General features: G+C 40.9%; 1 protein-coding gene across 3 annotated transcripts; it reads right to left on the bottom strand.

The window, feature by feature from the left end:
• Positions 1-14497: 14497 nt before the first annotated feature.
• On the bottom strand, positions 14498-59781 carry LOC139306496 (fibroblast growth factor 14-like). 3 transcript variants are annotated; one of them, XM_070930370.1, is made up of 5 exons: positions 59106-59781; positions 30652-30762; positions 26751-26854; positions 14981-15179; positions 14498-14646 (listed from the first exon to the last, which is right to left on the bottom strand). In XM_070930370.1, exons 1-5 carry the CDS (start codon positions 59779-59781, stop codon positions 14498-14500), a joined length of 1239 nt encoding a protein of 412 aa, XP_070786471.1. The 3 variants fall into 3 exon arrangements, with proteins under 3 accessions (XP_070786471.1, XP_070786472.1, XP_070786473.1); XM_070930371.1 differs by lacking the exon at positions 59106-59781 and adding an exon at positions 38861-39053; XM_070930372.1 differs by lacking the exon at positions 59106-59781 and adding an exon at positions 36254-36260 and having other exon boundaries at positions 30652-30768.
• Positions 59782-65206: the final 5425 nt, after the last annotated feature.

Here is a 65206-nt window from a genome sequence, read left to right as displayed (position 1 = left end):
CTTGGCAATCTAGTAAAGTGGTTGTTGAGATGCTGGATGAACAAACAGCTGATCAGCATCACCATCCGTAGGCATGGCATTAAGCCGGTGTTCAGTTATTGAGTGTGATGTTGTAGCATCACAAGCAGTGGCTGCCTCAAAGATATTTATTCAGCTTAGACGGTCAAACGGGTTGATGGACACATTAAAGAACGAGCAAAGAATAGTTTATTAGCGCACTTGTATTCATACGCATGCACAAGAGTTCCGCCGTCAGTCATGAGGCCTGATGGGAGAAGCTGTCTGCAGCCTGGAAATGCCATTGTCTCTTCTATTGACAGACAGCAAAAACAGAGAGGGAGAGCCAGATCGACAGACAGGGACGTGGGAGGGTGGTTGGGGGGGGGTTTGTTTGTGTTAGTGTTTGATGAAAATACTGCAGCGTTTTCATATTTTAGGTAATAGAAACGAGAGCGTATGTCATCATCTTTCTTCTTCTATCTAGTCCAATATATGGATGACATTATGATATCATCCGTACATGAAATGCAACATAAGGTCACTCTTAGAAATGAGCTTTCTCTACAAGTTACTTTGGTAACATACAGTATGAATTAACTTGGTTAGTAATTAGTTAGAAAAGTATTTAAGCCATTGATTACCATACAGTGGGAATTATTCTGTAAGGCTACAATTAAAAGAAATCAAAGCAATTAGCTAATTAGCAAATGTTAGCACACTAACGTGCTAAGCTAAGATAGTGAACATGGTAACATTACTGTGCCTGCTAAACTTTATTAGTTTATTAGCATTGTTATTGTGACCATGCTGACATTAGCATTTAGCTCAAAGCTACTGGGGCCTATGTGCGTGCTAGTGTGGCTGCTGTTAATGGCCAAAACACTCAAAATTATAAAGCACTTTATGAATATATGCTTACTGTTTAGATGTGTCTTGTCTTTTTCATGTTTGACAGGAAACCTAACTACCAAAACATAGGACTTTAGCATTGCGGTGCAAGTTAGCAATGCTCAAACACAATAATACTACAAAGCAAAAAAAAGATGACACGATACAATGACCTGAGAAACATCATTCATTGTCAAACACGATCATCAGTATCACCATCATAAAGGCATCTGGGGTGATAAAGAGTCCAATGTATTCATCTAGTTTATCAATATTGCCTCCCCTTGAGAGGTCAATAGTTTTACTACCCAGAGAACTCAAGGCAGAAACACTATGAAACCAGAGTCACCTGGGCTGGACCTTTTCCTCATAAAGTGACATGAATACATATGAAACAGCAGAAGTAACAGTACTAAGTTGTGGTGTAAAGTGCAGTTGTACACTGTTAATGTTAAAATGCTGCATGTAGCTCCACTATGACTGCTGTGGACTTGGTAAAATTAAAAAAACAAAAGGTGATAAACGTACCTGTTAATTCGTTTCCGCCCACCTGGTTAGAGGACTGATACACACCCTGAATCGTCTCATGGTCTTGACAACAGCTTAACTGAGAGGTTAGAAAAGAGAGCGGGTTAACAAAGTTTATTTCCCCCCCCCCCCCTACAATTTAGAGTAATTGCTGTAACAGCTGCCGGCAAACACCTGGACAATTACCTGCTGCGAATGCTGAAATGACTGAGCGGCGGCAGCACCCACGGGTGAAATTGCTGGAAGGCCAGACGCGTCTTACACTATGACAAAACTGTCTGAATCATCAGGCTTCAAAGCTTTTTCTCTAGAAAAGGTTTATTATATGAATAAACTAACTGCTCAAAGGGAGGACAAAAAAAAATTGCCTTTTCTAGAAGTGCATCTGTAAGTAAAGAATGTATCGATTTTTCCATTTGAACATCTTGACCTCCCCTGCATGTGACACACACTCACATGCACACACACCAATCAAATGTTCTGCTCCATTGCTAGTTGCCAAGGTCACCAAACCTGCACACCTACTGCTGCCTAAAAGCAAAAAACACTTTATTTTTTCTTTGCTCTTTGTGCTGCAGTCGGGCATTGATCTCTCTGTCTGGCTGACTCTCTTCTCTCTCTGCTCCAGTCCATTTTTCCTCTTCCGTACCCGCAAAAGAGGTAGACAGAAATAAAGCGGCCTATTCTCAGAAATCTCCAAAGGAAGTGCTCTCTTTCTCTCTCGAACCATGGAGCTGTGACTTCAAAGCCACTCTCTAAAAATGGGGGGGATAAAAACCGCTCGATATGGCTCCTACCCGGCATAGTGGGCTGTTTTGTGAAGGAACCAACGTGCTGAGTTACCTGTTAGGCCCAAAAAGCTGATTTTTGACCCAGCTCTGACTTTATTCTTCTTCTTTTCCACTCACACCCATGTTGTTCTATTTCCACTGATACAAAACCAATAAAATAAAAACTGTTCCCAGATGTTTCACCAGCGATTTTAACTCCAGTTCTCCGCAGAGCTACCACAGTGAGATCAACCTTGATTTTCAATTACAACGTTTGAAAAGTGCGTCATTCATACATTTTCTTCATTTCAGCCTTCAAAAACTGTAAATGCTTTGCACAGTTTTAATTCCAGGCCTTTAACCCTTTTTTGCCATAAGAGATAACAGCACTTTCATTCAGCCAATAAATGAAGCAGCCGGTGATCTGCATCCTTTACATCGCACACATTCCTAAAACAATCAATTTCATTCTGAAATAAATTAAATAAACAAAACGTATTGAAAACATATCAGCCTGCCTGTGTTCCCACCGTACCTGTAAAATCTGGTCTATCTCTGTCAGCCCACTCTATCCTGCTACAGTTACTGCCATGTCTGAACTAGCTGCAGCCACTCACCTGGCCTCGAGTGACGAGTTTAACCCACAAAGGTACTAAAATAAAATGAAATAAAATACAATTCTGCCTATGCCTGCATGATTCAAATCAAAACACATATCCATTGTACTATGGATTTTAACATTCAAAGCCTAAAGCTCCAAGAAAGAAATATAGACAGAAATACACATGTTCCAGATGTTATGAATGTAGAAACGAAGCACAGACTATGACTGTAGACTTAACAAACCCGAGCCCTCTCACTACAATTTGTTTCAGCCTCTTATTAGTGAGTTAAGAGCTGATGAGGCAGCTTAATAATAGAAGACTTGAATACTCCAAATTATAATAGGATACTGGCGTGTGTGTGTGCGTTTGTCAGATGAGAGCCAGCCAGGGAAATCATATTCATATCAAATGCAATATTTATGAATTCTGATATTGAAGGCTTCTTTCTAACTTCAATATTAAACCTGCTGAGGTGCCCTTCAAAATCTTGTAATAATCCACTCCTCCTTTCCTGTGTTCTCCCCATCCTTCTGTCTAATAATATCACTTACGCAAAGATATCCAAACTCAACGCCGATGCACACCATCACTGTAGTGGTTTCCTCGGTCACTGTTAACTTGCAGTATGTGCAATAAAATGTTCTGATCCTGCGCTTTTGTTGGCAGGACAATATTGGTACTTATGATAAAAATTGTACATATAGTATGACTGTTTTGGTATTATTTTAGACATTTAAACAAAAGACAGTGCAGCCTTTTTATCTGATGAGGACAGTCTCTGGATTCCCAGGGTTTATCAGTAATCCAGATGTTGAAGAACACACTTGTTGAATGTTAACCCAGGGATAATACAGCCTGGGGTTAAACCTTGGCTAACATAGCCTGGTCTTGTAATAGCACTCAATAATCCCTAAAATGTCCTCCCAGCTCACCGTTGATGCTTTGAAAGTCGTTTCACTACTGAACTGAGCCCCAGAAGGGCTGAGTGAAACACAGAGCTCATGCCAATGTTAAAAAGATCCTTGATGATATTCATACTTGTGGTTTATTTTATTCTGGTTATACAGTTAACTACCTAAAAAATGTTTTGATGCTTTGAGAGGGAGATTTATTTTGTACTATCAACACGTGACAACATTCTGCCATTTTGCTCACTTTTAGAACAGACTGAGAGCGCTGAATTTGTGCGGTGGTCAAGCTAAACATGAAGCTGCTCCACAGAGACGATAAGTGATGCAGAGGTTTGAAGTGGACGTGATTACTGTGAAAAATCGCCCCATGACTCATGGCTTCATGTGTGTGTGTGCGTGCGTGTGTGTCTGTGTGTGCCAGCAACAGCAGGGGAAATGTACATTTTTGGGGGATTGGATGAAGATATACAACTGTTTGTGTGGTGACATGCTGCAGTTCTGTGCTATAATAAACTCTCTCTATATTGGAGACATCTTATTGAGACATTGTAAATAAAATATGATATAAATTAAAAAAAATTGGATGCATGATACATAATTCAGATTTACTATATTAAATTTAAAGTGCACTCCTTGCTGTTGGTTCCATATGCAATAATAAGGCAAGATTTTCTAGACTATCTCTTTCTGCTCTGCCCATCTCTCCCTGTATTTCTCAGTCCACTGCTCCTCATTTGCATGACAGTTGAGAACAATATTGCCAAAGCAGCGAGACAAAGGCTCTCCCTGTCTTTAATTTTGTTCTCTTTTCTCTCTTTCAGTGCCGCTCAGATAATAAAATGTTTCATAGTCATCAAAGTGTGTCAGACACTCTGCTGCTCTGTCCGGAGTAAAACCAGCTGCAGCCTTGATCACATTTATTAACAATACTTGTTACTATGCCCTGAAGCATTTTACCGTTTTAGCTCATTTGGGTGTTTTGGTTTTACAGCACATTTGCTGTTTAAATTTAATCTCCATTTTAGGAAATATCTGGTTCTTTAGGGGAAAAATGTTCCACGATGTTCACCAGCTCATCTCTAACTTTGTCTGTCCGCTGTTTGGTGATGGACAGGGAGTGTACAGGAGGCTTTTTACACATAGGCATTTCATTGTTAATACAAACATATTGATTAGTGCAGCTTTAAGTTTGAAGCACTTCAAAAGATTTAAAGCATGAAAGATGGCTGCCAAACACATCAATCAAAGTTAATAATTACCATAGCAACAAGTGTAGGAGAGATGAGTTCAACAATAAATATTATCAATCTTGTCATTTTCCTCTTCTCCAACATCACACGCACACACACACACACACACGCACACACACACACACACCAAGGCACTTCTTCCCTCTCCTTTCAGCTGTGATGCTTTCTTGGTTGCCATGGCAGCCAACAAGTATCTCTGGTGCCAGGCAGAAATGGGCTCTGATTGGTTAATCAGTATTCAGACTGCGTGTTTGCTTGGCTGGATGCTGCTCTGCCCTGCTCTGCCCTACTCTCTCTCTCTCTTTGTGTGTGTGTGTGTGTGTGTGTGTGTGTCCATCAAATGTCACTTATCACCTGAGAGATAAATTATTCCTTTCTCTCCTCCTGCCTTCATGTTCCTCTTTCTTCATCAACCCTCTCTTCCCTTTCCTGTTGTTGTGAAGAAGAAGAGAGGAGGAGGAGCAATCAACAAAAGGGAGGGTTATGATGATAGGAGTAGAAGAAGAATGGGAGGAGGTGGGGAGAAGAAAAGAGAGGAAAACGGAAGAGAGGGGGTCAAAGGGGAAAAGCGAGGAGGGAAAAGAGATGAAGAAGAATGAGTGACAGCGACTCTGACCTCTGACCTACATCTATACTATTCAGTCAGGAGGTTTAGGTTGTCAATTGTAGCCTGATTTTGAATTTTGAAATAAGTAATTTGGATCACATTTCACACAAATACACATCAATACATTATGTTGTTAATTTTTATGGAGACTTTTAGTGTCCAATGATACTCTGGACATAGTTTCAGAGCATAAAAAGGAGAAAATTCCTTTTTTACATGAGTCAAATAACGATAATGGCACATAGACGCAGTAATTACAAAAGAGTGGGGGGTCCAATCTTAACCTTTCAAAGTGATTGACAGCAGTCTGGTTGCCATGGGGATATAATGAAACAGCAGACGGCCTGACATAATGCTGCTGTTGTGTGAAAACCTCATATTGCTGCTGATTTTCATGTTTCAGCTTCAGTTAAGGGATCACACGCTCCTCTACGGGCAGAGGAAATTCTTCTCACATGTTGGTTCATGAGGCTGTTTAAAAACACAGCTGGGGGTCAAGCTACATGCTGCACTGTTTTTTTTTTTAGTTTCTCAGTTGTTGGCAGTTTGGAGATACAAGGTTTTCACGTGACAGCAGCAGTGAGGGACATTGTGGCTTGAAGTGGCCATGATTACTATGAAAACCATCTGTGACGCATGCCTTTGTGTGCATGTAAGTGTGTGTGTGTGTGTGTGTGTGTGTGTGTGTGTGTGTGTGTGTGTGTGTGTGCATGTACTGGAGCGCCTGTTGTCTCTGATGATAATGAGGCAGACAGAAACAGGCTCTCAAGTGAGCTCTCAATGCCACCTCAAACACATTGCTTCAGCATGGGCCTACTGTGTGTGTGTGTGTGCGTGTGCGTTTGTGGCAGATAAGAGACCAAAAAATCCCAAGTCGATGCTGTTTTAATGAAATTAATCAAAAAGACGGGAAATCGAAACATTTTGTGTTACGTGATAACAAAATGTCATTTTGCTTTCCGGCTATAATTGGCTGCTTTTTAATAAGAGATTACTGTTCAGCCATTTGGCTTTGTGCATAATGGAGTTTTAGTTTAGCTGGTGGCCAAAGTGATCTCATTGGTTAGGAGCCAAACAGGGACGTAAAATACAGAGGTTATGAGTCCAGATTTCACCAGCAGAACACCACCCAGCTATAGATTTTATTAGGGCATTTCCACCTTTACTGGACAGTGAAGAGGCAGACAGGAAACGTTATCAAGGACATGACATCAGTGCCTTCAATGGTACCTATGGCCCTAAAATGTATAATATAATATACTATATAATGATAAAATAGTCTAACAATCAAAAACAGTCCGTTTGCTTAAATTCAGGCGGGTGTTAAAAGGTTAAAAGACAAAAGACAATAGACAGAAGGACTACACAGATCTAGACCTTCTCATTAACTTCATCCATGATTAATTACACAGTCTGGAGAGGATGCATGGGTATATGATGGGTGTTTGGATAACTTACAATAGCTCCATGATGAGTCTATACAGCATGTAAAATGTATCACATGGAAGAACTACAGATGAGCAGCTGAAGCTATTCTTACCATCACTTTGCTCACGTTAAAGTAGTCTAATTGAATTTGTCTGCCAAGTGATGAATCACATCAAGTGCAGTGCAATGACAGTATGAAGTATGAAAGCAAAAATCCTAACCTTGTGCAGGCAGCTTCTGACCTCACCATGAATGAAATTATAAATGTCACAGTGCACATGATAATAGAGCAGATGGCGACACAAAATGCCTGAAATGACAAAGAATGACAGGAGAGAGACATATTAAGGTAAAATCACTGAGGCGTGATGCAGGAAATAAAACCATGACAATGTCTACAATCTTAATACTTAAAACGTAGGTAGCATGGGAACGATCCTCATCAGCAGCATTGCAGATATAATTAAAGTTACAGCTCTTCATAACCCCCTTCTTGCTAATTAAACACCATGTTGCCCTTCAAAATACACCTAATTGACATTAAATTTACATATGCAAATTTTAATTACCATCCACCTAATTACAGTATTTGCTGGTTCACCTGTCATTTAAAGGAGGCCAGATGATGATGTGTGTGTGTGTGTGTATGTGTGTGTTTCTTCATGCTGTCAACCTGTCTAAATGTGTCTCCCCAGCTCTCTCTATGCATCTCTGCCTGATATGCTTCCATCATACTCTGTGGAAATCCGTGTTTTTGTTTTGTGAAATACCTGAGTCATCATTACAGGTCTACACCAGTTCCACACACCTCTGAATCGCTGCCCACATTCCCAATTAGTTCATGAATCAAGTGGAATTAAATGGCAATTCAGTCTGATTATCGGGCTAGCTGAGGTCACCCCTTGGAGACTCCTTTGTGGACAAGTTGTGCAAAAAGAAAACTAAATATCTCACATTTTGCCTCAGAATTTCAGTTCAGACATGGTGTTCAGCAGCTTTAAAACTCCCTACCAATTAAAATGATTATAGGGCCTTGAGGCAGCTCCTGCATTGTTACCTATTAGTGAGGGGCCCGGTGTTAGAATCTAGTTTTATTACCTTTATGTTTTATGTTGATAGCATGGGTGCAGAATCCAAAATAAATCAAATTACTGCAAAGTAAACTGAAACACAGGACACCTGCAGCATGTAGTATTCCAGCATACTGTTTGGTTTCTGGGGCTCAAGGCAAAATATAATGTAGCTGCTAAGTGGAGTCTGCTACGTGCACTCTACCCGATTAGTGCTTAAAGGCAACAGGATACATACACGATGGAGCGAGAGTCTTAACTCTTTCTCCTTCGGGTTGTTTTGTGCCACAGTGTTTGCCATCTGAAGTCATTCAGTACACAGGTTAATAGGATGATATATGTATGTACAGCCAGTTACTGATGAAATACTCCCAGAGAACTTCCAGAAAATAATATTTCTGCTTAAAACAACACAAAGCCACTCACTCTCTGACAATGGCACTTACTTTGTAGGGATTTATTTTGTTAAATGTCTGAGCTCATGTTACTGTACAAGCAGCTGAATAGTCTTCTGTCCTTTTGCTGAGCAAAGTCGGCCACTTACTGCACATTTTCTGCTGCTGAAATGGCTGATAATACAGCCTGCCCTTCGGTCAACACAAAGGATGAATGGAAATTATTGAAGTGAGAGCGAGAGTGCTAGTGTTGAACGGAGGATATCTATTAATGATTTGTTAATATAAAAATAAATAGATGAGACTGAAATGTTGTGCAGTAAATCACTCAATTAGTGCAGTCACACGTCCTTTCTATAAATCCTTTATTCAATATCATTGTTTTCTGTGTGTATACAATGGATTGGACACAAACTGTACAGTGCAGACAAACTGTTTGCATAATATGTATGTAAAGGTAACTGTACATTTACTGACAGACAGAGTAATCTCCTTTAAGATTAGCACCAGTGACATTTTACTTTTGGCTCATAGTCAGCACGGTTTGCACCCGCAAGATACAGGTTGTGGTAAATCTATAACTTTATTTGATGAATCATCTTTAAATAACTTGCATGCTGATTTTATCTGCACACATTTACGTGCAATTAGTTACAGTCTCACGTTGAAACCGAGCATGTACTTGTGTGAGTGCTAGTTTCCATTAGGCCCATTCCATGCTACATATCAAGGATAAAACCCAGACATTGTAGTCACACAGTTGCTCCTAAAACTTGTCACAGGAATAATACAAACTCACTGGTGATGGTACACAATCTTCTTGGCGAATTAAAGGGTAAGAAAAAACAGCATCAGGTCATGATTTATTCTGCCCCAGAAAGGTCTTTTCCATTGAAGTCAATACAAACCATGTCAGGTCAAAAACGGTGCTTGACTTGTTCCTGTTTTATTGTTCCTGTTCCAGTATTGCTGTAATACGCCTCCTGACCACCGATGGCAGCACAAAGCGCACTCCAACAGCGCTACAGTTTTGTATTTGCATCTTTGTCACCTTAAAAGTCCCTAAGAAGATTGCCTACCATCTTGCGTGTCTGTATTTTCAAGACCGTACTGTGTGTAGTAAGGTGGTGCTTGATCAGGGCTAGTTACCGCTATCTATAAAATAACTTCCTGAGCTCAATCCATCATTGCTATAACAAGCAGCAAAGGATATCAAACAATTACTTGTTCCTGTTTTTAGTTATATAATTTTTACTCTCAGCCAACAGAAATAAATATCGATGCTCTGGTGAAAGTTTTCCACGTAAGACATGCATTAGTGTAACGATGTTAGTAATATGAAGTAATTTTGATTCATTCTTCCTTTGCTCCATTATTGCAATGATGGATTATGCTTCAAAAACAATATGTCTGTAAGTTGTTTCTGATGCCACTGGGAACCAAATGTATAAGAAATATCAGAAGTGGCATCTCTACCAGTGCAAACCGATGGCAGAGATGAGCCAGACGCAAAGTTTTACTGGTGCTACGCGGTAAATGTTTGTTTTGTTTTGATAACACATTTCCTACATTACCACATGCATTAGTCCCAGTCATCTTTCGTCTTTTGAAAACCATGCAACAAGTGGGAAACAGTCCAAACGGAGAGAGGAGGAGGTGGAAGAGAAAAGAGGAGGTGGGAATAAGTTCTCCGGCTGCATGATTACAAAACGAGCAGAGAGCGAAAGCTAGCATAGTTACAGTGAACAGAAGATTGTGGATCAAAGGATAATTGAAAAGTAAAACAGGATGAAGAGTGTGTCTGCTGTGTGTGTGAGTGTTCAGAGAAAGAAACAGCTGGGAGGAGAGCGCATTTACTGTCTCGTTTCAGATTCAGATGTAATAAGGCAGTCTTTTGTAAAAGGAATAAAGTGGAACGGAAAAAAGACACAGCAAAGAAAACCTGAGGGAGACAAGATACATCATGAGTACAGTGCTAACCATTACATGTGCCTGTGTCTCTAAAGTGCACCTGTACTGCAGTGGTCAGGTCACAAAAGCCTTTTTTTTTGTCCTATTATGCCTCGTGTCCATTTTGTGCCTTCTGATTTCAGAGCTACAGTTCATGCAGGACAAAGTAAGATGGCTACATGTGTACCTGCCATGAGAACACGAGTGGTACTTGTATGTGGAAATTAAAAGTGACCCAGGTTGTTGTGATTGCTCACTCCTAATTAAATCAGCTGCTCTCTTCCTGAGCAGAGCCCGCTGTTAGATATCTCATAATTGTAGCCTTGGTACCTGGCTAACCATCAGTGGAGAGGAATCTCTCAGGAGATGCAGACAGTAATTGCGCCTTCGTTGTTTGAACCAGGAGCTGTGATTACCAGCCTGGAAACACTATTGTAGCAGTGTCTTTGGTCAGTAGCCAGGAAACCAGGCCATTTTTCTCTGGCCTCAACCATCATTAATTCTTGAGTATGTGCCACATATCTTCAATAGCTGCTTTCACAGGATGTGAGCCCTACTGCTAACCTAACAAGCTGGGCCTCTTTGAATGGAGACAGATTTGGTTCCTTTTCTATGTCTACCTTTTCCCTCTGTTAACAGTTTAGGACAAATTAGCTGCTTGATGATCATTCAGTGAAACAAAAACATCGTCCTCTATACTGTCATTGAAGTGGCTTCTTAGAAGGTTCTGCTTAGACACAGGCAGTTGAGACAACACAAGATACATTAAAAACCTAAAGAGGAACTTTACAGACCTGATTGTCTGGGTTTCTTTTTTTTTTTTTTTTTCACCGTTTTGCTAGTAACCCCTAGTGTGACACAACAAGTAGTCAATAAATGTTACATCCACATTTCTTTGACATGAGACAAACACAACACCGGTTGAAAGACTTCTTCCTCATCAGCATCATCCCACTTTGCTCTTCAAGTAAACTTAAGATAGGACAAAGCTAAGAATTTGGAAATCTTGGTGTAAATCCTGCTGGAACTCAGGAAGGCTGAGCTTTCAGCATAAATCTGCAGCTGCCCTGGATCTCACATCTTGAGCTTGAGCTGGGGATGAGAGGCACTCGCATAGCAAGAATCTACAGAACTACCCAGCAAAAATAACACTTTCTGATGATCCAACAGCAGCAATCCATTTCACGTGTACTTGCAGATTTTCCACATCAAGATTACAGTTTGGTGATGTATAAACTTAAAATGCTCTGATCTCTCTCTCTTGAATCATCACGTCATTTTTTCACACATATTTCCATTACATTTTGGCTTTTTTGTAATTGGTAGTCTCAAATGTTTTTCAGTGGATAAGGATGGGGACATACGTTCATGTAATGTGAGCTGGTCAGCAACACATACTTGGACATGGAGGCAAGTAACAGCTAATGAGATCAGAGGAGGAGAGAAAATGTGATGTATGTGAGCAACAAATCTGAGAAATGCCAATTAGAAACACTGTGAGCTGTCTAGTATTTTCACAGTCTCTTCAGTTGCGGCGTGGATCCTCTGTACGACACAGCGGGACAATATTAAACACGTTAGAGCGGCTTCACTTGTGTGCAGCAGTGCAGCGTTGCACCTGCTACACAGACACACACCTGTTGCTGAGGCGGGGGGTGCAGCTGATTTGGGCTGGTACTCGTTTCATGTCGGAACCACTGCGAGGATTAATCATACAGCCTTGTTTTTTCTAGGACGGTTCGCTCTGTCTTGTTGTTTGGAGGTGATTCTTCCTCAACTCAAATCTGATTAAAATGCAATCCCAAAATTGGGATTCAGTTTTTGAATAAATATATTCATTAGCATGTGTCTGCCTCATTGTCACTGGCACGAATATGAAGTGTGGGATCACAGTATTAATATCTCCTCAGTAATATGACCGACTACTGCTGTAACTTTCTGAGGAGTTAATTGGCGTCTTGCTGTCTAAGAAAGACGAGTAAACAGAAAGCCTGGTCCAGAAGCCCAGAACAGATTGGTGCCATGTTGACTGTCACAGTGAGAGGGCAAAGCATGGGAATCTATTTGGTTTAATTTCATTTCAAGGCATTTGATTTTCTGCCTTGTAGTTCTTCACGTTTCACACAAACCCATATTTCAGTAGTTTGATTTGACACTGTTACCAATGTGTGCTATTTGTTTTTGGTGGTTTTCATTATTTTCTACAGAAACCACATTTCTAATACTTTTTAGTTGATTTTATAGGCCACTATGCATGCCAATTTAAAGCCACTAGTAATTTCAAAATTCTTAGATGGTTTCATTGAAATACTGTTTTAGGCCCAGAGGCTCATCTCACAGCCCCTCTGATTTATCTGGTGGCCCTTGGGAGGGGCCCAATCCCCAGGTTGGGAATCACGGTATATAAAGTAGTTAAAATAAGTTCCACCTCAACCAGCTACGACAGTAAAATGGTTCCTGCACATTGATGCATCCGTATTAACTAATAATCTAACATATAATGATATGTCAGTCACAGCAGCCATTTTGCTTTTACTTTAGTAAAAGATCCGAGTACTCCTTCCACCACTGCCTGAGACCTGCAGCAATACAACGGAGCCTTGATGGATGATCCGATTAGACTGGGTCTAGGTTCCTTGGAACTAAGCGGACCTCTAGGCCTTGGGTCCAGGTCGGATCTATGGGAGCGTAGTGGCGTGCATTACTGTCTACTACAGTGCCTTTTTTGAAAGCACCACTGAACAGTAAATGCAGAAATGTTCAAATTCTACACAAAGCGGCTTTAACGTCATTTACCCTGTTCTCTATTACCCTCATTCCTACCTTTAATTTCAAGTACTTGGGAAGGCAACATAAATACAAAGTACTACCTTCTACCATCTTGAGGTTCGACCCTCCCTCTGTTAAACCTCAGTCTACAATTTCTGCTACTCCATGTAAACACTGATTGCTACCATGCTGCTTGGACACCAGCATGCCTCCTGTACACTCCATGTTGCTACAAACAGGGAACTTGTGGAAATCATTCGGGTTGCAACACTCAGATACGCACTCGTTTCAGCAGCTTGATGCCAAAAGTCTTCATTTGACACGTCAGTTGATCCTCTCTCCTGAGCTACACTTGTGTCAGCGATGTGAAAAACAGTTTTTGTAAAGGGATGGGGGAAAAAAGAGAGGTAGAAACTAAAACTGGTGTGTCTGTACAACAATGGAGCTCAGTAATCACTAGTGCTCTGTGTGTGCAGAATAATAAAACCACCGAACAAATTATAAAGGAACACGGAAAAGACAAACATGCTCTAAGCTATGTGGTGTCAAATAAGATATCTCTCTTTATAACAGCTATATAGTATGTGATCAAAATCAGGGACAGGCCATGAGATGTGTTTGCCTTGTATGTAATGCACATTTCATTGTAAGCTCAGTACAGAATGTCCTGTACCAAATCTTAATTGATCGATGACTAAGCATCCTCTGAATCATCAGTGTTTGGTGTTTAAAGTGTTCACTTTGCCCAATGTTTGCTGATGTTTTTAATCTGTTCTTTATTTACTTAAAGATCGAATCTGAGTGGTCGATTTTGGGTGGGAGTTGTGTGCATGTGTGTGTGTCTGTAGCCACCAGCAAGCAAGCATACCTGGCAACAGAAAACAGTACTATCAGGAGAGGAAAGGGGCCTCATTCGATTGTCACAGAAAAATACCGGTGAAGACGACATTTTTTTTGTTTGTTTTTTTGTTTGTTTTGCTTATATTTTTAAGAAGTAATTTTGTCTCCCAGATGAGGGCATGCCACTGTCCCAGTTCCAAAATATCTGGCTGGCATTGGCCTGACTTTGCGGTCTTCATCCTCCTCTTCCCTCGCCACCAACCACAGTGCCGTGTCCCTCTGGCCCTACCCCACAACACCGGATCCGTCCAATAGGGAGAGAGGTGAGGCGGGATGTGCAGCCCCACTGCTGACCAGTCAGAACTTGAGCTGTTGTTTTGTTACTTTTTGTTGCAGTTTCGTTTTTTTGAGAGCGCAGCAGTGGGGCTAGTCTCTAGCTTTCCCTGGCCTCTGGTTGGCCAGGGGAGGGTAATAAGGGGGGCGGGGTTATGTCTCCTCCTTATCGGGTTTGTTGACTGGTTTGCCGCCATTCATGACCACTGGTTCGCTGGTTGTGCTTTTGGAAGGCGGGCCCCCGGCGAGTTTAGGCACCGCCTCCCCTACATCGTGCAACGAAGGCTCTCGGTACATCGCAACTGGAGGATTGGAGGGAGAAAAGACGGGGGGAGGACAGGGTGAGGAAAGAAAGGAAGGAAGAGGAGATATGAAGGAGATGCATTGGGAAGAGAGGAGAAGAGGAAAGAAAGGACGAGAGAAGAGCAGAAGAGAGGTCAAAGAAAGTATACAGGAGGAGAAAGGGAGGGATGGGAGGAGGAAGTAAGGAGAAAAAGATGTGTCTTTACTCTATAATACAATAAAACTATATCTCTGCAAACAAAAGAAATCTATTCTAAAACCAAAAATGAAATAAAAAGAAGAGAAAAGCTAAAGGAATGAACTCTGGTACATGTGTGTATAAATGCGTGTTACCTTCTATAGGTTTAGGCAGGAAGTGTGCAGCTGGTTTGGTCTTTTTGACCCTGTTGCCCTTCATGGCCTGTCCCTCCTTATTGAGACCCAGAAACCAGGCCCGGCCCGACTCCTTCTGTCTGTAGAGCATAGAGCTGTAGATCACATAGTAGTTCTCAAACACCGACTCCTTAAACTTACACTCCGCTGTAAACAGTTCCTGAGGAGACAGACAAACAGACGGAGACAGGAAGAGATATCAGTTATGTTAATAGATATAAATATATATTAGCTGCAAATCTGTAGTTGTTTGTCATTCAGATGTACTGTATATTTTCAAACCACCACTTGCATTTTTATTTGTTACACATGAGAAAAAACATTTCACACATGACAAACATTCAAATTTTCCACTTAAAAACTACTGAACTATATTTTTTGTTTATTTTAGACAATCACTGTATGAGAAAAACAACAGGGACAGATAAAATCGTTATATTAGCAGCTCCACAGGACACTTTGGCCACATGTTCAGAAGATGAAGACTTGTTAATGACTTGGGTGGGACTTTAATTTTTCTACATTCATGTTTTGTATTATGTGTTTTTAAATCTAGTTATTCATTTAAATCATGTCAGTCTTTATCCGTCTTTACCCAGACACATCTTCATTATATATACATCTTCATAAGTACTGAGATCGTATCGACTTCAAAAATCCACGATCGGTCAGATTTATCCATCAAACTGTTGAGCAAAATCCTCTCACACGAAAGTGGAATGATTTCTCTGGTCAGACATCTGATATAAAAACAGTGAAACCATATTGACCAGCCACAGGCAAGGAGGAGCAGCACAACGCTGACTGACTGATGTATTGCTCTAACCCATGTCATTCTCCCCTGACACTCTCTCTGTATGCACATGAACAACAAACTAAACAGATAAAAGAGCAGATTGATTCTAGCGACACAAAGCCCAAAAGATCTCAACCCTCCACCCACATCAGCCCTGCTGTTATGTGTCAAAACTCTTTTCCATGGTTGCCGGCGCCTCCAGCGGAGCATATTTCAGCACAGAATCAAGGTGTTATTCTTACTGGGAGAAATATCGTCTCTCCCTGGTGTCCGCTTGCACTACTGAGTCACAGCAAGTAAAAGTCAGCCTGACATAAAACATTCTTCTTTTGAGTAGGTCAGAATCGAGGCAGTCTGAGAAGTCAGGCTCCAGAAATTATCCAGAGATCCAGAGATTACTTATCAGCAAACAGGAATTTCTCAAGCAATATATACATCTAAAAGCTGAAGCTTAAGTCAGTGAGTTTCAGTAGGTTTCTACTGTTTTCTTATATGTATATGATGTCAACACAGCATGAGATCAGTCTGAGATAGCAGGCTTCCTTATTAGAGCTGCATTTGTCTGACAGTCAGGTGGGTTTACAGCTGCTGCGGCGGTGAGAGGAGGGAGGACCTCGCAGGCCTGAAAACCAAAACAATGAGTGAAAAAAGGCTAAAAAGCTCCATAGAGCTGAGGTGAACTACAGAGTTGTTGATAATTCTCTTTGGGTTGTCACTATGAGAAGCACCTCTCACATTATACACAGCCATTGATCCATTCTTAATATAAAAAATACTGATTAATGCAGCTTTAACTATCCCTATTTGAGTTACTACTGTACTATTATCTCCACTTCCTTTCTTGGAGTAACATTTTTATTAAACCCCCATTTGATGAGCATACAATAACTGACACATTTTCTCATTGAGTCAATTGCTGAGGAAATGAAAAAAAGAGTGTTAATAAACTACCACTCATATGGCTGAGGAGGCTCCTGCCAACCCAAACAATCACCCCGAGGTCCCCAGACCCCAGATTGCGAAGTGTTTGTCTAGACCGTCTCTTATTGGTTGTTGTGGGCCTCTTGGCAGAGCCACAGACACATTGTCATTCAGCTCAGGTCTGTCGGTCCGAGTCTCATAGCAACATGAGGAAGAGAGGCGACACTGTAGCCGTGGCAACCAACCAGCGCTGAGAGGGAGGGGTCAGTGTGTGTGTGTGTGTGTGTGTATGTGTGGTGGTGGTGGTGGTGGTGGGGGGGGTGCGAGAGAGAAATACACACACTTGCATCTGTAATTTAACATATAATGTGCCATATCTCACGCTCTACCACACCCACTCAGGCTAACATAGGAAGACGCTTATTAAAGGCAGGGCTGGGTGGCACCAATACACAGCTGGAAGGGATCAGACTAGCACACACACACTCACACACACACTTGTGGCTCTAGGGGATGAATGGAGGGAGGGCTCGCTGGGATATGAAATGTGACTAAATGAACTAGACAGGTTATAATGAATGAATGCTCTATTTATTGGCAATGTCAGTGACACACACACACAACACACCACCACAAATCAAATGTTCTCCTTTGGTAACCATGGTTTTGATTTGTGTTAACAGCGTTCTCTGTAGAGCTTAATATTTTTCATTCCTGAATTAAATTAACTTAATAATATATATTTAGTCTTGACCTGCACCCCAGATTCATTATTCATTTGTTAAGGAGCATGATCTTTGCTGGCGTGCAGAGAGCAGTGCCAGACACTTATTAATGTTGGTCAGAGAGGTCATACATCATTTAATGCTGCTTTTAAAATAAAAGATGTTTGATGTTGCCGCGTCTCCCAGGCTCGTCTGAAGAAGAAACATTTATTCTAGACTGAATTGAGAGCAGAAAAAGTGAACTATAAAAATCACTTGAGATGAAAACCTCAGCCTTACAGGTGAGTCACTTTAACAACACTGCCTGCCTGAATGTGTTTCTGTCGTCATTTCTAAATAGCTGTGTTCACAAGCTGCCCACAGAAAGAAGACGGGGAGAAAGAATGAATGAAAGAAAATGGAGGGTGGGGTACGGGGGTTGGAAATTGGGACATGAAGGAGAGGAGAGAGAATAAATCACCCAGTGAGGAGGACGACGCCTCCTGATTGGAAAAACAGCAGGGGATTCTCTCGCTCTCTCTCTCTCCCTTCTCTTATCTTAGCATTTCTCTCATCGCTCTTCTTTTTTTCCTCGCTCTGTCACTTCTCTGTGCTCTGCAGAGATTTAGCAGAAGTGAACACACTGCACACATGCATGCACATTGTTATCTTTCGAATTACGCACACATACATTCATGCATCACAGTCTGAATAGCAGCTGTTTCTCAGACAGCTGTAATCAGATAGAGCGGAGCCCATTAACATGTTAAACATGCTGCTCCAAAACATACTTAATTGATACAGGCAGCACTTTGTCCCTTGTCCATTAAAGACCTAAAAATAAGAAACTCAGAAGCAGAGTGGGAAAGCAATCTCAACTCTTGGCAAAGCACGAAGCCGCACTAATAACAACACTTGGCATCTAGAGCTTCCCAGTGGCTACCACAGCTCGACTGCTAGCCACTGGGAGCTTCCCAGTAGAAGCGCATTCATAGAACAATAAACTATTGTGAATAATTACTGTTCCAGGGTATTTTCTTTGGTGTGTGGTACTCCATCAAAACCTTTAATCCACAGACAATCAGGAACATGTCTTGCTGAACAGAGCTGGATGAATGACATCACGATAAACTCTGAAGGAAGGCAGAGAGTTCAGGTCTGAGACCTCGCTGACCAGGCCAGCTGCTGAATGACTGTAAGGTCTCCTGTCAAGACCTGACCCTCCAGGCTCCTGGGCTAAAGACAGACTGATTGACTGCCTGAGGCTAGCTTTAAACTTGTGCATCAATGGGTTACTGCGTAAGAACAAAGCCCACACACGAAGCCACACCACAACTAACTTGCACCTCCTCAGAAATGTTACTACACGATGAGGATGTGGCAACGACAAAAATCCCACTGAAGATTGTTGATAATGAAGTCAGGTGGTATGGTCTGATAATGTACAACACATCCATCTAAGTTTTCCGGTGATGGAGTCAAGGAGTGAAATCTGATGCTGAACTATGAATCAATCCCTATGCTACCGTACACATGCACAAGTGTAATTCCACCTCTTGTATCCTGTACCTCCTGACTGTTGAGGTACTAAAGATATGACTGAACCAAGTCTGTTCTTTCATAGGTCAGCCTCACAAGATCCCGAACATCCAACAAATCCAAAACAACCCATATGACTGTTTTCTGATCTGCCATTGCAATAGTTAAGATGTGGTGAAACTACTTGCTTAAGTTACAGTTACAAGGAACAATGGTTAAAAGAAAACAATGAAAACTGGAAGTGGCACACCTTGACCAATCCATCCACCCAAACCTCCTCCCTAAGAGGTTTTGCGGTGGTATAATAATGGCACATTACTTCAGTCATTTTCTCTGACAGACTAGAGGTCCTTGTCAGGTAAACATGAACATATGTAAACATGGGATGTTCAGGGATTTGAAACAAATGACAAATACTGTTTTGGCAGGACAACTCTAAATGCCCCTTTGGTTGTTATGGTACCAGTTCCTGATACTTCACCTCTTCTTGTTGAAAACAAACTAAAATACTGTCAATTTTTTGCTGCAGCTATAAAGCTGAAAATTCACACCAAGCAACCATCTCATAGTCCTACAAAAGGACTGTTTGCTCATGATTCTAGTTATTGCCATGCTTTCTCGTGTTTTTGAAAGACACCTTGTTGTCACGATTTTCTTTTTATTATGTTTCTCATCAGATCTGCAATTTTTAAGTACTTGAGTGATGTGGTTGAAATCAATATAACAATTTTAAGAATACATGAACAGGGCAAATGTCAGCAAAATCACGTATAAATAATCAATTGATATTTATTGAACTGAACTGTGTTCCTGTTACTGTTAGAAAAGGAAATTTGGTTGGAATCATAAACGATAACAGTATGATCATATCAACACTAAGTTAATTGCATGAATTATCACCCAGCCTTAGTTTCTTATTCTATTTTTGTTAAACCTACATAAAAATTTACTTAATTATCAAAACTTTGCAGTTTCATTATTCATGAAGGTATTGTTCAGATTTGTTCCCCCTCATTTAAAAGCGGGTGCAGTTGCTCTACTTGTAACATTACTTAATGCAACTAAGCTCAGGAAGTTGTTTTTCATCCAAATGTGTATGTATACGTGTGTGTGTGTGTGTGTGTGTGTGTGTGTGTGTGTGTGTGTGTGTGTGTGTGTCTGTTTGTGTGCACTACTCAGTGAGTGGGTGTGTTTGTTTCCAACACCAGTTATTATCACAGCACTAATTACCCAGGGGAATTGTGGGTAAACAAATCATTCTAAAGAAAAGAAGAAGGAAGAGGAGGAGTGCAAAGGAAAGCGTTGGCATATGAGAACAAAGAAGAGGGTGGTTTGAGAGGGGACTTGAAAGGATGTCCTCCAGCCCAGACAGACCTGATCACAGCATAGATCTGACTGCGATCACAGCGTTGCTCAACCACTCCAGACCTGCACACCTGATCCAATTACACCGTTATGAAAATGTGTGGCTCTTAATTGGATCAGGTGCGTTTGAGCTGGAGCAACACCTCGCAGCACAGGTGCTCCTGAAGGACTGATTCGGAAACAGAACTAGTGGATTGTATTAAGAGAAAACTTCTGTAAAATATTCAACTTTATTTAGACACCTGGTAAATGTAATGCTTTTATTATTTAAATACACTTTTCAACACAGCTGATTATCAGCATATCACGCTGGTGCCAGTGTAGGTGTTCTCTCTTTATAAGGGTCTGTTCAGGTCGACCTCATTTAGATCGGGTCTAATTATTCTCGGGTCTATTCAGGGTTCGGGTAGGATTTTCCACAAGTTGGACCCGTGAAGACCTCTACTGCCAACACAGTGGCCTGAGGGTCATGCATTGCTGATGACGCTTTAAACATGGCATGAGTCTGAGATGGTTGACTGGATGGTCAACACCCCAATTGATACCATCACAGCATGAAACAAGAAGTCAGTGTTAAAATGGCAGCTTCAGAGAAATGCAATCACATCTGTAAATTAAACTTCAAACAATAAGCCAGCCTGAAGGTGAATATGTGTGTGAGTTTGTTCAAGTTTCTCTATACATTCATCGACTGTGATTCATTGGAGGAAGTCTGGGAAAAAGGCCACACGTACATCAGTAATGGCTGTCAGACGATCATCAGTGGACGATAGTTTTGTCCAAATGTTCAGACCTGCTATTTGAGTGTGATGTCTGCCATGTGGTACTTGATGCACAGAGTGGCATCTTTGTAGAGGCTCCACAGCTCACCAGAAACTAATTCATTCTCTAGTCACCACAAAATGTGTGTGTGTCTGTGTGTGTGTGTGTGTGTGTGTGTGTGTGTGTGTGTCTCATGACTCACATGGGTAACATTTATTCCCTCTGCCGCTCCTTTCCCTTCTCATCTTTTTGGATGTAGACATCACAGGACTCACTCAGTCTGAGTGCTATACCGACTGTGTTATGAATGGAAGTACACACCTACGAACACAGACGTGTGCCAGACACACACACACAGCCACATACATACAGGACACACACCCCTATGTTTGTTGAAAACATCCTGTTGTAAGAAAACATGCTGTAGCTCAGTAAGAGAGGGACATAGAGGGAGAAAAAAGTAAGGAAGGTAAAAAGGAAATGGAAGGACGCATCTACGATATAGATGAGCAAGGTCTCCATTTAGTTATTTAATGTTGTAATAAATTAAATAGAGATGAAACGATTCATTGATTGATGAATGTACAGATAAGTATGTGTTTATTTATTTTATCTGCCATTTAACTACCATTATAATCTTACTGTGATATGTATGTGTGAGATGTTCATCTCTAATGGTTAAAATGTACTGTTCTTATTATGTTCATATATGTTATTCATCTGGCAACTCAACTAGACCTCTTTTCAGCACCAGGAGCTGTCCACAGTATCACCCAGACAAGGCATAGTCTCAGTTTGCTCACCACACAGCGGTGTTAATTATTAGACATTAAATTCATGTTTTTTTTAACTGGGATTGAAATGGGCTTTGCGTTTATACTGATAGATTTATGAAACATGCCTCTGATTTTCCTCAGGGGGGATAGAGATTTTCTGAAGGACCAGATTTGACCGCAGGCTGCTATTTGTCGTCCCTTACTTTAAGATGTTTGTATGACCTGAGGATACCTGGACTAAAAGAAAAGAGGGGGAAGAGAGAGAGGAGAAACAAGAGGAGCAACAAAAGGATGAAAAAGATGGATGGAGGATGGACTTGAATTGATGGTGTTTGGGCTCCCAGGACCTCTCCGGCAGACAGACTGGGGCTCGAACAGTCTGAGTCACAGGAGCTGGCATGAAGGAATACATTTCCATTTCTAATCTTGGCCGGTGGACAGTCAGCACAATTCAGATTTCAAAAACAAGCAGATTTTAGGGGGGCAATGCTGTACACGAGCCTCAGTCATGATCTAGATCCATCTCATGACCACACTGGTACATAAACAGTTTAATTATAGCCACAAAATGAGCTTAAGAAAATGCTTCAAATATTCATGTTGTGTGAACTATTGCCTTTTAAATCACTTCTCAACTGGAAGGCCTTTTTCAAATAATGTTAATTTATGCTCTTTTATCCCTAACGTAGTAATTTTCTTTCTCATACTATTCATACAGAAGTAGTAGGAGAAGATAATAATAACAGTAGGAGTAGCAGACAGTAATAATGGTATTTTACAGGAAACGTGCAAAGATTTTACTGAAAAAGTCAGTTTCCTCTTTCACCTCTCAGCTGACATCTTGGCACCTACACCTACCCAACCACCCTGATACACCTACACACATACACTACGTATTACACACACTTCTGCACAGGAACACACACTCTCGTCACTCCTAGTCTCATTCACACGTAAACACACACAGTCCCAAACTCATCAGCACTTTTTTTCCCACTTTCCCCAGCATGCTCCATAATTATCACATAGCAGCTCATTGCACACTGTGCCATCTGTTAGTGGCACGCACGCCCCAAAAACCCACACACGCGCACATACACGCCACACGTACATGCACAACCACACACTGCCAGATGCTTGGGATCTGGGATTAATAAGATAGTCCTACCATGTATAACTAAGTTTGCAGCATATCATTAACAATTTGCAATAAGAGGATAAAGAATCTCATTGAGATCAGAGCAGAATAAATTTAGGGAGAAGCCAAGGCTCAAGCAGCTCTGCTCACGGAGAACGCACTATACAAGGAAATGTCCTAAATTTAAATTTTTCAAAGCTATATATAGATAAAATTGGTATCACAATAATAATCACAGAATTATCTTGATAGTGCTATGTTGCTATCTTTACAAAAGTATGAAAAGGGTATGATCTTTTTCCCCCGACCAAAATCTTCTGAAAAATGTATATATTAGTGATTAGACATGATTAGTGGATAGGCAGAAATTGAATAGTCAACAACAACAACAACTAATTAATCATTTATTTACCAAACAGTTGCTGGTTCCAGCTTCTCAAGTGTGATGATTTGCAGCTTTTTATATTTTATATTATTAAATATCTTTGGGTTTTCAATCAATTTAATGGCAAATTTAAAGAAAACTGTGATGTGCAGTTTTTTTGCCTTTTCTCCTAAACTATTTAATGTTAATACTCCTTTTCATGTACACTGATATTCATTATTCAGTACATCATGTTCTGATGATAATGATTACAGTGCAGTCACAGTGTGCTTAAAACATTCTCACTCAATGATGTGTATATACCAGGCATGTCGATTTATTTTATGCTCACATAAACATGTGTTTGTTACTTTAGTTCAGGTCATTTGGACAGGTGAAAACAGTTCTTTAATGCTGCAGGAGGTCATTAAATAAACGTAACTTGTCTGCCACAAGACAAGGAGACATGCTGACATCTGCTACGCAACATATTGTTACATAATAATTCTTCAGAGGGCAAAGTGCCATCTGGACTATGTTTAGTTGAAGTTACAGGAACTACAATCTGATTTGTATCAACATCCTAACACCTTGAATAACGAACCCGGCAGGAAAGATAATCCAAACTGTGTCCGATAAACAAGCTGCTCAGTCTGTGTGAACCTGAACCAACTAATTACACACATACATAAAAGGTAAACGTCACCGCTGTGGATAAAACAAACTGTAGCTGTGATAGCACCCTCGTAATGTTTAATGAGTATCTCTTCAGGCACCATCCTTACCACACTACAACACACTACACCTGCCAGGACCTTTGCAGCAGCCAATTAAACCTCAAGCAGTTGTGACATCATGAGATCAATTAGACCTGCTGTATGTAATTTATATATTCGTTATCATCAGTCACAGAGCTGGAACATGAAACATCCTCACTTTCCCTCTACGCAGCTTTAGAGGGGATTTCTACTCTCTCTCTGTGCGTGTGTGTGTGTGTGTGTGTGTGTGTGTGTGTGTGTGTGTAGGGGGGGACTCCCCCTCTTCAATTATTTACAGGAAGCCCTCATGCATCTGTGACTTTCAGCGACAGGCTGAGAAAGCCCAGCAGAGCAGCACACATCTCCTTTCTTTCTCCTCCCGATTACTCCTTCGTCTTCCTCTCATCCCTTTGTCTACAACATATTAGCTTCCTCCTCTGCATCTTTTTTCTCTTCTGTCCACAATTTTTGTCCTCCTTCTTCTCCGGCTTCTTTTCTCTTCTGTCTTCAACCGTTTCCCTCCTTCTTGACCATCTTTTCCTCTTTTGTCTACAACCTTTTCCCTCTTTCCACTCCATCTTTTCCTCTTCAGTCTACAACCATTTTCTCCTTCCCCTCAATTTTTTTTCCCTTTCATTGTCCTTGTCCTATTTCTTCCTCACCTCCTTTCTTTTGCCTCCCACCCAAGTCTCTCCTTTCTTCTCCTCTCTCTTCTTCTTCTTTTCATGATTTGTCCTGGCCTCACCTTTATTCCTCTAACCTCTCCCTTTCATTTCCCCCTTTCATCTCCTCTCCTCCTTTCCTCTATACTCCCCTCCTTTTTTATTCACCCGTACCCTCTCTCTATCACCTCCTTTCCCCTCCTCTCTGGCTCCTGTCATCTCCACCCAAAAAAAGAAATGAAGGGGAGGAAAGAGGGATGATGTCAGGAAGAAGAGACGTCGGTGGAAGAGTGTGAACTCTCTCTGAAGAGTCAGCATGGAAATAATTCATATTGCACTCAAGCAGATCTCCTAGCAGCCGGCTGCTCCTCGTCTACCTCACTTCCCCTCCAATTGCTCTTCACCACCTCGTTCTTCCCTCTTTCTTCCATCTCTCCAGTCATGTCTTCCCTATTGTTCTATATATGCCTCTCTTGACAAATGCAGCTTTTTATTTGTTTCATTTTGCAGTTTTCATTCACAATTCAAAATTATTTTGTTTTCTTTTCTTTTTCTGAATCTTTTTCATTCAGGGAAGAAAAGCCTCTGGAATCACATTTGAGGATTAAAACTGAAAATTAAAAAACAATAAAACAACTCATGCTTACTTAACGCATACTTATCCATAATCTGATAAATATGTTTAATCTGTATCCATTAAAAGTAATTTATCTCTCTATCTTCTCTCATCTCTCTCTGTCTAATGCACTGGTCTCCAATCTTCTGTCCAACAAAAAAACTCAAAAAACTTCAGGTTTACTTTTGAATTGGTTTTAAGAATTTATCAATTGCATCTCCAACAACTCAAATCATGATAGTAGCATTTTAATTGAACGTAAGTTACATATTTATCTGTAACTGCACTTTAGGTGAGTGATCCATTTTGCCTTATTTTCCTTCAGACAGAGCAGAAGAGGCTCTGCAGGCAGACCCTGGTCCCTGAACACAGTGAGTGCAATGGTCTGTACACCGGCTAACTGAGAGGAGTTGTACTAAAATGACCCAGCGCTTCTTCTGAGCAGCATAATGAGAAAGTAGCAGGTGAAAGCTGTTTAAAGTACGTCATGTTAACCAGCCAATGATCCATTTATCTCGGTTCAAAACCTGTTTTCGAAGTGCGGATGTCTACACTTAGAAAATAGGTAAATTGACAGAAAGTTAATCTGCAACAACTTTGGTAATTCCTTATCCGTTTAAGCTAAAATCACTGGTTCCAGCATCTCTAATAGGGATATTTTCTAAGTCTTCTATGATAGAAAACTGAATATCTTTTGGTTTTGGACAGTACATTGGATAAAGCAAGCATTTTTTCACTATCTTCTGACAGTTTATAGATGTCATGATTAATCAGTTAATCAAGAAAATAGTTAATTGATAGTGCAAATAATTGTTAGTTGCAGCCTTTCTGTAACCCACCTCACAAACTAGGCCCGTAACAGTTTGTTAAGCAAAGAAAGTTACAAATTAAAACATAATTTCACCTCTTTCATCATAGTTTAACAACTAAAGTCAACAGACGTACCTTTCTGAATCATTGTAGGCTAATTATTTGTCTTAACTTCTGTGGATAACGTAAGGCCTTATAAATGACCAAAGATTTCTCTAAACAGGATGATACTTCCATTTCTCTCTCACAAAGAATTACCACAGCTTAAAACCAAACACCCGGGACCTGGATGAGCAGCACATGATTTGCAATTAAGCCCCACAATTTTCTAAAAAGAAACATTAAGCCCTCAGCAGAACTGCCCACTGCACAAAACAGTGTTCTCTGACAGACGTGCAATTTCTCATTCTTGTGTGTGCATGCTTGCATACTGTATGTGTCTGCGTGTATCTGTGTGTGTGTGTGTGTGTGTGTGTGTGTGTGTGTGTGTGTGTGTGCGTGTGTGCGTGTGTGTGCTCACCGATGAGTAGAGGTGACCCTCTCCGTTCATGGCGATGTAGAGGCCAGTCTTGACTGATTGGATGGCCACGACTCTCAGACCCACAGGAATTAAGTTAAACAGAGCTGAGGACAAAAACAGACAAACTGAGTTTACGTGCGTGTGTGTGTGTGTGTGTGTGTGTGTGTGTGTGTGTGTGTGTGTGCTTCTCCTCTTGAAATACAGTGCTCCGAGTACTGAAATGTCAGTTGGTCTGTTGCTCAGTTGGTTTGGTTAGTTGATGAGGTGAAGAAGCTGCTCGGCCTCGAGGGGCTTCATGCAGGGCTTTTAAACTCAAAGTTTTGCAGAGGAGGAAGTCTGCATTTAGACCTCTGCTTTAAATATAAATTCTCATCATACTCTAGTTTGTCTCTATAGTTCTATAATTTACTATTAAGGTATTCTATGTGATAACATAAGAAGTTAACAATCAATACCAGAAACCAATATGCAGTTCTTTTCTTGAGGTGTTGTTACGTCACTATTTATCACTATAAGACAGCTTTAGGATAAGAATATGAAAATGTTCCTGCATGAGTCCCATTGTGCATCATATTTTGACTGTGGTCATTTTTCCATAACATTTTAATGTCAGCCTATGTTTTCAAATGCACAGTCATGCTCTCAGCTCCATCAGGTCAGTGTTATTTGAAGAACAGCAGTCAGTGACGGTAAAGGAACAGACAGCTGATCACACCCTTATAGCCTCGGGCAGGTATTTTAAAAGACAATGCTGGTGTCACTGGTGTTTTTCGTTCACTTCCTGCAATCCTTTACCGTCTTGTATCTTTTTAGATTTGTTCCAGCTGTAAGATATTAACTATTGTTCTTTTGAGGCTTCCATATCCATAGAGGAGATTAGCAATTGATTGAGAGACTGAACAAGAGAAATCATGTAATGGATGTTGAGTTTACAAGCAGAAGGCAGTAAGATATCTCTCACATTGTTGTGTAATGATGTTCTTATCTCTTTAAAATGCTTTGTATGTTAATAAAGAAGAATAAAAATTTATGGCCTGATAGCAGCAATGGGTAAAACAAAGGTGAAGGTCACAAATGAGCAAATACTGCTAAAAAGACAATGATGAAGCTTGAAAATGATTATTATCATTATCATATTTCCATCAGGGTATCATCCTGTATCTACCTCCTCTCTAACGGGAGAATGGGACAAATATTATGACGATTATTGGCCATCATTAGTTGTGACTTTTCAGGGTCTGAGGTCAATTGAAACTATGACCCTTTAACCCGTAATGCCTCATCATTACAGTTGTCGATTAGCCTGCTGACAGCACAGACAGTCAAGTTGTTGTGACAGAAACAATGTCAAACTAAAGATGAATCCTTCCTCTCTCTCTGTACATTCAGGGTGGTCGTGCACATTTCAGAAAATTCAGATGTAGACTTTTGAAATATAAACATTTTCTGTGTGATTAGTTGTTTTCTTATCAGACTATTTCTAGTGGTTCTCTCATATTTGAACCGTTCGTGTTAGTGAACGTCACTTGTTTTACATTGCCCGACCAGTAATATTTAATTCAATTCTTTTGTCATTGTATTTGGTGGATCTTGAGACAAATCTATCTATCTATCTATCTGTCTATCTATCTATCTATCTGTCTGTCTGTCTGTCTGTCTGTCTATATAAATATTATCTGTTTAAAGTTTATTTGTATAGGGACAAGTGTATAGCATGAACCAATGCCAAATACAACGTCATTTAAGTTGGTTTGCAATGCCTGTCCTGTTTGGGCCTTTAAATGTATAAAACTCAACAACAGAATACATACAGAACATTGTTTGTCCCATTTTAGGGATGTTTTCATCAATTATTGATGGTGTTATTGTTTCAGGCATTTGTGACTTGACTCGTTTTGGTTGGTTTTTGCAGCCCATGGCTCGACTGTAAACATGTTAATTGTTTCATGTTGTGAGTTTGTTTGCAGTTTCAGTAAACTTAGTGCGGACAGGTAATCCATTGCTTTTGTTTCTTCCTCCACCCCTATATAATGGAGATGAACAGAATCTGAAAAAAAAAAACATTTGAAAACTCATCAGCAGTGTGTCTTTCCGAAAACACTGTCCAAGTTACACTAGATAATCCTAAGACCTATTTATTTCATTCAGCCACTGCAAAATGCTAAAAGAAACTATTGATTTTAAGGAATTAAAATCCAAACATAATGTGAGAAGCATCCCTTCCAGTGTGCTTTGAACAGACTTTATTGACACTGTCACCCTGGCCAGGTACAGTATGAGGAGCTAATCAACATTTAACAGCAGAGGATTCCAAAGACAGTCGATGCCAATTTTGTTATGCAGAAGGAAATATACACATAGATTTTATAATGTGTAATTGATATATTATAAAATCGTAACACAACAATGGCCTGTAATGAAGGCTGTGACAGTGGACGTGCTATTTGGGGCCAACAGCCCAACAGTTTTCTTTCTAATCAGGGGCTGATTACACCTGAGATATCAGAGCCCTCATTAATCAAGGTTGCATAGAAATGGTTGTTAAATCTCTCCAGCATTTACAATGTTCAGCCAAAGAAATGTATCAAATGTGCGCAAGTACACCTGCAAGTAATCATATCACACTTCCTAAACTGCCATCACGCTCATGCACAGCCTTCATTAACATAAAGATATGCACCCAGCTGATTAGAGATGGTAACAACCCTCCCTTTAAATGCTGCAGGAAATGTCACTGATGTCTCCCCTCTGCTGAGCATGGCTCCGCCAGACACGCTGACAAACAATGGAAAATGAAGCCTGGCAACAAGTGTGAGCTGCAGTGAATTCTGTTTGATCTACACGCCGAGCTGTGGCAGAAATTTTAAAAAATGGTGACGTGAAGACATTTGCCAAAAATGGATGTGAAGACATTTGCCAAAGAAAATTAAAATAAAAATCATAGTAAACAAGTGGGACATTGCTGCAACACGCGGATGGCAGAGAGCAACCAGCTCAGCCAATGTGGAAAGGACACTTTGGACCAGTGTGCTGCCTGCTGTAGTGATTACTGATTAGCATTTGATTTTCTCTCAGCCTAGCACATCAGAATATAGCAAAGGCTACAATAATCAATAAGCCATCCATCTGCAGCTCCTCCCTGAGGGCAGTGTTGGGTGCAGAGATCCAATAAACTAGGCCTTAAAAAACGAAATCCTCTGAATAGCCACTTGTTGCTTTCAGTCGAGCAGTTGGTGTGCTCTCTGAAAGCACGCTGCCTGCACAACGTGAAATGGAGCCACTATGAAAACACCATCACTGTCTCATTGCTGTCTTTATGATTGCATATACAGTGACTGACTGTGTTTATATCAATACCAACATTAAAAATGATCAATATGCTGGAATGGCAGATGGTATAGCTGGACAATATGTATATAATATGGAGGAACTTGAACCTTTAGTTTGAACTAATTTATATCAAACTACTTTAACTTTTTAACTATTATAATAACTAGGAGTCATTAGATCTTTCCTGCTGTTCTCTCCTTTTCAAAGCAAGAAAAAAAATCATCTCTCGACCTTCATCAAACGAGATGAGGACGAGAGACACATCGTCTCTAAATAAATATTTGGCTGTGAGAGAGACTATTATGGCTTTTCCTTTGCTATGATGAAATTTTGGTTTTGGGCTGAAACTCTCCTCAGTGTTGTTTTGAGCACTGATTTTCTGTTTCACAGCCTTACATTCCTGCATTGTCAAGAAAATCACAGAGCAACTCTTCTTAGAAACGGGTGAACACACAGTTCACACATGCTTTTAGTCAAGCTGTGTTGATGTGAAGAAATTGACTATTTACTGTCGTTACTGTATTATAGAAAGTCAGCAGGGCTCTATGCACTCAGTCCTGTGTCTACTTACAGGAGTTGGTGCTGTCGTCTTTGGTCCCGTCCATACTTCCATCCTGGCCCATCTGGAGATAGAAGCCCTGCCTGCAGAACAACCTGGTCACTATGCCCTTCAGCTGTGGTTCTACACAACACAAACACAGACAAAGAGCCAGGGAGAAGAATAGTTGAAAAGAACTGATCTTCGAATAAGGACCTGCTATACATCATACCGCCCTTAAATATGAACAAGCAAATGGAAATAAAATGAGGAAAGATTTGTAATAAGATTTGTCAGCATCAACAGAATGATTTATAAACAATTTATCTACAAATGAATCCCCAGAAATCAATTTATGCACAAATCCTGGAAGGCACATTTGAGATACAACACAGTTTGGCATTAAGGAACAATGTGACCACATGCTGCATCCTGAGGGATTTCCTGTGGAGAGACTAGTCAGGCACAACCAATCCATTACAGGATTCTTGGACTAATCCTTCCTTCGTTGTCATTGTTCCACTTGAATAACACTGATAAATTATTTCTGAACCTTTGATGGTGTAGAGCAGCTTCATAACGGCTTTGTATCTACAATGTTCCGTTTACTATTCATCTATTGACATCATTACAGATCTATCATTGTTGTTCCAATGCAAATGTTTGAATTCTTAGTTACTGGATGCGCTGCTCTTGACTAATCCATATTGCGCCAACTACACAGCTGTCACTTTTTGCCTCTCACTGTTCTCGCCATGAAATACAAAAAATAACTGATATAAAACAAAATGCCTACAACTGCTGAGAATGAGAGAGAGCAAGAACAAGTGACAAAAAGGAGGTGGGAATGAGCTGAGGGACAAAGACTGACTGAGTCACTAGATAAAGATGGAGAACGAGACACCTGCATTAGGTGATATAAGAGTAGTGCTTCTTCGGCAGGTACAGACAGGCATTTTTCCATTCTATCATCATTACTCTCTGTAGATAGATAGCACTGTTTTCCACACAAACACACGTTAGTTGGTGACACTAATTATTTAATTCGCCTCCTCACACACACGTACAAGTGACCACACCCATTCTCCCTCTATAAAACACACACCAGTGACTTTGCCTCCGTCAGCGCAGCTAAAGCAGGGTGGGAATCCCCTTTGAAGATGTGAGTGTGAGAGGCAGGGAGTGAATGTGTAAAGGTATACCCTAATGCACAGAGACAGAAAAAAGCCAAGACTGACCCAATTTATGATGAGTGTGTGTGTGAGAGAGAGAGAGAGAGAGAGAGAGAGAGAGAGAGAGAGAGAGAGAGAGAGAGAGAGAGAGAGAGAGAGAGAGAGAGAGAGAGAGAGAGAGAGAGAGAGAGAGAGAGGGGTGTTTTCCATCTTTGTGAAGGATCCATCTTGTGCAGCAGGGGAGAAGAAGGGAAGAGGAGCTGTGAAGCTTGCCACCAGCACTTGAACTGACAAATTTCCCAGCACGCTGCTTAGCATGTTGTGTGGTACAGTCAATAATAAATCTCAGTTAGATTAGGAAGACAGCTATTACAGTTGCTGGCAAGGATCTCCCACCACCAGGAGGAGCGTAGTTATATGCACATCACATGCAGGTTAAAGGCTATTGCAAATCACAATATGAAAATGTGTAAATTTAGGTATAACTTGATAGCAGCATCTTGTTGATATTGAAATACATTTTTATGATTTGTGTCACGTGCAGTATTCTAATGTTTCCCTCCTGTAACTTAAAACTATTTTGGCATTTGGCTATTCTGATATTTTCTTTTTAGATATTTTTTGATAGATTTGATGTATTGTCTCTGCACTCCTACTCTTTGGGATTGATGCATTTTTGATTTGAAATGGTCATTTGTTTTCATTATCTACTTATTGAATTGTTAAATGTTTTGAGGTGTAAATTAAATATCTTTGGGTTTTGGACGGTTGATTGAACAAGAAGAATTTCAAGACAACAGCTTGGAATCTGTGATGAGCATTTTTCATTCTTTCTGACATAAATACATAAATATCTACATACTAATTGATAAAGAAAATATTTGATAGTTGCAGCCCCGTACACAAACACTCCTCACTGCAACCACATTTCTCTTTCCTCTTTCCTACAACTACAGCACAATCTATATTTTCATGCATTAAGAAAATATCATTCCAACTGACAGTTGTGATATTTCTTGCTCCTTTATGATTCAAAATAACAGTTTACCTGCCTGGCATCAGCACACACTGCCCACTGCAGACAGACTGAAATCAGTCACATTTCAATCTCTCTCTCCTTGTTTGTGTGACGCACGACCGGAGGAAGCTGCTGGAAATGTAATTTATTGTCTCTTACCTTTTTCTCGAACGTGTCATGTCTTCTGTATTTCATCTATGTTGTTTATAATTTATAAAAGATAATTTATAATGTATTATTGTATTTTAAATGTTACTGAATTAGACCAGGAGACACAGAGGAGAGTGCTCCTTCCAGCCTGGCTTTGCATTTATACCTATCTCTGTCTTTCTGTTGACTTAAAACCCTGTCTGATGTGGATATATTACAGCAGCTGCATCTCAGTGGCGGCTTGTAATATCAAAAAACCCTTCCTGGCTGGCGTTGTGACTCAGCTGATGGGAATTTTCAAGGCCACGCAATTCATGGTGGTAGAATTTATATTTCTGGTATCGATACCACATCGGCACAATTTATTCAGTAAGAAAAAACATTTACTATTTACATTCTGAATGATCTGTATCATTACTCAGGGCTGGACATGGGTCTGAAACCAATATAATTAAACTGAGAATAACTATAACAACCAATCCCATCTAACCAGAGGTTTAACCAATCAACTCATAGTCTAGTCCAGAATCTTTAATAAGTCATACTGTAATTAATTAGGACAAACATCAGAATTGAGCCAACATATCAAAGAAACATAATGCATTGATGTATTCAAAAGAACTGCTACTATTACTTTTATCTTATGCGATGTAATTTATCATGATATAGATTTTTAATCACATCGTCCAGCACTATCATGAGTACAATTACAGTCTCAAATGGAGTTATTGTTGGTGTTTGCATAACTCCCTGCTGTAATGGATGAAAAATCAATAACTCTCCACAGGGGAAAGTCCTGTTGCATCTACTCAGCATCATCTCATCATCTATTTATGCGTCTATTCACCCATCTCACATCCAGTTATCCATTTACTCATATTCCAACCTGACGTGCCCAACCGCACTGTGACATTCCCACAGTCGTGAAGGTGATATTCCCACTCTTCCCAGCATCTCCACATCCCGTTTGTTACTAGGGAAATTCCCATTCTCGTGTTGCCACGGCAACTGTCTCGTGATTCCAGACTGTTCCAGTTGAAGGGTATTCCCCCATCTTACATACACACACACACATTCAGTACACATACACACAGCTATATTTTCACCGTAACGTGATCTGATTCAATCAGTCAGCCCGTCAAGCCGCCACGCTGATTTGACATGTCATATTGTCTGTTAATTCGCCCCAGTCTGAGTCTGAATACAGTGTTTAATACGGTATAAAATGGGTGTCTCATACAAGTATTGCATTCAAGAACTCTCTCTCTCTTTCTTTCTTTTTACACACACACACGCACACGCACACGCACACACACACACACACACACACACACACACACAACAACAACAACAACAACAGCACCAGAGTGAAGAATTCACGAGCAGCAACTGAATGCAACCATGTCATCCTCATTTACATCAGAGTGATCAGTGATTAGAGAAACACTGAACAGGGAAGATTTCTTGTTAAAATACACTGTTAAACCATTCAGCTAAGTAAATGTCCTTCACCTCTTATATGGCAGCAATGACGCAGTTTGTTTGATTATGTATCTACTCTAATAAATAATAAAGTCCTTAACCTGAATTTGTGAGAAATTATAATCAGATTTTATGCAAGTCTGCACCACATATCAGCGTTGTCTTTCCTTTAATGCTGTATCGTCTTGATATTTTTTCAGAGGCTTTTCCAGCCTTGACAAGAATACAATTCTGAGGGAAACACCAATGTCATCTATTGATTAGCCATTCCTGCTTATTATTGTGCATTGATTGAAAGGCAAGGGAACACCCTGTACACACAGCCAGTCCATCACAGGGATAACATATAGACAAACAGAGGTGACAGTGTTAACCACACAGCAACGCCGCACTGAATAACAATCACTAGCAGTGGCTTTAATGTGAAAAATATTGGCATTTGTTTCCTGAGTGATTCTTCATCCATCCATTTTCAAGTCGGTTTCAGGGAGATGTGGCAACATAGCAACAGAGCAGCTGAGATGTTTTTTTATTCAGCATTTTCCTCTCGTTCCTCCTGGGGGATCTCAAGGTGATCAGAGGCCAGCTGGGAGAAGTATTTCCTATTGTATTTCCTGGGTAAATGCTGATCCAGATTACTTACTTACTTACTTATTCAAAGTAATAAAATATTCAATATTCAGATCAAAAATTAATATTGGTTTAAATCGCAATTTTTGTATTTTATTTAATCAAAGTTCCACTGGGGTATCCTTACCAGGTGCCTGAAAATGTGCAACTGGCTCCTACAATGTGAGGAGGAGCAACTCGACTTTCAGGTCCTCCTGCATCACTAAACTCCTCATCTCAGCAGTGAATCCTTATTTTGGCGTATCCATAATCTCATCCTCTCGGTCACTATGCAGAGTTCATGACCACGGGTGAGAGCGGGACACAACATCAACAAATCGGCAAGTCAAGAGCTTTGTGGTTCAGCTCCCCTTCCAGCCACAGCACCTCATGCTCCTTACAGTCCTACGGTCACATAAAGATACGACCCAGAGATACTTGAACCATGTGATTTGAACCTGATTTCACTGTGTGACAACAATATTGCATTACACAGATAGATTTGCTGCTTTTCTCTTTACGAAACATATTGTCTAATGAGAAACAACTACAAAGCAGAGCAAAAGTCAAAAATCTCTGCATGCACAATGTCATTCAGGTACACTGCCATTAGCTACTGAAACAAGTAGGTTTAATGGCTTTGTTTGTGAGATTTGTTTGTTTAGGTGAGATTAAAGACAAAGTCATACTAATCAATAATGGAAATAATCATTTGTTGCATCCCTATAAACACACACTCCTCACTTCAACTGCATCATTCATTCCGATGAATACGACAGTCTATATTTTCATACATTAAGTGAATTCCAACAGCTGTGATATTTCTTGCTGCTTCATGATTCAAAATAACACTTTACCTGCCCAGCATCCATCCGTCTGTCAGAACAGAAATCAGAACACACTGTCCACTGCAGACAGACTGAAATCAGTCACATTTCAATCTCCCCGTCCTTGTTTTATGTGACGCACGACCAGAGGAAGCTGCTGAAAATGTCATTTATAGTCTCTTATCTTTTTCTAGAACGCGTCATGTCCTTTATATTTCATATATGACGTCTTAATTCATAAAACATAATGTAAAATACATTTTTGTATTGTAAATGTTACTGAATTAGACCTGAAGCCACAGCTCCCTGTCTTTCTGTTGACTGTCTGATGTGGATATATTACAGCAGGTGCATTTCAGTGGCGGCTTGTAATATCAGAATACCTTTCCTGGCTGGGGTTGTGACTCAGCCGGTGGGAATTTGTGGAGGCCACATGATTTATTTTCTGATTGAAGCTACCAAAAGCCAATATTTTGTGGCAGTGATTATCTTTTAATTTGGTGGGGAAATCCTGTCCATCATGTCACAATCAAATCCTCCACTCGGAGACTCAACGTCAGACTGATGAAGGGTTATCAGCTCTTAAACGAGGCTGATTTCACTGCAGGATTAAATACTGTTGAGTAAAATCCTCCCACACCAGTGCCCTGAGTTCTCTGCTCAGACGTCTAATTACTAATAATAACAACATAGTGGGACTAGCTGTGGACAAGAAGGAGCCTCCATTATTTTCAGAAGTGGACTGATATCACATTTTTAATAAAAAGCCAATTTTGGCTCCATGTCAGTCTAACTCGAGCTGATAAAAGCATGCAAATTTAAGCTGTATTGAACCACATCTTTGATCGAGTAATGAAGGCTGCAGATCAGTTTGAGTCGGGTCTGTCTGTCTCTCCTTCACAAAACCTCTGGAAGACAGTAGGGGATGTTGGCAAATCTCTCTCTCTCTCTCGCTCTCTCACACACACACACACACACACACACACACACAGCACAGAGATTGTGGACGTTGCCAAGCTTTCACCAGCAGCTCTCACAGCTGGGAACAGAGAGGAGGGTGAGATGGAAGGAGGGAAAGGAGGAGGAGGTAGGAAGGAAAGAGAGGGAGGAAAAAAGTTAAATGAAGCTGGAAGGAGGGATGAAAAGATCTAAGGTATGTGGTGAGGATTTGGTGGAGAGGAGGAGGAGGGCAATGAGAGGAGGAGGAGGAGGAGGAGGAGGAGGAGGAGGAGGAGGAGGAGAAGACAGAAGGTATGGGAGAAAGGTGACAAAAAAGGGAAAAAGAGAAAGGAGAGAAAAGAGGAACAAAAATGCGGAGGAACTGAAACAAAGAAAGAGAAAGGAGATGAGAGAAGAGGAGGCTGTTCTTTTCAAATAGGAAAGAAGGGATGAAAAGGAAGAGAGGATTAGGATGGAGAGGAGGAAGGGTGGCCAAATGTAGGATGAGGAGCAGAAGGAGGAGGAGAAGAGAGGAGGTAAGGGGGAAAGGTGACAAAAGGGGAAGAGAAAGCAGGGGCAAAAATGCAGAGGAACTGAAGCTAAGACATGAGGTGAGGAGGAGACAACAAGAAAGAGGGAGGTAAGTGAAGAGAAAGATGAGAGTAGAGGAGGCTGAAGAAAAAACCCAAAATGAAGCTGGAAGAAGGGGTGAAAAGATGTAATGTAGGGAAGGAAGATTAAGATGAGTGGTAAAATAAAGAGATGAAGAGTGGAAGAAAGGAGGCAGGGGAGAAGGGTGACAAAAAGAGGAGAGGAGAGGAGGCTGTTGACATCTATTCTTCCCAAAAAGGAAATAAGGGAAAAGGGCTGGAAGGAGGGATGAAAAGATCTAAGGTAGGAAGGGAGGACAAAGGGAAAAAGAAAGGTAAGAAAAGGAAAAAGGAAAAGAAGGAGAGGGGAGATGAAGAGAAAAGAGGAGATCCAACTCCCACCATGATCTGGAATCTGGCTCTCAGATCCCACATATCCTCAACACTCACAAGACCAAACTGCTGAAAATCCATTCCTATCAACGTGACTCCTCACGCTCGTCTCTCCTACATCTCTTCCCCTGTCCCTCCTCCCCTCCTCTCATTTCCTGCCTCCTTCTCTCCTCCCTTCATCCATCCCTTCACACACTGTCACCTGCTGGTTTCTCACACAATCAATTGATTACAAAGGCACTTGTCGCCTCTGCTACTGAACACTTACCACAGCACACAATCACAACATTCTCATTAATCTGCATTCACTTACATATCTAATCACTTCTCTGTGCATTGACGGCAAGATCTGTCCCGTGATCTAACAATAATGTTCATTTGCCTTTGAGTGGGACTTGAAATCTGAATGGTGGACATTTTTACTTTTTGAACAAAAACCTGTTTTTGAGGGAAAAATCTGAATTACATGGAGCAGAAGCGGAATTTCAAAATAAGAGACAGACATTAGTTTTGTTCCTGTCATTGTGTTTTAGTCTAATTTTAACGCAAAGTCTAATCGTGGTGATAGGGCTTTTTGAATTATGAGGTGAAAATGAGAGAGCGAGGTAGAGATGCACACAGAGACAGCCAGAGAGAGAGAGAGACTAGACAGACTAATCTGTGGCTTCAATAATGGATGTACCTGGAAACTACTGAACCATAAGACACTACAAGACATGACAGTGTGTGTGTGTGTGTGTGTGTGTGTGTGTCACCACAGAGGGGAGAAAGGGAAAAAGAGAGGGAGAGGGGCGAGTCTGTCAGTCTGTGTTTATGCATGATTGGGGTGTGTGCGCGTGTATGAGCGCGCGTGAGTAGTCTACATGCTTGCACCAGCCAGAGCGTGCATGTGTGAAGGTGGTTCTGTGCGAATGTGGCCGCGCGTAAAAGTGTACACAAGTGCGTGCGTTTATTCATGTGTGTGGAAGAGCGCGCGCATATGCATATCAATATATTTTGCGTGTGTGCGATTGTCTTTGTGCATGCATGTGCGCGTTTGTCTGCCCCCCATTTCCTCCACACCTTGCCTCCGTAGCCTCCTCTTCTTCAAGCCAAATATCCGGACTTTGGAGAAGATGTCGACCAGGTTCCCGTTGCACAGCCCCTGCTTCTTACCGGGGCTCTTCCGCCGCCGGTGAGTAGTCGGTCGGTGGGCGTGTTGCTCTCTCGCCTGTCTCTTCTGCCGGATCAAACCGCTGGCGATGGCCGCTGCCATGTCTCCGCCGAAACAGCCGACACAAAATCAGCCCTGTCTCCGTCGGTGTCTCCAGTCTCTTCAGTTGTGTCCACCGGAGGGGACGGAGCGCAGACAAAACCAGACACAAACCTCCAGTCTCCGCTTTACCGGCTAGAACGGCCCCATACTTCAGCCACAAAGCGGTAAAGTCCAAAATAAACACACCACTTCACGTTACAGCATATTTTCATTTGTCGTTATTCCCCAGGCCATTGATTTGAAACGTACAGCGGTTTACCTGTCCGTCACGTTTCACCGGTCTGTCTGTCAGTCAGATAACAGCAGCTGTCACTGAACGGCTCCTCCAAACGATTTTACCGGACCCCGTTTGACAGTTTGTGTTCCCATGGTCAACAGGCGAGACAAACAAAAACCTCTGAAAAGGAGAATAATGCCTCAGAAAGCAATTCTGTCCTCTCCTCTGAATACGTCCGTTTGTATTCCGCTGACTGAAGCGCGAGGCGCGCGTGCAGCCGCGAGCAGCTCCAGCTGCGTGAAACTAACGACAGTTACCAAGAGCATCACCGGAAAGAGGGCGGTTTGGTTTTCAAAGTGAGAGCTTAATATGATTTGTGTTTCAAATGGATTATATACATTAATGACTCACTTTTCAGACAAAAAAACTAAAAACAATTTATAGTACAACGATTTGCTGTATTTTTATTCCTCTGTCATTTTGCTACTTGTTGCTGCCATCAAGTGGTCAATTTTAATCTAATCTAAATTATTTAAGAAAAAATATTTCTTAATAAAAACACAACTAACAGTTTAAACGTATAGGACAAATTACACGCGTTTGTTACATGGCTACCCTTTTAAAGAAAAATCATATCCACATTATCCATGTGATTTGTATTTGCTTTTAAAAATCATATAGCTGCTACATGGCTAAATTTCTTCTTTATCACAGTTTCATCTTGTGTTATTTCATGACCATTTAGTGTGATTCCTTTAGTCCTTTAGACCTTTAGTTTTCTGTTGTAGGCTATAGGCCTACTTGTGAAACGTGTTTTTTTCTTTTTAAAGTATACGGGAGCATTACTAACATTACTTAGAAATGTGTCTCAAAGCTTACATTATCGATGTTATTTTGAAAGTAATGACCGGAAGTCCCTGTGATTGCCATTCTGGGTGGTTTGACGTTGGGAAGCGCGAGCGCTCTCTGGCAACACAGCGTTGCTGGAGCCACGCGCCGAGCGAGCAGGCACACACGCGCTCTCAAAAACAACTTGTCATTCTCATTACGGGGCCAGTGAAGAGGTGTGTGTGGGGTGTGGGGGCGACGTCACCGGTCGGTGTCGGCTGGAACCGGTAGCAGGTGCTCGGGTGGTTTCAAGAATGGAAGGTATAGCGTGATGGAGCACGGGAGACTTCTGTTCATTCAAGGAAACAGTAGAATAGGACATACGTACTCTGCAACACTATGGAGTTTATAGTGGCCTTTTCGTATAAAAAGTTCTTGTACTTGTAGTACTTGTTCTTCAGTAATTGTTAGGTGGGTTCAGCAAAAGTGGGACATTTAAGCACTGGTTAGTTTTGCCATTTGACTGCGTGGAACCAAATCACTACTTGTCCCTCAACGATAATGGAGCCTCAGCACATTTGCCAAAAAGTGGCCCACTTTTTCTGAACCCACTTCTGTTTCTGTAGGATCCATAATCTATGAATATGCAAATATTTTCATGGACTCATGACCTCAGTATTTTTTTAAATGCTGGCAACAGCCCTGCCTTCTGCATTTTACTTAACCTTTTGTAGGAACAGAGCATATAAATTGTGGAACACTAATTGTATTTCAGACTGACACAAGTAAAGAATGTAACTTATATGTTTAGGAAGGTATTGCATACAATGAAACCTGCTCCACTCATTGCCTCATCCCATACAGTCCTACTGCCTGCATTCAGCTCATGACAGGCTGAATGAATGAATGGTTTAAAAATGCAAGAGGTGAGCTAGATTGACAGGCTGATAAACTGGAGGGCTGCCTGCTTCACATGTCAGGTTTGTCTACTGTACACGTGCTAATAGCTGTAAGTTTATACTTCAGGACTGAACACAGTACACTCACATTTCCTCCATGATGTAACAGGGGCAGTATCAGGTGTAGCACTGCACTGCATGTTTACATATGTGTATATAATGTTACATTATCAAGTATTCTTATTTTGAAAAGATATGTTCCAGTTTAAGTTTTGCCTAAATTTCACAAGCCAGCATGAATTTGTCTTTGCAGAGTTGCAGCATGTAGGTCAGCCATCTCTCCAGAATAAAGAGCTGGGCTTGGACCCAGCTGGACACAAAGAGCACTGAAATGAAATTTTCCTCTCTTCTGGGAAAACTGATATCAAAGAAAATCACAAAACCTTTTCCAATCTGTCTGTCCTTACAATGAATAATGAACAGTGGAGTTTGGCCGTATGGATTTTTGAGGGTTGGGTAGAACCCCCATCATATCAGGGAATGACACAATTCATTCATCGGCTCGGAAAAGTGTAATTCCCTCTAGATATTCTGACTGCAATGGTACTGAAAAGTCTCAGGAACAATGTGTACTTCTATCTCTTAAAAAACACTGTCCAACACTGTCTGGCTTTAATTCCATTAAATTGCTTTGGATATTCATAGTTCCTCACATTTCCTTTAGCACCAACAACAAAGCTTAATTTACACTTCTGCAGAGAAATAACAAAATCTGATGCTCCCAAAGAGATGAACCATTTCCATCACTGTCAATCCCAAATATCAACTTTGCATATAAGATATCTCACTTTCTAATTGGTTGATTGTCATTCAATATAGGCTTTGGATTCCAATATAGATTGTGGCTATATAATAACGGTTATGATTGTTATCTTATTTGTTAGTCTGGGCGATCATAGATCAAGAGTGGCTACATTCAAAAAGGCTTACAATGCAAATAATTATCTCAAAACAAATAAAATGTAAAATTAATATATTATTGGTACTAGTAGCATTTGTTGCCTGCATTTACTGTATTTTATTAGTGTTATTTTTACATAAATTCTTGGTTTTAAAACTATTTTGAATAAGTCCTATTCATTCTTAAGTATTTTTGTCTATGTTGCACGGATCCAAAAAGGACTTGAGGGCAGCGGGAGAAGCATATGCGATTAAAAAATAATAGGATGTCGCTTTGAGGCTTCATGACGTCAGAGGCAGGTCAGAACGCTTGAACCAAAAATATTTCGGCACCATGGACAGCGAACAGCCTCTCTCTGACACTGTCTTTCTCCACCTCTGTAAGTGTGTGTGTGTGTGTGTGTGTGTGTGCTATTCATAGAAACACACACATACACGCACTCAGACAGACAGAGACAGACACACATACAGATGCAGAGACACACACAGCTGTCTCCAAGGCATCAGAGAAATATGATGTATTTCTCATGCCCACAAGGTGGCACCAGAGCATGTCTAAGAGCACCAGCCCAACAGTAGGAGTTCTCTAATAACTGTATTAATAGTGGTGGTACATCAATAACCCAGTGGCAGTTCACTGTGTGTGGTACATGATGATCAGTAGCAGTGTGGGCCCCTGCAGAAACAAGACAATAGCGTGAATGACTGAAAAGCCTGCTCATATAAACGCTATAATAACCAAATGGAGTTCTAAATGCAGAACTTTTACAAGAGCATATCAGATTTTGGTCTTTGAGAACTGAAAAATGCCATTATGTTTTTTATGAATTTCATTGTGATATACTTTGCCTTACTTGGTCCTATTATAGCCTATTCAGAGACTCATACAAACACAGCAACAGCAGCAGTCTGTCAACCTGGATCTTCAGCAGGTAAACCTAGAATCTTTGACAGCATCCAGGGTTTCCTTCTTTGGTCTTTGATGTTGCTGACAGGCTGCTATTTAAATACAGAAGGAACTACTGATTCGTCCTTGCATGTCTCTCTCTCCCAGACAGCAGGAAAAAGAGAACAAAAAAAAAAAAGATGTGTGTGTTGGTGTGTACTTGTGCGTGTGAGGAAGGGGTGTGTACGCTCTTTTATCCAGGTCAGTCCTAGTGAAGGAGTTATGAATAAATCAAAGCTACATTTACATTAAAATTCATCTCTTCTGCTGCTTTTTATAACATCGGAGGAAGGCGGGACACGGCTATTAAACTTCAAAAGAAAAATTCTTTGCACCCCATCCTTCTTCCATCCACTTATTCCACCATGCACACCCCCCAAACAAAAAACCCTCTGCCTGTCCAAAGTCTTTCTGCTTCATGGTACAGGTTTTGCAAAAGAACACACACACACACACACACACACACACACACACACTGATAAACACAAGAACACACAAATCATGAAAGTAAACAGAAATATGCAATACTGTGCATTAATAAAAAAAGAAAATGCTTTAATACAGTGCTCTCCACACAGATAGACACTTCAATTATTTTTTATTGCATTTGAAGCTTTCTGCATGTCTGTGTGTTGACACAATTTTCCTGTGTTTTTGCAGAGACAGCAGCGCCCTCTACAGGCCCCACACAGGCATGATTAATACAGCAAACAATATCTTTACACTCAAACAAAAGAATCAATGATCAATATTCTACATGTAGTTAAATGTTTATGAAAGTATGAAAGCTAATTCCATTCTATTTACTTTCATTATATTTCTATTCAGTTTTAAGAATAAAAAAGGGAGAATGTAGCAGTAGAAAAGAGTTTAAGTCAGAATGGAGCCAACTGGCTGTGTGTTGGAGTTTCTACTATCATTCAATAACCTTTCCTCTAGTGCCAACCTCAGGCCAAATGTATGTGTACATTGCACATAAGATATTTATTAAGAACCCTTTTTAGCCCTACAAGTTTTAAGTTAAGAGTAGTAAGTGATGATGTGTTCAGCGGGGCACACAGACTCCCTTAGAAGCAGAGGTGAAAATGAAAAAGGAGCACCTAGTTCATGTGCAGGTTTAGGGTTCAGCAGCATATAGCAGCATTTAGGCTGCTCAAGTGCCCCTCTGGTGTGACATTAGCCAAAAGTGAAACTTGTAAGTGTCCCATTAGGGAACAGACATATTCTGGTTAAAACACGCAATTTCGCAACTCCGAGCAGCAATGACTTATAGTCATTTTAGAATCCAAAGCAGCACTTTAAAAAGCAAACTCATGTGAATAAAACACGACATTGTAATTTACTTGTGGTTCCAGTTAGAACAAGAACACAATGAACCAGCCAAAAGCAATAGCATTGAGATGCTGAAAGCAAGACTGTCTTTGACATTTCAAGGCGTTTGTTCGCAAACACAGAGAAAGAAGCGCTACCTACGCCTACAGAGGAAAAATAAGGAGTTATTGTACACCAGCACCAAAACAGCTCGACTACCTTGAGAGAAGTATTGAACATGTTGGGTGTGGGAGGATGACGATGACTGTTTGGTTTTCTGTACGCTCACCAAGAAGCTCATACATATACAGTACAATACAGGAACTGTGCTTGAGGCCAGATGGGGAACTGGAAGGAGGCAGATGTGACTTTTATTTACCTACAAGTTTTAACATTTGCTCATAATATTGTCAATTTGTTGATGACTTAACACACAGACATGAGAGTGGTGTCTTCTTTTTTCACTCTCAGAAATAATTATTTCCCAAAATGTTTAACTACTCCTTTAAATGGAAGATTCACCTGATGAGATTGGTTGTAAATATTGCCCACAAGACCTGGGCTTCATTTATACTCTCCATTTTCTCAATAAAAGCAAGACTCTGTAGGTGGCGCTCTTTTCTCTGTTTGGTCATGGTGACTAATGCTCAGGCTAATGAATGTGTTCCTCTCATGCTCTGAACAAACAGCAGACCAAGACGAAGCAACAAGTAAACATTAAGATATGTTGAATCAAATAGCCATAAATATCTGCGGGAGAGAGGAGAAAAGAGTTGAAAAAGAGGGGATTGAAAAAGACAGACAGGGAGGTAACAGATGTGGGTGGGTGATCCCCAGACAGGAGTGTGAGGATAGCCACTCTGAACTGAGCAGGATGAGTCATAATTTACACTCAGAAACCCACCCACACACACACACACACTCACACTCACAGAAGCACAGACACGGGGAAGTCCACTGTTACCTTGGTAACGAGTGATTAGTGACGCAGGTGGGTCTCCGAACGGAGGGAGAGAACACCTGCTGAATGCTGAGAGGATAACACACACACACACACACACACACACACACACACACACACACACACACACACACACACACACACACACACACACACACACACACCTGGCATCAATTACATTCATCATACTGCGTCTTTGACTTTATCTTTCTGCTCTGCCTATGGGTTTGTCTCCGCTCCCCTTATCTCTTTTCCTTGTTTCCTCTCCTCTCTTTGTTTTCTTTCCTTTCCTCTCCTCTCTTCTTCCCTTGTCTCCTCTCCTATCCTTGTTTCCTCTCCTCTCTTTGTCTCCTTTCCTTTCTTTCCCCCTCTCATCTCCTTTCCTTGTCTCCTCTACCGTTTCATCTCCTCTCCTCGTCTCCTCTCCTCTCTTTGTTCCATCTCCTTTCCTTTCATCTCCTCTTGTCTCCTTGTTTGCTCTTATCTCATCTCCTTCCCTTGACTCCTCTCCTCTCCTCTTCTTTTCATTTATTTCCTCTCCTTTCTTCTCCTCTCCTCCCTTCATCTATCTTTGTAACATCACCAACTCAGCGGGGAGGAGGAGGGAGGGAATGGAGGGACTAAATTATTCATTCACACCCCTTCTCTCTTTTCCTCCATCTCTGTCTGCTGTCTCTGCCGTCTTGAACCCCACCCCCCCCTCCCCTCAATCTCCCTGTTATACCTATTCCTCTCTCATCCCAGAATTTCTTTCAACGCCTCTCTTGCTCGCAGCACAAAAACCAGTGAAAACTTTACATGTAGAGTGTCAGAGGATTCACAGGGATAGGCACGGTAAAACATACATTGGGTTCTCGTTCCTGTCATACTAGTTTGTCAGTCAGGATGGTTAAAGTAACCTTTATTATCACAAATACAACTTTGCTTTGGGGTTAAGTTATATGACAGCAAGATAAGCCAACCCTTGTAACCTAGCAACCACAGACAAAGCTATGTGCATCATTACAGATGACGAAAGTCTTTCTTACTGCCGATTATCTGCTGTATCTAAATGGACGTAGTACAGTATATATGTCTGAGCTTTCATTAAATTAAGGCTTTAACTTTTGCTTAAAAGTAGCATGAGTAGAGAAGAGTCGTAAAATCAGCAATCTGACACAGCAGCATCAGTTACACAGTTTGCTAACATTATCCACCATAAGCTATACTAGTCATATTAAACTAAATGAGGCAAACAGAAAAAACACTCTGCTGTGCAAAGCAATTTGGCCTTAAAGTCAAGACAGACAACTGTCTATTTTATTGGGAATATAGATCAAACGCTATCAGTGTATGAAGAAATCTCCTGTCTGCATATCAAGCAACCCCACATCCCCAAAGAAAGGACTCCAAGGTAAAGACTCTTCTCAACCGCAGGTCTGACTTGGATGTCAGTAATAGAGAGCTTCATTGACCATGGTCCTCTAAACACCTCACATATTACTATTGATCTCTCCTTTAAAAGCTCCCTGTTTTGAGCCTCAGGGACACTTTAAGGGGATATCCCCAGGAAGTGCAGTTCTAATATTTCTGGTGTTGTTGGTACTTTGAAGTGTGAAGTAATAACAGTGAAAGTCAATTCGTGTTAGTCATGCCTTTTCCCCAGAGTGACCGACTGTAAAAAAACAGACTGTAGACAGTGGATGTGTCTGAAAACGAACAGCCTGCTCCAACTTAATCTCATCCATTATGGCTGCCTGTTTTGGATTTTTATGGAGAAGTAAACTTACACTTAAAAAAAACAAAAATCATTATGGTAAATGAAAAGAAATGTATGAGGTGCAGTCTAGGAAAACTCTTTGCATATCCAGATCCAGCTATTACAATAGCAGTATTTCAAAAAGATTTCCCTCCATTTTTCAATTTTCACAGAGAGGTCAGAGGTCACAAGCAGCTGCTAGAGCAGGTATAGTAAGTGGCTCTATTCATCAGTGACAATTTTCCACGCAAAATGATAAGAGTTGAAAATGGAAGACTTCTGCGTCAGAGTGGTTACATAATCGCTCCAGATCTTTCCCCAGAAAGTCAGAACTACAGAGGAAGACGAGAGGAGGGGGAGAGGGTGGAACTGTGGGGATGGGGGAGAGATAACTTCAGAGACTGAAGGGAGAAATCCTTCAAGCCAGAGTTTGAATTAAGGAGGTGCTGAGAGTCAAAGCTGGGCAGAGGTGGCGGGGGGCTTGAAAATATGTTTATATAATGTGAAAATGCAGTTATCATTATGTATGTAATCACATTACAACTTCAGGTGTTTAAGTTTTGAGTGAGAAACTGTAGAAAAATGTGTAAACATCAACTTATTGAAATTAATCTAAAAGATAACATAAGGAAAGTCAACAAATTCAAACAACATAAGGAATAAAAAGAAAAACTGTATTACTCATTTTAAGCAGTGTATCAAAAGCATGTTATTTCAAGCTCTCTCATTCGCTCTTTAAATTGATCATGCAGTGCAGTCAGTCAAGCAGACTGCCGTGATACCACTTCATCCCCTCTCTATTATCCAAACACGTCTCCTCCTCTTAACCTACACATCATGTCCAGATTTGATCGCTGACTTCTGTGACACTGCAGCTTTCACCACATGGATCTTTTTTATTTGTATCATTTTGAATATAATAAAACCAAAAACATGGGACACAAAACACCCATGCTGATCAGAGACTGCATTCACTAAATCCTAAAATAAGTCCACACATCAAATGTAATTTTTCATTAAAATGTCCAAACCCACAAACATCAGCTACATTTTGAGAAACAACATGAAGTAATAAGCAAATGTGGTTATTCAGCACGGGCAGGGTATGCCCAGGACTGGTTTCCAGTCTATCACAGGGTTGATGCTTGCAATTCACCTTACCTACTTGACCTGCGTTTAGACTATGGGAGGTAACTGGGGCACCCAGAGGATACCTGCTCCTTCTTGTTACATGCCTTGAGGCAGTTTGTGACAAAACACAACCTCCTGTTGATAGTGCTGAGATGTAGCATGAATGTACAGAGCAGTATTGTGCAGCACAATGAAGTGCTTTAGTACAGTGTAGTGCTGAAGAAGGGTAGTACTATACATACAGTACAGACTGGACCATTGTCAGAGAAATCAAATACATCTGTCAATATTAATGAATTCACTCTCTATCCGGCTGCTGGTTGTGTGTGTCTGTGTGTGTGTGTGTGTGTGTGTGTGTGTGTGTGTGTGTGTGTGTGTGTGTGTGTGTGTGTGTGTGTATGTATTACAGTGGTCTTGGTCAGAAAGCACTTACAGCCCGAGTCAAATGAAATGGTTTCCCAACAGGTGCACTCTTTCAATCTCAGCTAAACCACAATTCCCAGCCGACTGCTTTTCGGCGAGTCAGTTTGATTGTGTTGGCAATACTTTTACAACACTTGGCATCATTTAAGACTGTACACTGAGTTTGTTTTAATCCGCTTGCTATGACAGAATAAAACAGTTTACTAGTACATAACAGTAAACTAGTTATAGCATGAAAAACAGTGACCATATCTGCTCTATATTTTCCCAAAGAAGGAGGTTTGAGATGGGCTTGTTGCTGTTGATGACAAAATGCTTTATTTTTCTTTACCAGCAGTTTTTAGAGTGCTTTCAAATGCTCCTGTATGTGCAGCTAACTGACTAAGACACAAAATTAGTTTTGAATAACAGGAACAGAGAGCGTAGGTAGATAATGTGACAAGAGATAAAACTTTGTTAAGCATTCAAGACTCAATAAAGGAGAATGTTTTCAGTGCCACCCACAGTCGAGCACATGCTGGGCGAGAACTTAAGCTTATTTTTCTCAGCAGCAGTTCCAGTCAGCTATTGTATGAGTAAAATAATGCCTAATTTCAGCTATTTTGTCATGCAAAAACTTGTTATTCCTCACACCTCTCTACAGAGAGAAGTTAGATAGAGGAGGAGGATGACTGAGCAGGTGGTGGACCTTTGGAGAAGGATCTTTGCATTGTTCTGGCTTCGCAGGGTAAAAAAAACATAGGAACTCAAAAGGCCAACAAATTCAGTAATCAACATATACATTAGAAAATGGAGGTGACACAGCAGATCTATCCCTTTTCCATCTTTCTTTAAGTTAAACTTTAGATAAATAATACAGTGACATGACAACAGACAGAGTATAAAGGCAAAATACTTCAAGTGAATACTCTAGGTGGTGAAAACACATTTATGAGGCTGACAGTAACGCTGAAGAGACTCTGACTAACCTATTTTCCCCACATTCCTGCATCAAAGGAACCTTGTATGTGTGTACATCTATGTGTGTATAGTAATTCTTCTCAGCAGATCTGTGCCACAATACAGGTCTGAGAGCAACACGTCTCACAGGTATAAGGGCGATTTAAGAGGGGATACAGACATTAATATAGCACACCCACCCTGGGCATTGCAAATACTGATTCTATAACCATTTTACAACTGTGTCCATTATCTAGGGCCTTAGGGAGAGCAGGCTAATGGATTTGAGATGACAGAGTGTTAACATGCATTGCAATTCATTCAAAATTGGACAAAAAAGCTATTGCTCCCAATCTTCTCAATTCACAAGTAAGTTTATCAGAGAGTTTTAATTACTGGTGTTAACCATCAAAACACAACATGAAAAGCATCTTTATAAGAGGTGAAGCCTTTTAGATTCTCATTTTGCCCTGTCTAATTGCTCCAAGTCAGCTTCAATGAATTGAATGAATTTACTGCCATTTTAGAAAGTTAGAGTTAAACAATTGTTTTTCAAAAGTCACGTTATAATTTAATGAAGAGCTGAAGCAAGTAAAATATGGAATTTCTTTGGTAAACAATTGCTAAAACAAACAAACACAAACAACTCTTATACATGGATTTAAGAAGGATGGTGCAGTTTTACCCTCTCAATCCATCCTCCACCCCCAACACAAATATTTAAATTTCACCATATTTGGCTATTTAAATCTTCTCTAGAGATGGTGGTATGTGTTGGTCAACATGCTTTGCCAATTCTGCTGCTTTCTGATTAAAAGAGCAGCTTGCCCACTGAATAACCACCTACGGTAACCCATGTGGGACAGTATTTGCATTCATGGGGGTGTTTGCCATTACATTTTATGACTCTACCTTAAAATAATCAACCATAATGCTCAACAAGTGTAATAGTTTAAAGTAGAGGACTTGAAGGACTTGATGGATGAAAGATGTTTACAGCTACATCTAAACTGCTATATTATCTGGCTGAGGATTGAATTTGACAGGCACATACCGTATATGACAAGGCAATTCAGTCATGTGACTCACATGAGACAAAATAGGAGACAAGCTAATGGAACAAGAAAATTACTTTGCTGGGAAGGAAGCAACAGATGAGCAGCTTCAGTGGCGGGCATTATGACCTCATCTGTCCACACACACACACACACACACACACACACACACACACACACACACAGGGGCTGGAGTGCGACGTCTGACTTATCAACTAGTACAAAAGGCACGTCACTTTATGTTCTGTGTCTGTGTGTGTTGTAAGTGTGTTGTGTGTATACTTTCATTATCAGTCCAAATTCATGAGCTGTGTGAGAATTAAGGCTCTGGGCTCAGGGATCATAGGAATCAAATTCATCCATGTTGAAGCACCCTAAAGCCTGTCTGGATGGGATTAGTTTAACAAAAGTAGGATCATTTTTGCCCATTCACACCTGACAGTCTTATCTGCAGTATTTTTGGACTTGAGAGAAATTATAGCCTTTTTTGTCCAATCAAGCATCCAGTTAAAAGAACGCTTGTTCTAACAGATGTGTACTTTTCTGTATAGTGAAGTTAATGAGGACTTTAATGATGTGTTATTTACCACAAAGTAACATCACACCGTATTTTTTATAGTTATTTTGGCCCCCATTTCGAGTTAACAAAGAAGACATAAAGAAGCTGAAGTTTTGCCTCTGCATCACCCACGCACCCCATGAATGATGATTTAAACATATTATAACTGAAATTCAAAAGTCATTTGAAGCAACAAAAAAGGGTCTATTTCCTATAAGCCATGTTTCTAACTGTCAAATGAATTTTCTGCAAACTTCTGAAAAGTTGAAAAAAATATGAAATGGGTGACTTCAAATCATGATGAAGCCAAAGCCAAGTGTAACTACAACCACAGCTGATTCCTTTACCAGTATGTTTGGATGTCAGCATGAATGACATTGCTACTGTAGGAAGTTCTTATGCATAGTTTTTCTTTTTAGAGATTCTCTCTATTCTCCTCCTAAGTCTCTGGACAGGTGCAACAGCTGTTTCCAGTGTAAAGAGCATCTTACCTGGTTCAGCTTTGCCCAAAGCAGCCTTTATTCTCCTTTCTGCTACCTTCAGTATAAACTCAAAGTCCATGGCTAACACACACACATACACAACTGTAAACAGCAGGCCATTGAACTCCTAGGAAAACTCGCTTCTTAAATCACCTAGACTCCCCCAACGCGGCCTCAGACGTGGACACACAAAACAACACACACGATAGTGAGCGAGACAGATATGGTGATTATGTCATGCAGGGCTGTCATCAAGCAAAAGGTTAACGTAGACAAGGGAAGACTAAAAGACAGCTCAAGTGTGTGTGAGGGAGAGGCAGAACAAAGGAGGAGGGGAGAAGTGGAGAACAGAGATAAAGAGAAGAGGTGCTAAGACAAAGCTGCAGAGTGAGACATCATCAGACATTAGCTATCAATGTTTACATTATATTTATTAAAGATAGTAAGTGGACCTTGACTTGGGATTGTTTTGTCAAAGTTTCCAAGGAAAAGGAAGAACTTTCATGCTTAATTTGAGGCCAAACAAATCATGTGGCTGACAGCTGTTGAGCTTGCATGCCAACATCTGTGTATAATATCACCAGCCTTATGCTTCACCACTGTAGCACTATAATACAGTGATGTTTATGTGAAATGTTTGTTCGGCATCTCCAGCCCAATTAAACACTTTTTACACAGCGAGTCAGAGAGAGAGAGAGAGAGAGAGAGAGAGAGAGAGATGTTGTCAAGTGTTTCTCTACTTCTTATCATTCAGTCTGTGAAAACACTTCTTAGTGGAGCCTTTGATGCCCTGCTGCTTTTTAAGTGCACTTGGAAAAATAACACTCAGCACTCACTCCCTCTTGACAGAAACCTGGAGCGAGAGCTGTCCAAACACACACACATTGCCTCATTCACCAGTTCTCTTTTGCTCATTGCTTCATTTTGAAAATTAAAGTGTTTTCCACTCCTGAACAGAGTTGAACTGTAATCAACAGCACTGGCTTCTCATAAGGTTTTTTTCTTTGTTTGACATCCTGTAATAACTGCACTCATTTATCTCGACCTCAATCCTGTCCTTCCAAAGCAGAAATGCAAAAAACAGTGTGGTAGATGGCAGTTTCAGGGTCTAGAGCCTAAACATTTGTAGCAGAGACATGTAAAGAAATATTGGGGGAGGAATGAAGTTTGAGTCGTTTTGGTGCACTCTCTCCAGAATTAAGAGTTGTGTGCAGGTTTAATGTTTGTGTCGAATAGAAATGTCAGTGAGCAGCGCTGTTAAAGGGTCACTTCACCCACACACACAGTATGCTCACAGCACTGAAAAAAACATTGGAAAAGCTAAAAATCAACCTGTCTCTCCAAAACAGACCACAGACCTCATTGTCAACAGTTTTCATTGGTACAACGTTCTATCAAAGACAGAGTCCCTCATATGAAAAACAGTTAATTGTGTCTATCTACCTTCTGCAACAAGTTTTCCTTACGATATTTACAACATTTTTCTTTCTTCTTCCCATTTGGTTGTTACATAAATTTAGCTAATACTGCATTACCAACTGGGTAAAGCATGCAATGGCCCTGAGCCCCCAAGGCCCTATGAAAGTGGGGAGACTAAACCCAAAGTAGAATCACGTAACAGGCCAGAAAAGAATGTGCTGAAAGACACTATAAAGCTCCACAAAGGGGAACTGAGTCTGGAGAGCAATACTTTCACATTACACATAGCCATTTGATCCATTCTTATTATAAAAATATCAATTATAGCTGCTTTAAACGCACATTTTATATCCTAAACTTTACCAAATTGTGTATAAGACATCATCATACATACAAATTTACCATTATGAATATCACATAAATACTGGATCATTTTTAGCTTTTTTTACCTGCAAAGTTCAGCTCAGTTTGGTTTGTTCTGGTCCAATTATATAAATGACCTGTGAAACTGCACTGTGTGTGATTAGTTGACAGCATGTATGTGTGTGAAGTATGACGTACATGGGAGTTTGGATAAAAGCAGATCAGACTAGCAAAGTCATAATGTCTTTCTGCAGACTCAGTGTGTTTGGACAATGAGGCCATGAGCTAATGAGTTCACTCACACACACATTCACATAAAGGGAGCATATTAGAGGACTGCACCAAAACCCTCCATGTGACCTTAGAGGACAGACATCACTATGATGTCTGTCACTTTTTTGTCAACTCATCACCTTTGGACAATGTAACAGCACGCAACTGAGAAACAGAGACACACACAAATTCACTTTGTTGCAAGCTTGAGGAAAATATGACATTGTGAAGGCGACTGAAAATAATTTAAATACAATATATTTAAACAACATAAATATGTAGTGTATGTATGTGTGTGAGGGAGCCTTTCACTTGCAGAGACAGATCTGAGTTGGCACGAACCCCACTGCTATACTCCAGTGTTTGAATAAAATATAAAGTACGATGCCTTAATGGCAACTCTCCAGAGAAGGTGAGCAGGCATGTGTGTGTATGTGCGTGCGTGGGCGTGCACGTCTACGTGTGCTATAAAGGGTGAAAGTCTCTATCTGGGTCACGCCACATGGGACACAAGACATTGAGTAACATTGTGCCTTATTCCTCTTAACAATGAATGATACTGATGCTGGTTCATCCGGAGGAAACAAAGGGTGTCGCATTTACAACACTGGAACTCCATTCACACAGTTTCAGCTGTTTCTAACAGAAAATGCTCCACAGCAGTGGGACCTGAACACAAACTTACAGAAAAGTGAGTTTTTGTTATGTCAAAGTTGAATTTCAGCTTAATCTGTCTGTGGTTATCTTATCTTTAAAGTTATAATCTTTATTTTAATTACATCAATCTAGATTTTTTTTATATACTATTAATGCCATTTTTTGGTACTGGCGGAGTCTTTCAGCCTTTCACCCACAGGATTCACAGAAGTCTTGTTATTTTGCAAATTTTAGAAATGGAATCCATACTACAGATTTAGTAAAAGTCAACTAAAATATAATAAAGTTACACAACAAAACAACTGTAGTAAGAAAGACACTGAAATTTTTAGTTTGCTTCTTATTGAATTGACCACATACATACTAATACACACACACACACACATCCATACACATTAAACAAAGCTGTGTTTCTGGCTTCCCAGTGGACCTTTGCTAAATAGTGCAATTCAGAGGAAAAATGCCAACAAATGCGAGTCAGCAAAACTCTACCTCCTCCCCATCTACAGCAGGTCCATATTTCACCACCAACTGCTGTGTGTATTACACATAAACACACACATATGTACTAAAACGCAGGGGGAGAGACTTGATGCATTTTCTTTAATTAAAAAAGAAAGTGACAGCGATATGGTGCTGGCTGCTATAAATCTATGAGCCTGGCTGCAGGATGCTGGTAGGAACTTACTTGATTGCATGTACTGCCGTTCTCTGCTTTCCCACTGTGTGTGTGTGGGTGGGTGAGATATGCTTTCATTAGCTAATCACCTAACATGACAAAACAACATATGCAAAAGCCAAGTTTTTGAACTCCTGTTTGCAATCACATGCATTTGAACTACTTACACAACCTCACAGCGGCTAGAAAATAAAGGCAAAACATTGAGCTAGTCACAATCACTTTCACCATGACATAATTACTTCAATGGCCACGTCAAATGAATTCATGTTTGCCTCAATGGTGCAGAGAATTGGATAAATGGCAAAAAAGTATGATTATTTGCATCCATGTATTCATTTTTTGATTATTTTGTCTATAAAATGTCCAAAAACGAATATCAAAACTGCCATAAACTAACTTTCATTGGTTCAACAAATGAATGAATCAACTAATTTGACAAAATAACTCAAGGTCCGCTTACCAGCTTTCTCAGGAGCTTTTAATCACATCTCATCTCATGGTCTTCATCAGCGGATGGAGTTGGCTCAGTTATCATCATATCAAGTGACCAACTGAGCCAACTCCATTCCCTGGTTAAGAACATGAGCTGTTACCTTGAGTTAAGATTATTGTATCATACAGTTAACTAGGTGAATGAACTTTCACACTTAATGGACTGTTTCAGCATTGTGACCCACGTTACAGAAAGACCCTGAACTATACATATATGTATAAACGGGAGGTATGTTAAAAGACATTTTGAATTATAGATGACAATTTTCATTTCAAAACATTAACAGGACATTAAAGTCCTGGGGAAGTCTGTCCTTTTAATGACATTCCACACCCAGCGAGGGAGTTTGAAACTGCAGGGAAACAGAGTTAGGAGGTCATACTCATTGTTGTTAATAACCCTGCTTATGTAGCGCAGGCTTCACACGTTCTCTCATAAATCCAGCAAGTCTACCTTCAAGCCAATTCATCAAATGAGCAAAGAGGAGCACAATATAAAAAGCAGAAACACAGAGCCCAGAGGACACAAAAAACACGAGTCATGTGACACTTTGTAAATTGCAGGCAGTGGTGTGTTGGCAGGGAGTGAAAGGATGTGAAGCTTTTGCAGTTAGCACAACTGCTCAGTTCTGTGTAGCAAATTAGTCCTTTCACCTGTGCCAACACATCAATATTGATTTGGTTTTTGTTTGTTTTCCCCTTTAATCTGCAAGATTAGTGGTTTATCTTTGGTGCTAAAGACTTACTGCTCCAGTGTTTTCCCAGAGATTACTTGTCGATCACACATGGCAGGTATTTGTTTGTTGATAAAGTACTGATTTATTTCCCAGGAAAGACCTACCAGCCTTTCAGAAACTGTTTATGTGTTGAATCATTGTTATATCAGGCAGTTATGAAGAGAAAAACAGATATTTATGTATATGGAAATGTCACAGATTAGACCTAATACTTTGATGTGCTCTCCAGGAGATATTTACAGTTTAAGTCACCCCTCTTATGCATCTGTTATCTGCCATAAACTACAATCTCCTGCAAAAGTGGGTACACTTTGGCTCTTAACGAATACAAAGTTACATAGCTGACCTACACCATGCTGCAGTGTTTACACAGATTTGACTTATTATGTGTTTGTCATTTTTACACATCAGCTGCAAACCAGAGGGACAGTGCTTCGTAATCACTCAAACAACTGACTCTTCAGCATTCAGGGACAAAGAGAAGACACAGCATTAATGTTTTTGACCTCATCGCACCATCAGAATATCCACTCAGTGTATTTTTCTTTTCAGTGCTGAATGTTTCCACTTGTCTGTGGTTACTAAAACATTTACTCTATGCCACCACAAAGCAATGATAATGTATAGAGAAATGCATCAAAGGACTTAGGGAAACATTTAAGTACCCACATAATGAACATGGCATTATGCTAGCAAGTACAGTGTAAACAGGCTTGTTGATGCATCAGAGTGCATTGCAGCAGGACAGAGTAGAAAGAACAACATTAACTTTAACAAACATTAACACATTTTGTTGTTTGCTATGTCCTCTAATTGTCACAAGGTGGTGGCTCATAGAAAACTCAGACTCTAGAAAAATTTTATAATTTAGGATATATTCAGGCTTTAAAACAATTCTGCTTTGAGTGTGTTTGGTTGATTAACAGGTACCTCAGCATTTCACAGTCAGATATGTGGGTTCTCACTTGCCCAAATATGTTTTTTGGCTCCAAACAACAAGGCAGTGACAGTGCAACCCAAAAGCAAATTTTAAAATGTTGCTTTGGAAACCTATGGCTAATGTCGCAGACACTACTGGCATGTTTTTTCTTCAATTTATGGTTGTTTACAGCAAAGCAAATGTTGGCTTGGTTGGGTCAAAGTTCAAGAGGAGAGAATCCCTCACATTTGGTTGGTGTAGTGGTCTACTGTTCCTTTAATCGAGGCCTGATGAAGTGTCCTTGAGCAAGGCACAGAGTAACGACCAGCTGCAGACTGACCATTGACCTGCCTGTAAAATGTATTCTCCTTCCGGTTCATATGACGATAGTTACCATGTCAAAAACTACAATAAGTAAGTGGCTACAAAATTTGCATATTCATAACTACATATTCCATGTGTCAGCTATTTTTAAGGTTAAGGTAAATTAGTATAGATCACGGTAATGACTTGGTCACTGTATACTAAACACTGCACAGCTGACTTCATATTAGGGCTGCAACTATAGTTACTGTTATTATTATTATTATCAACAACTAGTCTATCATCACTTTTTCACCTAAAAGATTTAAAAGATAATGTCAAATGCCCGTCACAATTGAACAAAGTCCAAAGTAATGAAAATTTGTCAACCAGTCAAAAAAACAACAACAAAGTTTTCAAATTACAATGGTAGGGCAGACAATTAATCAATTAATGGATCAGTTGTACTTTTTGTAAATGTAACTGTAACTTCACTTTTTGTAAGTGTAATTTGCTGCAAGTCCTCTAAAATACATAAACACCACATAGCACCTTACAATTCCCATGTCAGAGACAATAAAAGGCAATGATGGGTAGTTTGGCCAATCTTGTACATTTATTCATACAAAGATAATATCTGACTGCCATCTGACTTCAAAAAGTTGCCTCGTGGGGCCTGTTGTTGCCCTCTAAACAGTGTGTTGAGGATACAGAGGCCAACTCTCTGATGCATTGTCAATATGCCAATAATGTCAACAATGTCCACTTCCTGTTGCAATGCCAATGTCAATCTCTGTCCTGCCCTCACTCAGAGTGCGGGTAAAATCTGGTGGAAAATAAAGCAAACTATTCGGTTTGGTCAAAGCTTTTAGCAAATCTAAATGTGTCCTGTGCTCTCTGGAGAGCATGACTAAGAGAATCAAAAGACCTGCTGGTGAATTAAACTGGATTTCACTCTTAATTATATCCTCCCTGCACCCTGTTGATGAACGCAGCTGGGGACATGTGACAGACAGGTGTCCCAGCCCTGATCTTTGAAATTACATCTATGTACAAAAATCCAACTTTAGAAGATGGACGTGTTGCCTGGGAGTGTGCCAAGCATGATGCTGGACATAATTAACAGCTCGCCTGAATGAAAAAGTTGTTATAAACATTGTAAGACCCCTTAAAGTCGGTCCCCCAAGAAGCTCTGAGCTCTGCTAAACACAGCATCACTTTCAGTCTTCGATCTCATGAGGAGAGATGTTTGTGTTCACACAGTCGGACTGAAATGTCTGCATCCATAAGATAAACACACAGACTCTTTCCACGCTTTCCTATTCCACAGTACGCACTGAACATCCACAGTGGGAGTCTAAATAAGGCCATGTGCTGTTTAATCATGCAGGTTACTGGAGCCTGAACGGGTCTGCATGCTGCATTAGACTTGATTTTCTGCAGCATTTCTGCCAGGCACAGCACACACGCAGTCTTTTTTGCACGCACTGTCACTGTAGTCAGTTCCTGTGCTAATAAGTTATCACCCCCTCTCTCTCCCTCTGGCCCCCCATCATACCCCCTCCCCTCCCTGTAGTGCACTCACTTGCTGCACAACTGCGATTGCAGAGAAACACCAGCAAGCAGTCGAATAGTGCAGTCTCAGGAGGGAATACACACACACTCCTGCATGCACGCACACGCAATAAAGTGTTTCCCTATCACCCCCACACACGCACGAACACACACAGAAAGAGAGACACACGCCAACCAACTCACCAGTTGGGTTCTTGTTTTTCTTGAGGCTCCTGCCACAAAGACACTGCAGCATATGCGATCCTTTGCTGAAAATGTTGTTCCAAATAAACCGCATGGATTTGGCCGAGACGGGGGAGGAGGAGGAAGAGGTGGAGGAAGAGGAGGTGGGGGACGAGAGGCGCTCCGGATGCGGCAGCCTAAAATTCACCCACCGCATGGGGGCTGATCCGCCCCCCTGTTTGCATGCCAGCAGAGCAGGCCAGCTGTTGGGCTCAGTTCGGCGGTGCTTTGGCCCCCCAATCTGCACCATAGACAAGAATAAGAGCAGGAAGCCCGGCTCGTCGCCCGGTTTCTCGCCCGGTTCCTCCACAAGCCCAGAGACCAGAAACCGCACGTATTCCGCGTTGACGTCGTCCCCGTGCGGCAGGAAAAGAGCAACCGCTGCGGCGCTTTTCTCCGCGGTCTCCGCCTCCGGCTGCCCCAGCGGCCGGTGGTCCTCAGCGGCGGAGGATCGGTCGCTGCTGCTGCCGCCCGGCCGCCGCGGCGTGAAAAGCCCCCGAGCGCTCCTCTTCAAATGGCGTCGTCTGCCGCGCGGCGCGGGGAGAGGAGCGGCAGCGGCGGACAGGCATGCGGCGGCGCTAGCGTGAAGTCGGCAGTACGCGGCAGCTGTCGGCTTCTGCACAAAAAACCATTGCATATTAGTGGGGTTCGCAGGGGTCGGTGCGTCCGTCCGTCCAGGAGGGGAGGAGGAGGGAAGGGGTGCGGATACCGGGTGTCCGTCAGCAAGTCGGTGGCATCCCTGTACCCGTACAGCAGGCAAGTACTGCAGCAGGGGGGCTCCTTTCCAAACACACACACACACACACACACACACACACACACACAGACACACACACTCACTCACTCACTCACTCAGACTCACGCACACACGCTAGATGCAGAATCCTTTTCCAGCAGCGCTGGTTCACTGGTCTCTGATCAGTGAGAGCGCATGAAGCGCTGGACCGGGCAGGTGAATCACTGCAGGGAATCTCTGCACTATCCCACTCTGTGTTTTTCTCTTTGAAAAGTCCTTATGAATATTTGATCCGCGTTTCGGCCTCCACTTCTCAATAATCCATAAGCTCCAATGCGCCAAGATACTGCTGCTGTCTGTCTGTCTGTCTCCTCTTCCTCTCCTCTCTCCCCCTCCTCCTCTTCCTCTTCCTCACCTTACTGATGGCAAGAGGCTGCTGGACTATGGCTCTGCTGCCTCTACTACTCCAGAAACTAGATGGAGAAGAAGAAGAAGAAGAAGACCGGGTCCGGCTCGTGGTCCTCTCGCGCTCCTCTGGTTCTTCAGCGTCTCCTTCAGCTGCGCTCGAGACGACCGACGGCCGGTGGGGCGCGAGGAGGTGCACTGACTATCTATACCCAACCAGCAACAAAGTGAGAGCAATTAAACAAAACACCTATTCCGGTAGGCACCGTCACAATAAAAGACCGAACCATCAAAATTGCGCACACTTTCATATACGTCTACATGTGAGGCTACTGCTTCTTTCTTTTTCCCCCAATATGCTCTTTCATTTCTTATAACCTACTAGGCTATGATTTTTCACTTTACTTGATTTATTAAAAGAACATTCTTATCAACGCATTTTGATATTTAGATTTTAGATTGGAATATGAAAAATCATGTCCGCAGTGACATAGTAAATACAGCACAACTAGCATTATGTGTTCCCAAATTACCCATCCTTATTAGTTATTTATATCTACTAACCGATGTTTTCAGAATAATAACGCACATTTCAATAATCAAATAAAAAGAATAGGCCCAAAAATACAGCCTACAATTTACAGTATTGACATGGATATATCACACCATTTTCAGGCAAGTATGAACAGGTATGACTTTTTATACTTTTTTTCTTGAAGCAACTAGAGCTTTGCGTATTGCCCAAGCTCTTTTTCTTTGAAAAAAAGAGCATAGTCTGGTTTACCCTCGACTTTTGTTCTGAAGGAAAACGTCCGGTTTGCCTGTGCAGCTTGATGCAGCCCTGCCAAGAAAAGCTGCTTGCAGTTACGCGGACACGTGGTTCCCACACAGTCAGTATATGGACTGACTGGATATGAACCGTAACCGGTAACATTTGGGGAGGGGGGCGGCGGCGAGATGGCGTCACTAATATGGGTACGAGGCATGTACACATACCTTTGTCTCTCTTTGCTGTTGTTTTACGAGCGCGCTCGTCTTTGTATCAGATATGCTCCAAACTCCGTCCAAAAAGCTGGCAGTTTAATGCCGCCTTTTCTATCGACACATGTACACACCTGTTGCACGACTCACTAGTAACACTGGGGGTTCTAGTCAGCTCGGCTTGCATAATATGCTCTACGAAACAGCACTTAATCTGAATGAAGGCTTATCCTTTAGACTTACTTGTTTCCTTCGCATTTGCTGTGATTTAAGAACCGTCAAACAATGTATTACATTATTATATATATTGTTGAATTAAATGCTACTTGGTATATTTAATGTATACTGAAAAGACCACAGAGATTATTAAAATCGTATCTTGTCGTAGACTGTCTCGCTTCATGGTGAGTTAAAGCGGAGCTGAAAATGCTGCAGTGGTTTGAGGAGAGCGAGCTGGCGCTGTCCATAGTGCTGAATCCACATTCGCTGCTCAGACTGCGGGAAATCTTATCAGTGGACAGTTTAATTATCCCACTGACATGCATGTGAGGTCTTTGGACCGTAACAACAGTGTCAGTGACATTTAAAAACGATTAAATAAACAAAACCACAACGAAAAGCAATAAACTCACTCATTACTTTGCAGATATAAATCATCAAAGTCACATAGTAGCTTTCCTCGGTCTATACTTTATTGAGAAAAATAATAAAAATGTCAGTGAATGATAGAAAACGTTTGAAATAGACAGAAAAATCTGTCTAGCACACACCATCAATTCTCTAGATAGGTTTGTGGCTCATGTGCCTGTGAATCAGTCCATTTATAAACCTAAACCCAAAACAGCAGTTTTACTGAGGAAAGGGGAACAACTTTTATGTACAAAGTGCCTTTGATGTTTGCAATGTAATAAAATCCCCATTCTTAGCTGACAGAAATGACTGCAAGGACCTAGGAACCTAAGAAGAAAATGTATGACATATAAAGAAGCCCTTCACTCTCAACAAGAACAGGAAGTTATATTTTCAGGAGAAATGGTGGCAAACTGTAGTTAAATACAAGGTCTTTTTTTTAAAGAAAAGACAGTAAACATCCTGTTCAATATGACAAAATGTACATCAAACTGCTTTGGCTGTCTTCCTGAGATGTATAGTAGATGTATTTGGTTTGACTCTAGTTTCTGTCTGGCAGCAGGGGACCATTTATGAAGCCCTGTGCAGAATTCGATCCCTCTCCCAACAGCCCATCATAATTCCCCTACAGTGTCCTACTGCATCAACTGTATGATTACACAACAGTCAAAGTCAGCCAAAAACATAAGAGACAAGAGTAAATTGTCATGATAAATCATGATAAAGAGCGGGTGGCTGGATAAGTCATTACAGCCTCTATCCAAGAAAGGTTTATGGGAAATGAGGTCTTAGTTTTGAGAAACAACAAATATCCGACCAGCGTGAAATATAACACATACATACATAGCACTGGCACTAAACAGCCAAATACAGCTGTGTGAAATTTTTGCCCAAGACATTTGCATTTTTTAAAGTTGTCAGGCACACACTCGAACAGCTAAATTCTGCAGTGGCACAAATTACCAATTACAGACAAACACTAAACTTCCTGGAATAAACATCACTCTCAGCTGCATTGCAGTATCAGCAAATGAGTCCAGGATAATGGTCCTCACAAACAGCCAGTCTCCTGCTCATCTAGTCTTGTATATTGTGACATTTGGATCACAATATATGAGACTGTGCTATATAAATAAAGGTTGATTGATTGAACAAGCACCACACATGCATAAGAGATACACAAACAAACACACACACACAGTCATTACTGCAGGATAACTGACGCCTGGCAGATTTTTCCCCACACACTGTTCACGACTTGTATTGTTCTGAGGAGCTCAAGGCTGCAGCATGGGATTGCTGTCATCAAGGGGCAAAATATCATCTGTGTGCACGGAGAGCTGCATCAGCTCCGTAAACATATGGCCGTGTGCATTTGTCATACGGCAAATAGTGTAGCTGGGAAAAGGAAGAAGAGCAGTAAAGAAGGAAAATGAAATGAGTGAGGGCACAGGAACACAGAGAAAGAAGGATGCAGGCGGAAAACAAGGGGAGTGGAAAAGGAAGGGAGCAAAAGATTGAAATCTGAGCGTGAGCCAGTGGGAATTCATGAAAAGCAAATGAACCAGAAAAGAGGTGAGTTTTAATTACAACATGCAAGATAATTTCCACCAGAAAGCTTCTCAACTTGTTATAGATCTCTGCTCATTTTTATATGATTGCAGGGGTGTAGTCAGAAAGTTCAGGGACACCATAGAAATTAATTACAGAAATTAAACAGCCCGCCATTTTACCACCAGACTAAAGCCTCAGCAAGGCAGACAACAGAGATGTATAGACAGTATAAAGTCGACCGCAGCTGTATCCCACAAACAACACTTACATTAAAGCACAGGTTTTACACACCTCAGAGCGCACACACACACACACACACACACACACACACACACAACGCTACGTTTCTAGGCAACGCAGAGGTTGTTGACATCCTCCTCTGTACAGAGAGTTAACAGTTAGCAAGCTAAATTAGTGGGTTTGTTGTTGTACTCACCTGTCTGAACGTCACTGTGGGAGCCTTGGACCATGTAGTCGTCCTCAATCTGGCCCAGGTTCAACTTCTCTGCTCGGTCCACTCAGCCTCTCTGTCCCACTGTAACGTTACTCCTCAATTTCAGAAAGTTTGGAGCTAAGTGAGGGCGTGGTAGCCACAGCTATGAGGATAAAATCCCGTTTACCCTGAAATTAATATGCGTCACAAACAGCAGAAAGGCCTCGGACACCTCACTGACGGTAAAAGTTCAACGCGGGAAGAACTACTATGGGTATGTTGGGATTTAGTATTTTAGCCAGACCCAGCATGCACCTGTTGTTGTGGGCGTGTTTCGTTTGGGCAACTTCGCGTCTTCTTCTTCTTCTTCTTCTTCTTCTTCTTCTGCTTCTTCTGCTTTTCTTCTTCTTCTTCTTCTTCTTCTTCTTCTTCTTCTTCTGCTCTTCTTCTTCTTCGTCTCCTTTTCTTCTACTTCTTATTCTTCTTCTTCTCCTTCTGCTTTTCTTCTTCTTCTCCTCTTCCTTTTCTTCTTCTTCTTCTTCTTCTTCTTCTTCTTCTTCTTCTTCTTCTTCTTCTCCTTCTGCTTTTCTTCTTCTTCTCCTCTTCCTTTTCTTCTTCTTCTTCTTCTTCTTCTTCTAATAAAATACGTGAGTACACACAAATACTTTGGTGAAGCAAGTAGGCCTATTGTATTTAAATAGAACTGCAGAAGGTATAATTGAACAGCTAACTATGAATAAATAATTTAAAACTTTTTAGGGGAGGGGTTTGACTCATGACCTTAGTGTTTCTAAAATCCTGGGAACAAGTTTCTCCCAGTACTAGATTATGGGAATTATTTTAACTCCCTCCTTTCGGTCTATCAAAAGACTGACAGCACTTGCTTCTGTGTGACAGATGTGTAGACTGAATGCCTGTAGGAGCGTGTAGTAGACATCAGGCTATTGAGAAGTGGGTTAGCACTAAGCCTGCTGATGTATTGATCTGTTGCCTGCAGCTCTGAGAGAAAAGCACAACATGGCCTGTGTCCAGGGAATATCATATAACTGTCCTCAACGCCACAGAATAGACTGCAACACAAGTGCTGCTGGACTGAAGCAGTTGGAAATGATAATCCTGCTTTGCAGGGCGTCATATTTAATCTGAAATCTAAGAATGCCAGAAAAAATGAGAAATAAATAAGAATGGTTCTTTTGGACACATCAAACCAAGACTGGTAAATATATGTGAACTTGATTCTGATTGAATGAAATCCTTCCACTCAGGCCAGAATTTGTAAAATACATGTTTACCTCATTTGAACAACAAAAGATATTAGATTAA

Source organism: Enoplosus armatus, chromosome 24 (assembly GCF_043641665.1).
Source record: "Enoplosus armatus isolate fEnoArm2 chromosome 24, fEnoArm2.hap1, whole genome shotgun sequence".
NCBI lineage: Eukaryota > Metazoa > Chordata > Actinopteri > Centrarchiformes > Enoplosidae > Enoplosus > Enoplosus armatus.
The sequence above is the reverse complement of the archived record's forward strand: the minus strand, read 5'-3'. Positions and strand labels throughout refer to the sequence as shown.

What these genes read in the sequence shown, in the direction of transcription:
- LOC139306496 (XM_070930370.1), bottom strand. Translation starts at nt 59,781, where the DNA reads ATGCAATGGTTTTTTGTGCAGAAGCCGACAGCTGCCGCGTACTGCCGA. An exon ending in GAAAAACAAGAACCCAACTG is followed by an intron (nt 30,763 to 59,105) that starts GTGAGTTGGTTG and finishes TGTGTTGTGTAG; the next exon opens with AACCACAGCTGAAGGGCATA. An exon ending in AGGGTCACCTCTACTCATCG is followed by an intron (nt 15,180 to 26,750) that starts GTGAGCACACAC and finishes CTGTCTCCTCAG; the next exon opens with GAACTGTTTACAGCGGAGTG.